We start from the raw sequence: 64,763 nt of genomic DNA on the forward strand, positions 1-64,763 counted from the left end.
TTTGCTATCGACCAAAACACTCTTGGAGAAGGTCGATGCTGCGCGCACTAGCAGATGCCGCCATCTCATGAGACAGAACCGTGAACGATGGAAAAGTCTTGTCCAGGCCCTATGCTCCCGAGAGGAGTGAACAAGGCGAAAAAAAATTATTCTGGATTTCAAGTCGGGAAAATGATTCCGGTCTGACCAGTGGCCACCATGGTTGGAAATTATAATTATCGTTTTTTATTTATTAAAAATATTTCAATGCCAAAATGTCATTCAATCTAGCGGAAAACCAATTCGATTTTTCTGCTGCCTCTATTTAAACGAAACGTAAATGTAGGTTTCAAGAATCTCCAAAAATGTAAAGCACTAAAACATTAAAAAACATATTAAGGTTTTAGTTTGGTCACCCTCTAGTCTAGGGGTCGGGAATCTTTTGAATCGGAGAGTCAAAAATTACAATTTACCAAATTTTAAAGTTTTTAGAGACCCACAACATTTTTTCTAGCCAACAATAAATAGTACACCCCAAATTAAAGTTTTTTTGTAAAAAAAAATAGTTACATATTCATAAGAAAAAAAAGCAATTTATTCATAGGTAGTGTTTTTTCGCAGAAAATTTGATATTTAAGTTAAAAATTAAAAGAATTAAACCTTTACTTACAACGCCAACTTGCACTTCAATAACAACCATTTGAATCAACAAATTCAATGGGAGTGTTGGCTTCGCATGGTTTTAGAAAGTTTGGATAAATTTGTCTCATTTGGCTTGTCGTTTTAAATTTCAAACACGACTCTAAATTTTCATTTGTTAGTTGGATTCGTACTTTGCTTTGTTGTTTGTAGGTATTCATGCAAGAAAACACTTTCTCGTACGAATATCAACTAGCGCCATTTTGTTTTAAGTTGTCCACTTTTGTTGTCCTAATGACAGGACGATCTGCGACAGTCGGTCGGGTATGACAGGTAGTATCAGTTTTGTCCATCTGCAGCCTCTCTGGATTTAGAGCATTGAAGGGATATACTATGAGTACTAGAGTGTATTTTTAGGTTTTAAGTTGCTCAAATCTGTCACCACATTTATCTTTAATTTTTTTTATCACTGTGCTAAGTAATTCAAGTCAACAGTTGCACTGGTTTTATAGCGATATTGCTTTAGAAATTGAAAATGAAGTAATTTACTACTCTGAATAAAATAAACAAATCATAAAATCTTATACTTCTGTTAGGTGTTTGGGCGAGCTCCTCCTCCTATTTGGGGTGTGCGTCTTGATGTTGTTCCACAAATGGAGGGGCCTACAGTTTTAAGACGGCTCCGAACGGTAAATGGTTTTTATGAGGAGCTTTTTCATGACGGAAATACACCCAGAGGTATCTGAATATTTCTTCAAAATGAATACATTTTTCTTCGAAACAAACCAATTCTTCTACCAAACATAGGCTGGGTTTCCCTTTCCTTGCAGTTTTAGATTTAGCTCATTTAATTTCGCTGTGATAACCACCATAAAATAAGATAAAGTAAAGTAAATAAAGCGAGTACAAGAGGCTGAGAGATAGAATCGGTGGCTGAGAAATAGAATAAGCCTCGATTCAGAACGATTTTTAATTGCTTTTTTTTTATTAAAGCGAGTACAAGAGGCTGAGAGATAGAATCGGTGGCTGAGAAATAGAATAAGCCTCGATTCAGAACGACTTTTAATTGTTTTATTTTATTAAAAAAAATGTGTGTATAGAACTAAAGAGCCGCAGCTACACAATGAAGTGGCGCAGGGGTTGGCGATCCCTGCCCTAGTCAATCTCACTAAGCTTTTATAAATCCTATGTCCCACAGAGCACAAGAATTAAAACAAAAAATAAAAAGATCCAAAATGTTTGGAAATACATTCCGTTTAAAGTGTATTTGTTCTTAATAGAAACAATATCCTTAAGATCAGAGGAAGTTATAAAGCCAAACAGTCTTACTAGAAAATATTAGTTTTAAGTTTAGTTCAATTATAATTTTGTTCAATAAATTTATAAATAAATTTCTTATGCACTTTTTCACATTTCAGTGATTTGATACATATATTATCATATACAGTGCACTCGCGGTAACTCGAATAGCCGCTAACTCGAACACATTTTTTTCCCTATTGACTAGTTTGTAACTCGAACAATATTAAAGCGCTATAAGTCGAACAAAAAAACAAATTTATTTGTACACACATTCTTTTCAAACATGTACATTTTGTACATACATACATATGTAATAGTATATGTATATAAATTATATGTATACTAGTGTATTGTCCATATGAATATTTCGACGTTAATATCCCGTTAGTTTTCTGGGAACAACATCTTGCATTGACCAAATTGCTTTAAATTTGTCATTTGTAGTGTATCAGTGCATGTGAGTAATGGATCGTAAAAGGTTGAAGTGTTTAACATTAAAAGAGAGGGCTGAAGTCCTTAACAAAATTAAACGTGGATGTAGTGTTACTTCTCTAGCGAAGGAATATGGGGTAGCCAAGTCCACCATAAGTCTTATAAAAAAGAAAGACAAGGCAATTTTAAAAGCAGTAAACAACACGTTTTTGGGTCCTGGGAAGAGGAGAACTTTAAAAGCTTCTGAGTTTCCTAAAATGAAAGCCGCTTTATACAAATGGTTTCTGTCCCAAAGAAAAAAGAATTACCCAATAAGTGGACTCATCTTGAAAGAACATAACATGAAAAACATAATTTACAGGTCGAATTTACGCTTTATGATGTTAACAAATGGAATAATGGTGCCGAATTCACCGACACAGAAGAAATAATTGAAACTAGTGATTCTGAGTCTGAGTTTAACAACACAACTGAGACATGTGAGCGGATATCATCTGAGGGGGCAGTTAGCTCTATCAATAAGGTAATTCAGTGGGCCACAACTGAACAAGTAAGCCCCGCAAAGGTTAACACTCTTCAACATTGCTGCAGGCAAGAAAAGACAAACACACATTACAACTTTCTTTTCGGCCTAAGTTTTCTGTTAAAGCTGACTTTTTTTGTGTAACTGACACAAAGACTGCCAAATATTTGATGAAAAATATTGAAACGAATTAATTATTTTAAACATATTCATGTTCATATCCATATGTAAATAAATAAATAAATTTAATTGAAAAAAATCGATATCGATGACTGTTTTTTTAACATAGCACACTCAATTGATAAGTCGAACAAATTCGATAAATCGAACAGCGCCTGTTTTAATTAGTTCGAGTTATCGCGAGTGCACTGTACTTTCATTATGGGTACTATTTCTAGGTTTTATCTGTACTTGACTTATCCGTTTCTCTTCATCCTTGCTTTTTCGCACAGTTTTATATACTCGTACACTTTGTCTCCTCCAACGACACGTTTTGCCTTCTCATTTTACCGCGCAGCCTTTAGTAGCTTTTAAAAGCTTTCAAGAGAGTATTTACACAAAACATAACTGATGAAGAATGCGATAAACAGAGATAAAAATCACAACAAGGGAAATAAATATAAACAAACAAGCCGAGAATAGTATAATATTGTCCACGTATAAGTGAAAGCACGGTGAAAAGCTTTGCTGAGTAATACTTAACGCGCATGTCTTCAACAACATAAACATGAGGCTACGAACGTCAGGTAGAGTGAAGATTGTCAGTGGTGGTATTTTTAGGGAAGTAATGAGAAAAAATAATTACGCATACGACACGCGGCTTCAGACTTCGTGCAATTGCACGACTGAGGCAGAGGGTAGGGCAGGAAAATTGCATTCATTCAGAAAAGCTACAGTCAAGCAACGAAAGCAAAAGTTGTCGATATGACAAATAGAAAGAAGGAAATGTAGAAGAGAAAGCAGTACACCAATAAATGTTGACAAAATCACTTACTAGCCAAAGTGTCCATGCACTTGTCGTTCACACATACTTGCTGTACAAAACCGTGTTAAGTTACAGCACAATACACTTTCTGACGAGAATGCAAGCGGTCTCCAACAAAAAAAAACACTAAGCTAAAAGACGCCAAACAAAGGAAATACTTAAAATCATAAAAGTGGCTAGTAGCAGCCTTGCAACGACAGCAATTAATTAAGTGCAACGCGAGCATAAAGGCGGCCACCAGACTTGTCGGTCAAAGCAATATCAAGCCAGTCATTGATAGCAATGACGGTCTAGCCAGTCCACATAAAGCAAATATATCGATTTATTATCAGCAGTGTGAGTAAACGGAACTTGTGCGGAACACAATTAAGCCATCGCAACATCAGTTAAAACGGCAATGTGCACCGCTTTAGTGGTAGTTGACAGAATTTCGACAACAGCCACAAGTAATAGTGAAAAAATCAATTGCAATTGAATAATCAAGTTTGCATTTTCAAAAGGTTTGCAAAAAATGTGTAATTTAATCTATTGTGAATTGATTGGTGATAAGTTTTAACAGTTTTAGCAAAATTAATTGAGATGTTGCTGGCTCAGAAGACACCCGCTGCGCATTGGCGGTCCTTTGTTGACCTAATGATGGCACCAGTGTCACCAAAGAATCTTCGTTTGTCGGCCATACTCATTGGCATTTACCAACTGGTGAGTATTTAATAAAGTAATTAGGAGTCAATTAAAGTCTCAAATTCGGTTTCATTTCGCATATAATATAGTGCGAAAAACTTCAACTTATTTTGCCATCATGAGAAAATCGATATACTTGCATATACGAGTATAGGCGATACTAAAGCTCAATGGTAGTAAGTCAGAATTTTTAAATTCCCAACAACTGCATCTTTTTAAAGACTTCAAATAAGTACCAAGGATTCGAAAAATTATTGTAAATTTATAAAAGCATGGAATATGAAAATGAAAGCAATATATGAAGGAAATCAAAACTATTTTCTTCTTATAATTGGAGTTTTTAAAATAAGTTAAAAAACGATTTTTGAGTTTTCCTTTATCCAAGAAGACTTTTGCTAGATTTATTAAAATACAAAGATATATTTAAAAAATCTTAATGCCGTTTTTATTTCTCTCTTCCTTAATTTTTTTTAATTTCAATACGGATATACTTATACATATTTATTACTCGTAGGTGGAGTTAAAGTGCATTTTTATCCACGAAACAAGACAAAACTTGTACTCGTATGCATATGAAAGTAGACGTAAATTTACTTCTTGTCTCTTCTTGTATTCTTCTGCTAAATTCTTTCCTTAAAATCTACAAGGATATTAAATGATAAAAATTAAGCATAGAAATTTCAAATAAACTGTTTTACATGATTTGAAAATATAATTGCAATAAGAAACAGTTTATATATTTCCTTCTTATTCTTCTTCTTTTTGATACCTTCAGAATTGTATAAGAGTTTTCCTAGCTGAAACTTTGAAGTCCGTTAAAAAAAAATCCGACATGCATACAATATTTTCAGTTACTAACTTATTCTTAGCGACTATGCTTCTTTGAGTCACTCCCATGTAATTTGATAGGAAGTATGCGGTCGCATTAACCACCCACCAGACTTTGTCTCAAGTTGACTCAGTCAAATGGTATTAATTAAAAATGAATCAGCAGGTAGCGCAAGTTTGTTCAAATAAAAGTGTCGTAAAAACATATTCGTATGTGTTGGCGTTTTCCATGTATTCGTAAACACGAAACGACATAACGGGTGAATGAGCATTTTACAGTGCACACAATCTATTGTAATAATGCTATAATTACGATAATTAAGTAATTGCATTACTAGGTTTTAAACATTATTGAATTTAGTTTAGGAAAAATTTCACTTCGTCCACATACAGTTTGTTTATAAGACCTAAAATATGTTGTTAAGAAGTAGATTAGAACCAATGTGTTTCTAAATGCATATTACTTTTAAAAACAAATACAGTGGTCCCACAATTTATTCGTACACTCACAGTTTATAAACAGATACACCTGATACTTAGCACGATGTATACAAACGAACACAATTTTGATATATTCGTAAAGAATAACATATTTATTGAATATTTAAGGAATAAAAACTTTGAATTTCATTTCTGGAATTAGAGAACTTAAGGCAAAAACGAAATAAGGCTTAAAATATTTTCCGCATATAGCCATATAAGGAATATTTTATTAAAAAAATATAGAAAAAACGAGTATTTAGTACTTTGTTGCGCTGTCTTTAGCTTTAATAACTGCTTTCAAACGTCGTTGCGTACTTTTTATCAATACCTTGGTTTCATTAGCTGGAATTTGTTCCCACTCAACACATAAAGCTGTCTTTAATGACGCCTTTGATGTTATTTTGTGCTTTCTGATTCTCCTTTCTAAGATCTCCTAGACATGCTCAATTCGGTTCAGATCCGGTTATTGAGGTGAATATTTAATCTGCTTACAGTGGTAAATAAGCCACTTTTACACGAGATAAGATGAGCGTTTTGGGTCATTGTCTTATTGGAATGGGAACCCTCTTGCATTCAAAATGTTTAAATACAGATTTTCGTCCATTTTATCATCAATAAAAACCATTTTTCCTACTCCAGATACAACTATGCACCCTCAAACCATTGCATTTCCTCCTCCATGCTTAACGATAGGAATACGATTTTTTTCATTATGTTCTGTATTTTTTTTTCGCCAAACTTTTGGAGGCCCATCTGATCCGGAAACATTAAATTTCGACTCATCACTGAATATTACGTTTTCCCAAAAAAAATCTGGCTCATTTATATAGCATTTGGCGAACTCCATTCTCGCCTTTCTGTTAATATCTGAAATGTAGGGTTTGCGGCGTGCCACTCTGCTACGATAACCAACGTTTTGCAGACAATTACGGACTGTTTATGGGCTTACTTTTTTATGCAAAGACTCTAGAATACTTCGGCATAGTATCGAGGGTATTTCGCGCAGAGACTTGTTTTCCATGTACAATTTAATAACAATTTTTCGCATTTCTAATGGTAAATCCGCACTTCGTCCCATTTTGCCACTTTCAATCGAGATATTACGCGCAACTGAAACTGAATCAGTGAGAAAAACTAAAGAAACCTATATTATTTAGTTTTCAGCAATATTAGTAAAAACACAAACGATATTTACTGTTACTTTTGTAGCAACAATATCAACAATATAATAATATAACAATATAACTGAAAGTGTACGAATAAATGTTTTGCAGCATTTTGCTAACGTCTGCCTGCTTTTCTTGGAATCCCTCAGTGTGAGTTGAAATAACGGGAGTTTTGTTTGCGGCAATTCATCAAGAATGTAACATTCTTTCACTGACCCAAAAAAAATATAGGGTTGTTCAATAGGTGCGCTTCAACTTTTTCCGATAGGGAGGGCGAACGACGCAATATTTTTTATTTTTCGCTTGTCATTTGTAAACTTCATTAGTATACATTTCATCATGGAACGCTACGCACTTGAGCAACGATTGCAAATCGTTCAAATTTTTTATGAAAATAATCGTTCTGTTGCTGCTACTTTAAGAGCATTACGGCCATTTTACGGTTCATTTAACAAGCCGCCCCGTTTTGGGGTTATGTGAAGTCATTGGTCTACAGTAACAAGCCGGCGACGATTTGTGAGCTCAGAGCCAATATTGAACGCGAAATTGCTGGAATTTCGGCCGATTTATGCAAAAGAGTGGTCGAAAATTGGGTTCAACGATTGGACTTCGTAAAACGTGCACGCGGTGGTCATGCAAAAGAAATCGAATTTCATACTTAAATGTATATGTTCAAACTCGATAATAAAAAAAAATTAGTTAAAAAAGTCAAACCGTTTGTGTTTTATTCAAAAAAGTTCAAAAGTTGAAGCGCTCTTACTGAAAAACCCTATATATTATCACAGCAAATATTTTGCGCATAACTAAGTTTTTACGTACTACGCAGGGTGTACGAATAAATTGTGTGACCACATCCCTTGCAGCAGAATAGGTTCAATAGGTTGAAAATAAAACAATTCTTTGCTTTCACTAGGCCGCACACCAGTTCTCGTTATAACTGTAGTTTTATCGGTAGTTTATGTTAGGCTACAGTTGACCGGACTGCTCTTAAAAAGAGTTTTCTCGATGGCTGCAAAGGCTGTTTATAGTGTCCCGGATAGAGTTTCCCAATCCCATCCCTACATATACTTAAACCATATCGATCTTTTCACAAATGCAATCAATCCCGTTGACAAGGCTGAACCTGGGATTTCATGATGCTCGAAGAAGTGGTTAGCCAGAAATCTGGAATGTATTCCTCGAAGTGCAAGGCATTCGCACAGATCTACATCTTCCTCATCTCTACAGTTTTTACAGAAATCGTTATGTAGGACTCCGAGCTTGGCGGCCACATGAGCAATATTCCAGTGCCCTCTTAATTTCGTTCATTGAGAGTTGATAAAAGCAGGTTTTCCTAAGCTGTAAGGATCCTGCAGAGAAAGGTATTGCAAATGTCCGGGTCTGGCGGATAGGCGCTTACGGTTCCTTAGTATGCCTTTTGGGGTTAGCCTGAGGCAGCTCTCCGGCCTACATCCCTTTTCTTTCCTCCACTACATCAACAGCACTGGATGGCTATAGACTGTTTTTATTCCTTTAGTTTTGTAATTTTCCGCAAGAAGTGATCTACCTGTGGTACGAGGATAACAAAATTCTTTTATAATCCAATGGCATGATTACAACTATAGTAACAGATGTAGTTGACAGACAAACCACCAAATAACAAGAACAAAATATGTGAAAAGAACTTGCAAAATTTTTTTTGTACTATTGCTATAATCAAAACAGATGCGGCTCGAATAAAAGTTGTTGCAAAGCAACGATACAGCTCGTGTATATTAACCCAAAAGAATCCAACTCGTACTCGACTTGGCGTGGCGTGGGGTACCACCAAAATCAATTATAGCACTATTTTGAGTGATCATGAAAGAACTTGGGGAAAATGTTCGTCTCAATCTTCATTTAGTTTTACTCTCTGCTTTTTTTTAATCTTTTAAAGTAATGACCATTTACTATACCTAAATCAGTACTACCAAAGTTGAGTTAACCGAGCTGGAAGGTTCTTTTGCAACTCGTGCATACGAGTAAAAGAATATGGATTATATCCGCTTATTCCACACGAAAAAGTAGCATAAAATTGTCATGTACTAGTTTATGTTCTATGTGAGTGTGGTAGGTTGCTATACAGTCTCATATAAGTCTCATATAATACACACATATATAAATATGTACATATGTATGTCCATATACATTAGGGTGGTCCAAAAATGCATGGGAAAAAATTTATATTAAAATTTTTATGCTGCCGCCCCCCAAAATAGTAAAGAATGAAAAATAAAAAGACCCGTATTTTTTTTTTTTTAATCAGACCATATTTAATGGTGCCGCCGGGGCTTTGAAATATCCCATGTATTTTGCATGGGAAAAAAATACTTTTTCGTAGATTTCATGTAAAAACCTGGAAAATGAATATATTTTAACCGGATACCTCAGTTTCTCTTCATAATTGGTCAGGGAATAACAACCAATTATGGAATAATTAATTTTTTTGTATTAACTATTTTTTATAGAACCCCAAAAAGCCCCCATAAAACGAAAATCTAAGAAAAAATCGAAAAACAATATTTTATATTACTTTTATGAAAATGGTTAATACAAACAAAATTAATTATTTCATAATTGGTTGTTATTCCCTGACCAATTATGAAGAGAAACTGAGTTATCCGGTTAAAATATATCCATTTTCCAGGTTTTTACATGAAATCTACGAAAAAGTATTTTTTTCCCATGCAAAATACATGGGATATTTCAAAGCCCCGGCGGCACCATTAAATATGGTCTGATTAAAAAAAAAAAAAAAATACGGGTCTTTTTATTTTTCATTCTTTACTATTTTGGGGGGCGGCAGCATACAAATTTTTTTTGGACCACCCTAATATACATAGCATAACCACTAAATTCTTATACTGCATTTCCCATTGAAATTTACAGCTTGTCGCCCATTTACTACTATTCCTGGTGCTTTTGGGCCTGGCACATGCCGAACAAATGAAAACAATGCTTGCCATGGACATTGAGGATCAGAAGGATAATGGCTTTTATGATATGTCACCATTTCGTAATCAATTGCGCCTGCGCACCGCCTCTCAGCTGGTTTCCGTTACCGAGATGCTACTCTACATATTGACCGCAGTGGCTTCAGTATATTTGCTCAGTACAATCGCTCTCTTTGCGGGCATTTTTAAAAATCGCTCAGAATTTGTTCTTCCATGGTTGGTTGTTGAATTTATATTCATTGTATCAGCGGCGGTATTAGTGTTTTGGTTGCAGAATGAAAAGTTTGTGGAGATTATTGGAGGCAAAGTGTACTACTGTGAGTCTGAGTAGTTGTTTTCATTTGAGTGTGCCATTAATTCATCGTATAAATTTTTTTATTACAATTCAGTTATGATATGCTTCACTGTGCTGCTTTTCGATTGTTTGATGTGGTATATTATACACTCCTTCTACCAAAGGCTACGGACTATGAACAAGCTGCGAGAGATCGCTACGGTGGCAATACCTTGTCCGCCACCTGGATCGGTAAGTTATAGTTTAGAAGTAAGAAATTATGACGTTAGATGAGGTTTATATGTTTTAATTTCATCAGAACTACACACATAGATTTGAGATATATAGTGTAGCTTTCGAAAATCTAAAATATCAATAGTGTAAAATGTATAGGGAAGCACGTGAAGAAACGTTCACTTTTCACAACACTCTCCGCCTCACCATCAAAACCTCATTGAAGCACTATTCAAAGAGTATAGGCGGCTAAAGAATCTCGATGGCTCCTAAGTAAGAGAATCCACGGTGGATGTGTTTCTTTTAAAGCAAGCACCGCTAAGTCCTGACTCATTTTGAAAAATTATGTAAACGACATAGTTAGGTGAAGTTCGATTAGGTTAAATTACGATAGATTAATTTAGATGGCAGACAGTTGAATAAATCAACCATCCATTAAAAGCACAAGGGCTAGAGACAAGTAAATAAGGTGAAAAACGTGTTAAGGCAGAGACTGGTTGGAAAACAGTTACGTTCTGATATTCAAGTTTCGCAGGTGGCAAATATTCAAGCCTAATGGCTCTATCCTGCAGGAGGTATTCGAAGTTATACTGAGCCTGGCCGCACGAATACCCAATGGGCAGTGTTCGAATAAGAATGTGCTTGAACTTATAGTATGTGGTTGCCAGACCACTCTGGCGTTCAAAGCAACAAATTAGCTGATGAATTGGCGAACTGCAGTTCTTTGGAGCGACCAATTGGACTGAAGTAAGTTTTAGGGTCAAGCACAGCGATAACAGTCAGATATCGGATGCTCGACGATCCCATTGTGTACAGTATATATTGCTTACAGGAGGAGGGCAAAACAGAGTATTATTTCCAGCCGAGATGCCTGGAAGCAATTTGAAGGTGACTTTCTTTGTCTTTTTCGTTGAGCTCGTAAGGCACCCAGTCTCCCAATTTTTCGGTAAATCCCTTGAATGAAGGTGATTGAGAGTCGTTTATGATCGCAGTTAATTTTTTCCACCGAATCACAGCCAACAATGGTTAGGGACCGTTCTCCTTCAAAAGTGATTTGAGACGTTCGTCATGGAATTCAGAAGGCCTTTCGCTGTGGGACGTGTCATCAACGTCAAAGTCGCCATTATAGAACTTTGCAAACAATTTTCGTGCTGTAGACTCGCCTATGACACCTTCTCCATACACATCGCAAATGTCCCGCACTGCTTCGGCAGCTTTTTGACCTCGATGAAAAGCAAAGAAGAGCAGGTGCCGAAAATGTTGATTTTTACCTCCATTTCTAAACCTCAAAACTAATAAAAAATAAAATAACTCAAAAATACAATTAACATAGTTTTCTGGAGCATAAAGAGTTCTATCGAATAAATACCTTTGCTAAATAACAAACAAATAGTTGTAAAATAAAAGAAAACTTAAAAACTCTATGAATTTATTCACCAATCCAATATATTACGATCGAATAAAAACCTTATCAAATTTTTACACGTTAGGCTATGAGTTTGTTTGATTCTAAAAAGTGCTTCTGATTTTTTGGTGGAAATATTCGTTCGAATGATTCGGCAATTCACAGATTGGTAAAAATATTTTAAGAAACTGGTTCTATCGAGAATAAAAAACAGACTGGCAGACCAAAAACTGTATACTCTTTTGAAAATGATGCTGCTGTAACGTAAAGTGTTGCTGAACAGACTTGAACATCGATATCTCGACGATCTAAACAATTAGGCATTCATGAATTTTCCACATACAATTCTTAAGTACAGTACAATTCCTCTTAACCGGTCACCTCGGGACTGCATACCTGGCCGGTTGCCGTTTTGGCCGGTTAATCCGAAGTGTACTTGTATAATATATTGTATACATACATATAAAAAAATGAAGAAGCATTTTTTACATATTTATGTATTTCATATTTACATATGTTAATGTGTTTCATCAATAAAATATAAGTGTAATAATTATTTTTTGAAAAAGTCTCTGATTTTCTTCTGTTTTTTAACCTTCAGTGAATTTCTGAATGCGACATCCCTCCATTTTCTAATCACCAAAACGTCTAATGCTGTTGACTCATGTTGCTGCTCAATGTATTTCAATGCAATTTCCATCACATTTTTGGCTCCTTCATGAGAAACTGTTTTCTTCTCTTCAACGTCACTACTCTCATCATCTTCCTCTTGTTCTTTGTTTGCTAAATCTATGATTTCGTCTTCATTCAAAAATTCATTTTCAAGGTGTTCGTCACAGTTTACCATCCAATTTTCCACATCTTCTACCTGTAATTATTCGTTACCCGATAACTTTTGAAGGTCTTGTAAAATAGATTTGTTTTCTTCTTCTTCAGTCCCTGCAATATTCGAGATCACAATTAGATTCTCAACATCTGGCCAAAGTTTTCTCCAAGACTTAACAAACGTTGAAGAGGGCAGAAAAACTCCAAATTAAACCACTCTTTAAACAAGTCTGAATTCATCCACGCTGATTTTTGTGACTTATAATAAACCGGAAGGGAAGATGGAGTCAAGTTTTTGAATGCCCGAATACGTTCTTTGTTATTTTTGAAGCCAGAGGCGGACTGTTTATGACTGCCTAGAAAAGTTGTTTCTGGTAACATTTTAATGTTTAGCCCGGTCTCGTCCATACTATAGACTTGTTCTGGAGATAATTCCTCTGTTTTAACCATTTCACCAAACTTAGTCTTGAATTTTTTCGCACCAGAAGTATCAGCAGACATTTTTTCTCCACTTAAATGTGCGAAATGAATTCCGTGTCACTTCTTCCATCGATTAAGCCAACCATCACTTGCCACAAAGTCACCTCAAATAATAATCTTCTGGTGGATAGCCAAAGCTTTTTCTTTCAAAATTGGGCCGCCAATCGGTGTACCTCTTCGACGTTCCTGAAGAAACCAGATCCACAAAGCTTCATCGACGACCTCGCAAATCGGTTTTTTTCTCGTACAACGGCTACGCAGATTTCTATCAGATTCCATTTTCGAGCAAAACTCCTCAATGGAACGCCTATCTCTTAGCCAGTCATTTACAATGCTTTTTCCAACATTAAATTCTGCACACATTTTCGCTACAGATTCACCATTATCAATCCGCCTTAGCACTTTTAAACGTGTATCCATCGAAACCACAATTCGTTTGCGCTTTGCACTCATTGTTAAGGAAAGAACTATGTTATGTCCGTACCCACAGCAAAAACAAACCAAATTGATGAAAACGACAAAATCCTATGTAACATCGTTTATAGTTTACTTCGCCGGGATCTCCCGTAATATCGGGGGAATCCCAGCCGCATCGCCTCGCCGGTGAATTTCTTGGAAAATATTGCATTGCGCTCGGCTGTTGTAAACAGGCCGGTTAATCCGTCGACCGGTTAATGCGAAGCCGGTTAAGAGGAATTATACTGTACTGTATTTTGATAGTTAAAACTGTGAAAATACATAGTAAATGTTTTATTTTAGAATAACATCTAGGCGCGTCTTTTGAAAGGCCGTTTATAAACTTTTTGTAAACTTCACATTTGCTGGGATATCGATAAAGCTATATGCATGCCATTAGTTCGAAGAGATACTGGTCATGCACTTGAATGCTTTACCCGCATTCGATATTAGCGATAAGCTCTTAATCGTGTTAAGTGGATATGGTACCTCTGCCCATGAAGGCAATGGCATTCCGGGGATAAAGACGAATTCATGGTAAGTTCCCTGAGGTAATGAGTTCGATTTTTCGGGAATGGTATCTAGAATAACTTACACGCATGTATATAAATGAGTACTATTGGGCAAGGGTGGTTCTTGTAACCTTTATAAGAGTATAAAAACAACATTGATGATATTCAAATCTATGCAAACCACTTGATAAGGGACATTTCGACTTACGAATGGAGTATACATAAAGGATGTTTCTGCAAAAATGTAATCCTAAATCTAGTATTCAGGTACTTAGATTGACATACGAAAGAAACCTTTATAGAAATGAAAGCTATTAAAACCATTTTTTTTATTTTCATTTTCATTTCATACAAATATACTAAACACACACCTTGCGTATGTATAAATGTTCGTACTTGGAAGTAAGAAATTATAAATACAATATTATTTTTTTAACCAATTGAGTTACTGATATTATCTTTTCTTTTTAATTAGTGAAATAAATATTATATTAAAAAATGTTTGCTCCTACAGATACCCTTCCACTTCCGACGCGAGAATATGTATCTTGGCAGCAACGGGTACAAGCATATTCTCTCCGAGTCGCCAGATGGCAATTATTAAAAACCGTATTCTTTACAATTCACCGCTTAGAAGTTGAACTAGGAATACACATAACGTAGACAGCAAGGAAACCCAAGAAATCTCCAGCACCTGGGGATATGCAAAATCCCGTGATTCCTTAAGTATCAAATCGTTTTTGGCTCAGCTTCCGCCTCTGTTATCAGCAACTCAATAAAGCACTAAGATTTGTAAAAAAAAAACAAAAAAACACAATACACACACATAAATAAATGAATGAATGCAATATTTTCGGCCTTATTATCATTATTATTGTTGTTGCTGTTATTTATACACTAGTAAATGCACAGTTTGTGATATTTTGCTGAGAATTAAGTAAAGAAAAGCTTTAATGAATAAATATTTTTAGGTGCTCATTTAATTTAGTTTTAAGCTTTTAAGTTCATTTGTTTATAAATACCCAGAGATACTTACATTAGCTGTATGGAATTTTTTTATTGATGCTTAAATGCTTATTTATTTACGTAAAAGTATAATTTAAGTTTTTTAACTTATTTGGAACCACGTGTGCAGTAATTATGTACGTATATATTATATTTAGATAAGCTATTTTATAAAAACCATTTATCTGCACTAACACACATTTATGTATCATATGTGAACAAAATGCTAATACACATGTATATTTGTAACTGCATATAAGTACATATGCAAGTATGAAAAGTAATGTATTCATTATATATCTCCGCATCGTTACTTTAATATAGAAAGATCCTAACTCATATTTAGATCAAGTCGAGTTTTTAACGGATTTTGATGCATGACGCCTTCACTAAACAAAAATATAATGAATTATTATAACAACTAACGGTAATACGATCATTGAAAAAACTTCAAACAGAAAAACTTATCCCTATTCTGGTTAATTTTGTATGAAATTTTTTCTTTGTCCTGTAAAGTAACAAACTATTGTATGTTTACCCAAGAGTACTAATACGTTGTTGTTGTTGAAGTGGTTGAATATTTCCACAGAAATAAGTCCTAATTAGTGACCAGCACCGTTTTACTACCACTGTCTCGTGTGATGATGTCTTTTTTTTTCCAAATCAGATACCTTTAGTGAGGTTCAAGTATAACAGCAAATCCTTTATCTCGATGTCTGAGATCTACTTAATTTGCTGTAAGAAAGGCTTACCGAGGGGAAGTCGTGCCCTATCCAGCCCCAGATATTCACATAAGTAGTGGAAAAGACTTTCCTTCGCCCCTTCCGGTTGACAGCTTCTGCAGATGGGTTTAAAGGGGAGGTTGAGTTTGGCTGTATGCTCCCCTACTTTCCAATGAGCTGAAAGGGTTGCAGTGATGCGTGAGATGTTTAGTCAAGAGCATCCTAACAGGTGGTTCGTCCTTTGGATTTTGTATGACGGCCATGTGTTTTTTGTTGTAATGCATGTAGTTAGTTGCTTCCATCCTCCTTCGGCTAAAGCATGATAGTTTGAAGCAATGGATGCTTTTATTGTGTTCAGTGGGGTGGAGACTGCCACCGCCTCTGCTAAGTCTAGTGTCGAGCCTTTTCTTGCTAGCTCATCCGCTATCTCATTACGCCGTATGCAATTCCAGCTTCTCTCTACACTGTAAGACTAGTTTGGATGAAATGGAATTGGAGTCTAAGTCTTTCTTCTCTCCACATTACTTTTTTGCACTTAGTGCATGTAGACTTGGTCATTTGGTGATTTTTTTAATTTTAATAAAATCGTCTATTAAGCTTTTCTGAAAATCATATTTCAAACCTAAAATAACAGAACCACAAACAACAAAAATTGTTCAGCTCTAATTCAGAAACAAAATATTGCTAAAAAACGGCTGAGAGTTACCTGAATGTTAATTACTTATTAGGCGAATAGATTAACATGAACTCAACAATAACAAAAAAACAACACTCTCTTCAATAATATTATATTACAGCATACGAGTACATCAAAACATCGGCAACTGAGATTACACGAAATTTGAAAACGATTGGCGAAGTGAGAGAAAAACTGTACTACAAAATATTCGAGTCGACTAACTTGGAGTAACGATATTCATACATATACATGCATATTTAATCAATGCAATGCTAATACATGCATACGTACTTAGAATGCTAAAAGAATGCTATAGAGAATATAATTGTGTTAGGTTTATTTAAAAGAAGAAGAAAAACATTAAATAATATGCAGAGTGAAAATAATAAATTTCGTAGATATAACTAATCAGCTAAACTATGAAGAAAATTAAAAAAAATATACATGTAGATAATAGTGTTATTAATGCAAACGCATGTAAATGCTCGATTTATGCTATTTTACTCAACTCAATAAAGTTATCAGTATGTATTACAAAAACTTTTATAAATGTTTTTAAAATGTGTACTGCTCTTGAAAGTAATTTTTGTACTATTAGATCCAGAATGATAGAATAGAAGATTGCGTCGTCGACGTGCCGCTACCTTTTTTGGTTTAATGCTTGGATGTAAGGTCAAAAACGGACAGAAAACACACAAGATCAGTTCGATTTATTAAGATATTTCGTGCCACACGTTTCCAATTTGGCAACTTCTGATTACTTTTTGGTCATATATTGAAGGTATATTTATTTTTTTATTTATTATTTATTTTTTCGTAACAAACTTGTTTAATTTTTTTAAATTGTTTATTTTACCAGAGGTGGAAATAAAACTCAATAAAATAGGACGAATACCAAAATTTATTGAGGAAGTTGCGTTCAAAGAAATAGTCATGAAGAGGGTCCAATACTTATTTGAAGTGACAGTGCTAAACCCCTCATAACGATAATAATAATAATGTGATTTTGACTAGAAAAAGTACGCCAATAGAACTTACAGGTTCTGTAGTAGGGTGGAAGATAAGACCGCCAAACACGTGCTGATATCGCGCCCAGCATTAAGATTTAAGTGGGACAAACACCTGGGTAAACATATTTTACCAGCGGTGGACATAAAACTCAATAAAATAGGACAAATGCTAAAATTTATTGAGGAAGTTGGGCTCAAAAAAATACTCTGAATCTATGAAGACGCACAATAGATTTTCAGGTTGCAATACTAAACCCCTCATAATAATAATTTAATTTTGTCGTCAGAGCAAGTCTCAGAACATAATCTTCTATTCTATCAGATATGACGGCATCAGTCAATCAATCATATAAAATTTACGCTGTATTATACAGAATGGGGCAAAAGTTAGGATGTCAAAAGAACTCCGTTGCATCGGAAACATCGATGTTTGCTATTCGATGCATCGCAAAAAATCGATATGATGACGGCATCAAATATACATACAGGGTTGCCCATATTCGACAGACCCTTGACGGATAATTCGTTGTAAAGTGGTCCGAACAATGCCCAACTGCTGAGAACGGCGTTTTTGTGATGTCCTTGGCGACGTCTCAACACTTTCCCGTACAAAAGCAATATTCTCATCCGATCGCCTTGGTCGGTTTTGATTTGGCCTCTTCCTTCGTACATACGTTTAATGGTGTTCTTAGAAGGCGCACTTTTGGCATTATTTAATTTATTATACGCACGTTGAGTTTTCACAATTGACTTATTTTGTTGAATGTAAATTTCAACAATTTGGGAGCGCTCGCGTGGCGTGTACTGTTCCATGGTAAAAATCTGCTTGGACTGACGCTTCCAACGCGGTATATCATTAAGCGATCTGACGTCTCTGTCAAAAGATACAGGGTTGCCAGATGGGTCCGTCGAATATTGGCAACCCTGTATATCGATAGATCGGTGTGTTTTTATGCTTACAATATGGGCATTATTTTATATGCTTCAAAATTCTTTAGAGAGGAAATTCGGTAGTTATTTGTAGTTGTAAAAAGAATTTTAGAAAATGTAGGCGAATGACTTTTGTCGCAGCTGCAGGAACTAAGAGGAAGTTGAAATCTTTGAACATTTTACCTTCCACTGTCCCTCTTTTATTAGAACGCCCAAATTAGTGATATCACTAAGTGGACCCCCCTACACCCTTATGGAACGTGTCAGCCACCGTAACTTGGCTTAATCAACTGGAAATGCAATAGAAGTGAAGGAAGCGTATCGGACGAGCTATGTATATGTCTACTTAAGAGCAACTGTTGGTCGGGCAGATGAAAGCACATAGGAAATTTGAGAGGATTTCAAAAAAAAAAACTTAAATGTATATCATATCGATTATAAATATTTAACTATATCAACGAGTTCCGTACCTTCCTAAAAGCTTTTTTCGAAGACTTCACAAAATTTGCATGAGCAGCGCATCAAATGGCAAAGAAAATGTGTTCATAAAATTGTATTTTTACAAAGTTTGGTCAAGACAGACTGGGATTTATAATTCATGAAATCAATAAGTAGATTTCAATTGTGTGGAAATGCACATTTAAAAGATGTTTTCATTTGCTTGTGAATGTTTACTTACGTACATGTAATTAAAAAAAGTGTTTTTTTTTCATTCGATACATCGAAAACAGCGATGCATAGTTTTTACAGGCATTCTACAAATGGCCTTAACAACCGCGCTTATCCAAACTGGATAAAGAGCAAAGCGAATGGGTCTGGAGGTGAACGAGGGCAAAACAAAGTACCTCCTGTCTTCAAACAAACAGTCGGCGCACTCGCGTATCGGCACCCACGTCACTGTTGACAGTTATAATTTCGAGGTTGTAAAAGAGTTCGTTTATTTAGGAACTAGCATTAACACCGATAACAATGTCAGTCTTGAAATCCAACGTAAAACCTCTCTTGCCAACAAGTGCTACTTTGGACTAAGTAGGCAACTGAGCAGTAAAGTCCTCTCTCGGCGAAAACTAACACTCTACAAAGCTCTCATCATGGCCGTCCTAACGTTTGGCGCAGAAGCTTAGACGACCTTTGGACCTTTGCACGTTGCCAGCGGCGAATATCGCTGGCGATGGAAAGATGAGCTGTATGAGCTTTACGAGGACTTAGACATAGCACAGCGAATTAAGATCCAGCGGCTTCGTTGGCAGGGTCATGTCGACCAGATGGATACAAACGCTCCGGCTCTGAAAGTATTCGATGCGGTACCAGCTGGTGGTAACAGAGGAAGAGAAAGGCCTTATCTGGGTTCGAAATACTAGTTAGAGAAGGACTTGGTGCGCGTGGTTAAACTCGGCAAAAATAACGTAAGTGGTTATCGCGCCATCAAGAAGAAGAACAGCTAAAATCAAAAATGTAGTTATAAGTCATGGTGAAAACATATTCGGAAACACAAAAACGGAAACAAAAAACGACCCAGAGCACGAAAAACCATTTATAGAAAAGTTGAGTTGATATGAATAGTCTCATTGGGAAACCCATTGAAAAGCTCCAACTCAATCAGCATTGACATACCAAATGTTAATGTTATGGCATAGGCAACTTTTCTCTGGCCTGTCGGAACTCCAATTCATAAAACCAGCATCCATAAGGCCAACATCTTTATAAACCCATCATAGCAGATAAAATGATACCATATGCAGAAGAAATTTGATCTTACGATGACGTGTCGAGCAAGAAAATAATCAAAAATACAAAATACCATATTGACCTTTTAAAGGAACTGCACATTCACCGGATCGCAGTTCCATTGAAATCTTTGGTGTGACTTTGAGTACCGTTATTGAAAACAATGAATCTCCAACTACACATTAAGTTTTTTTCTCGGTAATTGCACTTTTAATTTACTCGCTTGAGAGGCTAAATTCGCGCCCAGCTCTTACTGATACTAGTTGCATGTACATAAATGAGTTTTATGAAAAAAGAAGAATATATAGTCGACTCTTGTTAAAGCAAACCTGCGATATTTCGAACCTCTCATTAATTCAAAGTTATCACGAGTGCCCTACAAAATCTCTTTATATTTCGAATTATATCCTTACATTTTTATGCACTCGGTAATTCATTGCTGCGACGCGGTAATTCGAACTCATATGGTCAAATACTCGACAATTCAAACTTGCAAAGTTTCTTGGTGTGTTAGTAAGAACTTTGAATTTTGGGAATCCCCTGAAAATATCTTTACTGTATAAAACATAGGCACATTTTTACACACGCTTCCGCACGAATCGCTTCGTTGGTATACAGATTAAAAATTTGTATTAAATATGAGTCCTCAAAAGTATAAATGTTTGACGATTGCTGAAAAGAAGAAATTAAATGAAAAAGTAGAAGGAGGTGAGAAGAAAACAAAAGAATTTAAGATTCCTCTAGAGAGAGTACTGTCTCAACCATAATAAAGAACAAGGAGAAAGTTACTGCTGCTCAAACTGCTGGAGCACGGAAAAGAACAACTAAAGGTGAATCGTCTGGGCGAAAGACTCGTCATTTGGCTTAGACAGTGTAGAGGACAAAAAGTATCTATTAGCGGCACTTTGTTAAAGGAAAAAAGCAAAAGAGTTTGCGGTTACTCTAAACATACAAAACTTTGCCGCAAGTAAAGGGTGGCTTACAAATTTCAAAAAGAGGAATGTAGTCGTGTTTAAAAAAGTTTGTGGAGAAAGTGAAACTGTTAATGATGCTATTTGCTCAGATTGGCATGGTGAAGACATTTTCAATACGGATGAAATTGGCCTATTTTTTAAATGCTTACCGGACAAGACGCTTATTTTTGAAGATGAAAAGTGTCATGGGGAAAAACATACTAAAGAGAGGTTGACAGTTCTACTTGCAGTACACATGAATGGGTCGTAAAAACTTAATCCCTTAGTAATAGGAAAAGCAATGAAACCGCGATGTTTTACTGTGATTACTGTGCTAACAAAAAAGCTTGGATGACAACAGAACTTTTTAATAATTGGTTTTTAACAGTTAATGGAAACATGAGACGACAAAAGAGAAAATGTTTACTATTTTTGACAATTGCACCGTCCACAACAGTCCTCCTACATTGTCCAAAATAGAACCCTACTTCTTTTGCCAAATACAACTTCCAAACTACAACCAGTGGACCAAGGGATCATCCATAATTTAAAGACATTGTATCGCAAAGAAATTGTTAAGGTGGTTTTGGAATCTCTCGACAAGCAGCTAACTACGAATATCACTGTTCCGACAGCTATTTTACTGATTGACAAGGCATGGAGAGCAGTAACATCCCTCATGATTCTCAACTGCTTCAAAAAATCGGCTTTCGTAAAAGAAGATCAAGACAATTCGTTAATAATTATGGATGGTGAAGAGCCATCAATGGTACCAGTAGTTGACATCCGCGATGTGAGTTTTTCTGACTATGTTCAAGTGGATGAAGATGTTGCTCTCACAGGATCACTAACCGATGGTGTAATTTTATCTGCGACAGATACGAATGAAAAGAGGTGTCAGTTAAAGTAGCAAGAGCCTCATTGCAAAACTTTCAAAGTTTTTGTCTACAAAACGAAACTGATGAAACAGCATATCAGGCAATTTTTCTCGTTAAAAAATTATTGAAAAGTCTGAGCAGCTGCTTCGAAGCAAACCCTTATAAATGAGTTCTTTTCGAAGATTAATTTATTCACATTATAAATATGTAAGACATTAGCAGTTAAATAAAAACACTTGATAAATCGAAGTTTTATTTATTTTTTCTCAAAAATTCCGAACCATTTAATATTTCAAACACTCGCTAATTCGTAATATTTTAAAAGTTCCTCGAATTGCAAATTAACCAGAGTCGATTATAGCGATATATAATCCCTACTTAGTAAACCACTTTCGAAGAAAAATGTTAGTTATCATTTAGTTTGCTAAGAATAAAAGCTATGTATCGGCATAGAGTGCTAAATTGGTGGCCATCACTGTACTTACGAGTATGTATATGTAACATATGACTTTATTGACAAAATTTGGATGCTCGTAAAATAAAAGTGTGTTATTCGATGGGTAAATGGAAATTCGTATTGTAGCGTGTAAAATGAAAAAGATTTCGACATTTTTTAAATTGCATTTTATCATAAAAGCAAAAAAAAAAAACATAAGGCGGTAGCAACAATGCAATTATTTCTAGGACTTGTCGAAACTCAACACCTTATTTCTATTTAGCATAACTTAATTAAAATAAAAATGCCGAGAAATTCTTGTTATCAAAAGCAAATTACGATGCAAAATATTGAAAATCGCAAACAATTATTGAGTTTAAAAGCTACTCAACATTAACTTACACTATAGAATACAGTAATTTTTTGTGTTCAGTATAAATTTAATTATACAATTTCACCTAATTTTGCCGATTTAAATAAAAAATATATTTAATTTCGACTAATTGCTAACTCAAAATATTTAAATTGTCTCAAGTAAGAAAATATTGAAACCTAGAAAATAAGACAAAAATATAAATTTGCATCACCCTGCACTGCACTACACTTTAGACATAATGTGCGTTGCATATAAACTTGTGTTGCATACTTTTAGGAGAGCGATGATAAGTATTCGCTCTTGTTACGCCGGTTTCGTGTAGCATGCGCATAGCTCAACTGCTGTGCTTAAGTGGCAACAAAATTCAAATTATAGTAGGTGGTTCCATGGTGTAATGGTTAGCACTCTGGACTCTGAATCCAGCGATCCGAGTTCAAATCTCGGTGGAACCTAAGAAATATATTTTTTATTATTATTTGTATATAATAACATTTATTTATTTTATTTTCCTACCCCATCCTTACCTTTTTGACGAAGAAATCTGTACTACTTATATCTGTGGTCTCGAGTGCAAAGGCGATAAATTTGAAAATTACGTCTTATATGAAACTTATGAAATGTAGAGGAAGCAAAGAAAATGTATGGAGCAAGTTATAGAGAACACGACTCGTAGTGTGACAAGAGCTGTCCTTTGTTTAAAATAAATAAAATTAGTTTCTAAATTAGTAATAGCGCACACGTTATTGGCATGCTTTTGGTCAATTTATGCCGCAATTTGTTTGGAACTTTTTATGTTTGCCCAAAAATAAAGAAGGATATAATTTTATACCACCGCCGAGCGGCAGATGGCTTATAAAATTTATAATTTCTTGCCTATAGCTACATATACATATATTCAAGGTGAAGTCCAAAATAAACAAGACTGGCGTCATGAAAATGTTTTTGATAGCGCCGTCTTTTTAATGAGTTAGTGCGTTAGAAGCTATTTAAATCTCTAGCTGACTTCAAGTGAAAGCTTGGTGACATTCGGTTCAGTGGAAGCGAAGGTATTGCGTCTAAGTGCTAATATCAAATTTCGTTTTAAAATCGGTATAAAGTTTACCGAAACATTTGAATTGATTAAACAAGTTTATGACGATAATTGTCTATCTCGTGCCAGAGCTCATGAGTGGTTTACACGTTGGTTGTTCACGTTCAGAGATGGTTGTAGGGGCATAAATGGCAATGAACATACGGGCCGCCCAAAATTAGTAATCATCGAAAACTCCCTCGAAGGTGTTCATAAATTTATCAAAAATGAACCGAAATCATCGTTGAAATTCACGGAATCGGAGTTGAATATCTCCAAAACATCGATATATCGCATTTTAACTGATCATTGGGGCTTACGAAAGGTCTGTGCACGTTTCATCGTTTCATTCCGCACAAGTTAACTGAGGCCCAAAAATTGCGCAGAAATCAATTCAGAAAGAGGCGGGAAACGTGATGTTTCCAACATGAACCTAAAACTAAGCGTCAGAGTGCCGAATGGAAGATCCCTGAGGAGCCACCACCCAAAAAGTCGCGTTTGGAGTAGTCAAAAACTAAGGCGATGCTCATTTATTTTTCCGTTTCCAAGGGAATCGTCCACAAGTAGTTCGTTCCAACGGTCCAAACCGTCATTGCAATTTTCTATCGTGGCGTTGTGAGGCGTTTGATGCATCGCATTCGTTGAATTCGCTCTGAATACCGTGAAGGAGGAAGCTGGCGCTAATTGCATAATAATGCACCATCTCATCGATCCACACTTGTGACTGATTTTTTAACTAAAAATCTCATTTTAACTATCAACCATTCACCTGAAATGCCTCCTGTGACTTCTACCTATTCAGAAAATTACATTTGTCCATGAGATGAAAACGTTTTGCATCCGTAGGAGCCATCCAAAAGGCTTGTACCGACATCCTGAAGGACATTCCGGTCAATTACCTAAAACACTCTTTCGAAAAGCTTTTAGATCGCACAAAACAGTTTATCGCGGCCAAAGGTAACTATTTTGAAGAAATAAACTCGAAGTTATCAGAACAAAGCTCCTGTCGTTTATATGTATTTTAATTAACTCAGCCTTGTTGATTTTAGACTTCACCTTGTATATGTAATTGACGCTTACACCCTTTTTGGGTGTTTGGCCGTGCTCCTCCTCCTATTTGTGGCGTGCAGCCGACTCCGAACGGCAGATTTTTTTCATGAGGAGCTTTTTCATGACAGATATATGCTCGTAGGTTTCTCATTGCCTGCCGAGGGGCGGCCGCTATTATGTTTTTCTTCATTTTTGGTCTTTCGCCGAAATTCGAATCTACGTTCTCTCTGAATTCTGAATGGCAATTACGCACCAACCCATTCGGCTACGGCGACCACCAATAGCTATAAACAAAATAAAAAGCATTTTTTTTTATTATTTTTATATTTAATACAGTGGGTGTAAAAGGTAAAAGGGGTCGGATGTGGAGGTTTCACTTTCGACATGTCAGAGAGATATTTCCAAATTTACTGTCCCACTTCTTTCTCAATTCTGACGGTGTTCCCCATCGTAATTTTTTCACAGCCGGGTATCCCTTATCATCAAACTAAAAGTTAGCGCACTCCCATCTCGACACCCACTGCACTCAATTACGATTTTGAAGTGGTAAAGGACTTCGTTTATTCGGGAAATAGAATTACACTAATAAAATATCAACCATTAAATCCAACAGAGATTCGCCAACAGATGCTTTTTTGGACTAAGTAGACAATTCTAGTATATAGCAAATAATGTCCTCTCACCGTGCCCATCTTATTGTACGACGCAGGAAAATGGATGGTGACAACATTAGATAAAGCTCACCTTTAAATGTACGATAGCGAGATTCTGGTAAAAGTCTTTGAGTGTTGACGATGCCGTACATCGCAGACGATATAAAATTCTGCGGTTTTGTTGTCCAGGTCCTCTCGTACAATTGATTAATTCGTACACATGATCCAGACCTGAAAGTATTCAATGCAGAGCAGGAGGAAGGTCTCTTTTGAGTTAAAAAAAAAACGAAAAGAAGAAGACCTTTGCTTCACTGGCGCCCGTTAGGACGTGAAAAATATGACTGGTAAGCTTTGTGGAACTCGGTTAAATCACAGCCTTCTTACTATGCCAATCAAGACGGCAGGAAGATGTAAATACATATACATTTAAATTATATATGATTTCCCTCTGGAAAAGAACCTTCGATATGGTAGAGACATAGAGATTTTTCTCGGCCAATAATGGTAAACTTAGGATCATCAAAAAACCATCTTCCGCCATAGGCGCCATAGACGCATACCAAAAACTAATAGAACCTCGACTCAATAAAAAATAAGTTTACTGATTATTTTCTCTTTTCTTTGAATATTAACATTCAGAATAATTTATTGAAATTATTTTAATCACAAATCAATTTTTTATCGAAGATCGTCTTATCGACTGTAGAAGTAACTATTTTATTTAAGAAATTCCGAAATGATCAACATTTCCTTTTTAATTTTTGTTCATAATATAAAACTCTGTCTTTAATTTACCCTTTACCCTTTCCTACCCCGTGCTGATGATGGCATTTTAGTCGTTGTAGTTTTTATTGTTGGTGTCGTACTAGTACTAGTCAACTCGGTAGTCTCCACGAACATATCAGTGACTAGCTCAGCCACTGAAACGTTCATTTGCTTACCGGAGTCACTGGGTATGCTGATCTGGAACTGCAGTAACACAACGAGATAAGTGACCATTGTAGTGAGCAACTGAAATAATAAAAAAATCAATATTAGATACTCGTATATCAGTCCTCTTAACTCTATTGTATAAATTTCTTTTTGGTACATATTTAAATAACAGTGTATGTACTTATGTATGTAATATAATTTGTACTCACTCCTTTGAAGAGGTTCCTATTTACATCGAAAAATCCGCCACAGTTAATGTTTGACGGATTCATTTCCGTAGCGCGTATAAACATATTTATCTCTGTTTGCGCATCGGAGTTCATCCAATTCAATTCAACCATTAGTAACTTTTTCTGAAAATTCGTACGCACATTGAAGGAGGCATAATGGGCCTTATCGCAAATGTAGAAAAGCAGGAATACATTCCAGATGGCTGTTATGGCCAAACCGATGTCCTTAATACCGAAACCTTCAGAAAGCTGAGACATTAGACCATAAACCGAAAGTGTGATAATGAAGAAGAGATATAGGTTGAGAAAAGTGAAGGTATAACAGGTGGCATTTCCGATATCACGTGTCAACTTGCTCAGGCGTAACCATAGGGCGCGATAATCGGCGACCATTGCGGCGGGGCCGATGTGACGTAAAGCCTTTTACCCGCCATCAGAGGGCAAAAGAAAGCAGAAACGTTTTAAAAAATTAATTTAAAATACATTTTTTTTACATGGCATGTTTACCCTTTGAAAACGTTCACCTAGAATATTTGCAGTCATACTGAGGCTTTCACAAATTATGAACCACCAGGCACCCAACATGGCAGTCAAGTTGTCTAAGATGCAGTAGGGAATTACCTAAGAAATTTATAAAATGCTTATAAATACTAAACTTGCAAAACTAATAAATATGCACACAAATTCCAATTTCTTCAAATGAGCTAACTAATATTTACTTTAAAATCATGTGCTTTAAAAAGATTCCAAAATATCAATTATGCAATTATGCAAATTTATTTCGTTTCTCTCAAAATAGGTTCCATTAAAGTGATAGGCTTCTTCGAATGAACAATTTCATCATGATATTTCGCAATTATATTGAGTTCTTTCAAAAAATTCGCTTCCAAATATTATATTAGTTTCGGGAAAAATAAATCCATTATTTATGTATTTTATTTGGCGCAAATGGTTTAAAACTGTTTCATGGTCAATCTTTAGCTCCTGAGCGATGCTACGACTATTAACATGCCGATCAATTTAGAATATTTCTATGATTTTATCGACATTATCAACATTTTCTTTGACATCGAAAATGCCTTAACGGAATCGACGAAACCAAAATTGCACCCAATTAGCTGTTACCATAATCGGCATCATAAACACCATTTACAATTTCAGCGGCCTGGCTTGCATTTCCCCCTTTATCATAGTAAAACCAGAGAACGTAAATTCAAAAAAATTTCACATTCATGCATGCATATATGTACTTACTTAGAATTAATTTATTCATCTCGCAAGAAATAATCCATTTGTGCATGCAAAATGCCGACGGCAAATAATCATGAAGAAAAATGTACAAGTCTGCTGTTATGTTATTTTGCCTAACACCAAATCTAAGCATTTTACATTTCAATGCAGACGCTATATTTAATTCTGGTAACCACGCTCCGCTATGTTAACTCTCTTATGTTAACTTTTCCAAGGCCGTGGTGAAATAATACAAATTTCTTAGCCGCGTTTTGTTAGCATTTGACATTTAACCTGCTCATTCGTTCCTGAGCCTTCTCAATAAATTTACGTTCTCTGGTAAAACTGTAAAATGTACCGAAGTTTCTCTTTCTTGACTTCCATTGTTAACATCCTGTAACTCACAACTGAATGGAACAAACAGCAAAATAATTTTTTCAGTGTGAAATGTTACGAGATATCGATCACTACAGCGATTTAGCGAGAAAATAATGGATTTCTTTTCCCCCAAACTTATACATATATTCCATGCGGAAATTTGATGAATATGGAAATTGTGCGACGAATAAAAATTTAGCCAAAACTAAACATTATGTAACTTGCAAAATGGAGAGATCCTTTTGGTCAAGCATTGTGTGCTGTGTTGAACATTCGAACGAACCTTTAAGACTAACAAAGCTGTTAGCCTGTTGATTTTTTTATAATCATAACACATGGGCTGAAAAGTCTCGGGCCTAACAAAGAAAAAACGTTTTTTTGTTTGTTCAAAATTAGCTTTATTCAACAACGTAATTTCCATCAAGAACGAAGCAATCATTCCAGCGCTGCTTTAACATTTCAATACCATTTTGCCTCAGTTTCAGCGATTACCTCTTTATTCGAGCGAAATTTCTTACCGGCGAGCATTTTTTTAGGTCTGCGAACAGCCAGTAGTCGCTGGGAGATAAATCTGACGAATGCATTGTTTTGATTGACTTGTGACACGGTCTTGATAAAACAACATTTTTTTCTTTGCCATATGCAGACGTTTCTTTGCAATTTCGGCATCCAAACGCTCCAATAATATTCATAGTATTTCCCATCTAAAGATAGTCGATGAATATTACACCACGCACATCCCAAAATATCGAGGTCATAACCTTTCCTACCGATTGCCGTGCTTTCGGGCATTTTGGACGAGGCTCACCAGTTGCTGCCCACTCAGATGACGATCGTTTAATTCCGGAATGAGTGATGGATGCCTGCTTCATCCCTTGTCACAAATTGACGCAAAAATTCCGGTTTATTACATTTAAACATGGCTAAACGCTGCCCAGAATCATCAACATGTTCTTGTTTTTGGTCAACAGTGACCAAACGCGGCACCCACTTTGAATAGAGCTTTTTCATAGTCAAATTCGAAAGCAATATAAAGCCACCACGTTCTTTTGATATCTTTACGATGTCAGCTAACTCGCGCAACTTCACTTTTCGATCATTCAAAACGATTTTGTGGATTTGTTTGATGTTTTTTGGTGTTACCGCCTCATTTGAACGTCCACTGCCTTGTGCATCATTGGTGTCTCTACGACCGCGTTTGGATTCAACAAACCATCGTTTTATTGTTGTTTTTGATGGAACGAAGTTCCCATAGCACTTTTCAAGCCATTACTTCGCTTGGACGGTATTTTTTTCCATCAAGAAGCAGTAAGTGTAAAATTAAAACACAAAACTCTTTTTCATTCATTGTTTTGCGAATAACAAAAATAGCCTTACCAGTCACTCTCAGTACAATAACTCACGAACTATTAAATAGAATATCATGAAATTTTAACAGCTGCCTTTTAAAAGTTAGTAAAAACTGAAACAGAGGGGAATGTAAGCCATCTATGCCATCTATGTGTTAGGCCCGAGACTTTTCAGCCCATGTGTTATATTTTATTTTTCCCTCGACGTTTCCTTCAATGGTGCCACAATGAACGAAATTAGGATTCTAGTCCAAACAGCATAACGTACAAAACAACAGGAAACATAAGAGAATGCGAAAAAAATGTCTCTCAGTACCTAAGCCATGTAAATCGGAAAACAGAGAAAACAGAAAATTTTATTCAGCATTCATGCCACCATTCCTACAGGATGGTATGGTAAAATTTAAGACATGAATTACTCAATCCCCAAACCTAATTTTTAAGTAATGTCTAAGTAAATTTTTTCTAAATTAAAAAAAACCGAAATACATATAATTTTTAAACAACAACTAATACGCTTACTTGAATGAACTGAAAGTCCGCCATTGTTATATGGGTTATGACTACCGACAAAATAGATAATACCGGCAAAACCACTGCAATCATAGTGGTTTTCCGAAATAGATTCAAAGGCACACTATGGCCCGATATTTGATAATACAAAATCTGAAAATTATAAAAAGAAAGATTCATGAAAAAAAGTTAGAGAATAGGGCGGATCATTTGAAAAAGTCTTAAATTTATGTACCTCAAATTCATCCCAGTCGTTCCATAGTTTTGCGATTTTACGTGCTTCCCACCATAATATTGGAACCATTAATAGTGGTAAAATATTTACAAGAAACAGGTAAGCAATAACAGCTTCTTCAAATGGTCCACTCAATGATGTCACAATTTTTATGCGATTTTTGGCCACATAAAAAACATAGATCTAAATAAAACCATACTAAATATATATGCATATATATGTACATAACCTAATTAAGAGTATTCAAGAGTACGATTAAAAAATATGGCAAGAGCAGATTATTTGGCCGGAACACCGCTAAAATACTGTTAGGTCAAATCAGCTGATTGATTACCATATTTTTCTCTCTCTTAAAAATATTGATCTGCCTAAATACCCCTATTGCATACCTTGCATAGTTTAGTGCAAGACTATCATAATCATGAACATAAATCGAAGTTCAATTCTTTATGATTCGGAACAAAATATATGTATGTACATATGTACATACATTTTTTTATCACAATTGAATTTTTTACGAAATAAAAGTCATTATTTGATAACAATTTTTGCTTTTATTATCATCTAAGAGCACTAAATTATAATAATCCTTCATTAAACGAACAATCCATTGAAACTTTTATTGATATTTATAAAACTTACCGCTAAAAGAACGAAGAATACGAGTGAATAACCAAAAGCTATCGAGTTTAGGCGAAATTTAGCTTTACCGGCCGCTCGTCGCGTTATGGGTAAAACCCCAATTATATGCAAAAACCATTGAATTGGTGCAATGTTGTTGTAGAAAACATTCTACAAAAATAAAAATTCAAATATTAATTAAAATGCAACAACTTGTAAGGACAGACTGTCAGTACAAAGAGACAATTTTGTTACAATTCCTCCTCAGACGAATTGTATTTAAGTTTATTTTTTCAGTATTCAGCTCATTTTTAAAAAATCACACCAAGCTACGTGGCTGTCTCCTCATCGAGAATCGAGAAACCAGATCGATCATGTTGCGATAGATGGATGATCGGAGGATGGATGCGATGATCCGAGGTCCATCGGCTAGGATCACTACCTCGTTGCATTCCAGCTGCGCACATGCCTCTTTGAGAGGCGTATGAGTACGAGGAGCTTAAGATGTTGGCCACCAAAAAAACTCCCGAAAAGTTTGTCAGAAAGTTCCACGACTTACAGCGATCTGGTGATGACATCCAGAGCGTGCTTTAATTATGGAGGGAACACTTCGCAAACCTATTAAATAGTGAGGTGAGAATAGTGATAACGCGGCTAAAGAACAACAAAGCCGCGGGTGCCGACGGACTGCCGGCTGAGCTATTCAACCATGGCGGCGAGGCGCTGGTAAGGTGCATGCGTCTGCTTCTATGCAAAATATGGTCGGCTGAACGCATGTCTGCCGATTGGATTTTAAGTGTGATCTGCCCAATCCATAAGAAGGGCGATCCTGGAATCAGTGCCAATTGTGTGAAACACTGAAAGTCTACCATTGACCAAATATTTACAATACGGCAAATCTTGAAAAAGACCCTTTTCGTCGATTTCAAATCTGCATTCGACAGTATGAAAAGGAGTTATCTGTATGCCACGATGTCTGAATTTGGTATCCCCACAAAACTAATACAGCTATGCAAAATGGCGTTGATCAATTCTTGCAGCCCCATCAGAGTTGGGAAGAACCTCTCCGAGCCGTTTTTTACCAAACGAGGTTTCAGACAGGGTGACTCGCTGTCGTGTGACTTCTTTAACCTGGTACTGAAAAAGACCGCGCTGTTAGTTCTGTATTATCCAAACTGGATAAAGAGGCAAAGCGAATGGGTCTGGTGGTAAACGAGAACAAAACGAAATACTTCTTGTCTTCAAACAAACAGTCGGCGTACTCGCGTATCGGCACCCACGTCGCTGTTGACAGTTCTGATTTCTTACCAACAAGTGCTACCTTAGGCGGAGTAAGCAATTCTATAAGGCTCTCATAATGCCTGTCTTAAGATATGGGGCAGAAACTTAGACGATGACAATATCCGATGCGGTTTCGCTTGGAGTGTTTGAGAGAAAAACTCTGCAGAAGGTTTTTGGACCTTTGCACGTTGGCGAGTACCGTAGGCGATGGAACAATAAACTGTATGAACTTTACGACGACATAGACATAGTGCAGCGGCTACGTTGGCTGGGTCATGGATTCAACGCCCCAGCTCTGAAAGTATTCAATGCCGTACCAATTGGTGGTAGCAGAGGAAGAGGAAGGCCTCCTCTACGTTGGAAAGATCAGGAGGAGAAAGACTTGGCTTTACTTGGTGTATCCAGCTGGCGCCAGTTAGCACGAGAATGAAACGACGGGCGCGCTTTATTAAACTCGGCCAAAATCGCGAAAGCGGTTATCGTGTCAATTAAGAAGAAAAAGAGTCTTTAATTTCGCTATTTCCTATCGCTAAGTTGGGCACAAGTCCCATTTAATGCGTCCCCTTCATCCATTGAAGTTGAAGCATTTGTAGCTCGGGATTCAGTAGAGCAGGATGTAATTGTGTACCAGGAGAAAGTTTAATCTCTTTGTGCACTCTAGCATGATTGAGGATTTTGTCTTCAATGATGGCACAGCGTTTTTCAGCTGTCTGCTGAAAATGTGATCAGATGGCTGACTGACTTTGACTGACCCGTAAAACTGGGAAAGGAAGACGTATAATAACCAACAAAGGTGACTCATTAAACTGCCTTCATTTTAAAATATATATTTGTTTCATTACAACAGAAAATATCGATCAATAGAGTATTCTATAAAGGCGGGCCAATGCCCACATGAGACGACCCTTTTGTTTTTACCGCGCCTGTCAAATTGATAATTATTTAGTCATTGTTGCTAAATCACCATGGCAAGTTCCACAGTCAGCAGTGAGTGAGTGATGAAAAAACATTATATTGAACGATATGAGTTTATAGTTATGCTAGACTTTATCTTTCGAGGTTTTGACCGAAATTAGCGGGGCCATTGATCGAATTTACGCGAATTTATAAAGCAGGTTCATTGATAAATGGATCTCTCGACCCGCAAAGTCGTAGCGGATATTTGATCCATGTCACATTTCATATTGGAAAACCCTTATATATGTATACATATAATTTAAATTTGAATTTTTTTAGCTAAAGCAAAATAAATTTTTAATATGTGCTTGAGTGCAGGCCCCCTTATATATTATTAACTGGTTCGAAAGATCAGTTTTTTTATTCACAAAATTGTAAACCCGTTTCTTATTTTGGAACCAATATCACCCACTTACTGGTCGAAAGTTTTCATTCAATGTAGTTATAGTTCCGACTGATGCTCGACTGCCTTGACTGCTGTTGGTATTATAATATGGGATATCCTCTTTATCTAGTAGGCCAGTGGAATATTTTCGCAGTCCGCTATTCTGACCGTTAAAAGTCGGCTTTACATTTAGAAAAACTGTGTCATGTTTCTTGCGACGATTATAACTATTAAACATCTCTTATTTAATTAAATCTGTGTAAAAGTAGCACAACAATAAAAATTAAAACCTTTCCAACTCGTTACCAAAATTGTACTATGCCCTTGTTCATTGTCGTCTGTCGTGATGTAGAGAAAACTTGCCGATTAAAGGAGGAGGTCAAGTGTAAGCATTAAAAATGGATTAGTTACATTGGCAGTTTTGTTTGTTTTTTATACTTTTGTTTACACTTACAAAGCTCTCTTAATGTCAACAAATGGGAAGTTTCATAGCCAATAGTTGAATTCCGAATAAAAATGTTGTAATAAGAAGACGATGCAACTTCCTGTCGGGCAGCAGCGTGACCTTAACCCACAATTACAAACAGACTCTACCTAAACTAGCATGCATACCTACATACCAGCAGGCGAATAAATGTTTATGTACATTTCATACATCCATACATATAATAAATGTGTAAATACATACATACATACTTACATATAAAAAATGAATTTTATTATTTAACCCGAAAAACCTGTGACTAAATCGTAGTACTCGAATGGTACTCCATTGTGTTTAGGTCATTCAAAATATAATGAAGAGTAAAATTCCAGTGTTTTTTCATTCAATTTGAAGCAAGTAAATTTATTCACCCTTAAACGGATCCTAGTGAATGAATTAAATAAAGTTTTGGATTTCGGTAGTTCAACGCCAAAAGTGAGATAGAAATTCGATTAAAAAAACGAAAGCATTCATAACTAAAGGGTATTTTAAAAGTAACGCCTAAATATCAGTAATGAATAATTCCTAGACAATATCTTTTTTTGTGCCTTCTTTTACATCTGTCAAGTATCAGATAGAACGACTTATTAAAATTATTGAAACTTATTATGAAAATGGACGATCTTTAAGAGGTTAGAGTAGTCAGAGACCCGAACAAATGATGATTTTCAATCATTTTTGTTTTTAATAGTCAGCTGATTTGTTTTACAAAAATAGAAACATAGCATTAATACATCATGTTTCCACTTGACTTTAGCAAAATTAAAAAAAAAATCATAATTGTAAAAATGATCGCTGTTTGTGTGGAGCCCGTTTCTCCAGTAGTCCCTTGCGTTGATCATAACAAGTCCTTGGAGATTCATCTAAAATTGGACAAGAGAAATTAGTTTTATTAATAAGTAATCTTATGCTTGATAGAAACCTCTTTTTTCAAAATTAACAATATGGCGGCCTCAGGAAATATTTTTCAGATTTTCAAGAAAAAAACCGACAATTAATTGTTTTAAAAAAATCGAACTTAAAAAAATTCCCTCGATCAGGCACGAGTTTTTTATGTTTTTTAAAAGCAGAATACATTTTATTGAAATGTACCAAGCGGTTTTTAAGTTACAGTGACCACCAGTTCAAAAAACATAGTTTTGAAAAATAACGCATTTAAAGTTTTGCTATCGAGCTGGAGCGCCCTTTACTAATTGTTGGATAACTCAAAAAGTATTTGTCGGATTCACTTCAAATTTTCATAAGAAGAAGATTAAGAAAATCCAAAAAAAATCCATTTTTTTTTTTAAATTCTGACTACCCCTAACCCCTAAAGATTAACATCTCGCAAAATTCGGGATTTTTTTTAGAGAAAATATTTCAATACACTGGTTCTGTCGAGAACAGAAAAAGGACTGCCAGAACAAAAACAGAACGTTCTGTTGAAAATATTATTGCTTTAGCGCAAAGTGTAGCTGAATCGATATCTTAACATTCTCTCCAATTAGGCATTCATGAATCGACTGTTTGGTGGATTTTACCTATAGACACACTCATGGTGGACATTTAAATTATGTTATTTTTCACATGTAATTGTTAAGTACTGTATTTTGAATAAAATTAGTGAAATTTGAAAAACACTAAGTTTTTACATGTTTTATTTAGAAACAAAAATCTAGTCTTGTCTTACTGTCCTCTCTGCAAACGAACATTTCGCCAACGCATATGGAACCGGAATCGCGCACATACATACCTACATATCAAAACACCGGCCGACACGATTTTTGGTTTCTGAATATCAAATTTTGGTTAATTTGAAAAAAAAAAGATTGTCGTATGAGAGATAATCAAACATAGTGGACAATTCAATATCATAAACGATCCTCTTGTTCCATCTGAAATTTCTCTTTTTCCACGAAAATTCAAACGAAAAATCATGAATAGTAAAGAATTTGATGACTACTCAAATTCAAATCCCTCATTCGTAATTCACTTCCCAATTACCTTTGGGGCTCCATGCATACACAGATGGCTCAAAGCTCGATGGCAGGGTGGGCGGAGGTGTATATTCCGAGCATCTGGGGATCTCCTTGAGTTCGGCTCCTCGACTACTTTAGTGTCTTTTAGGCTGAACTGATGGCAATAATGAAAGCAGTGACACTGGTACAGTATGATACGATACCTGGAGATGATATCTACATTTTCACTGATAGCCAGGCGGCGATAAAATCCCTCACAAAACAGACAACAACCTCCAAGGTAACCATGAAATGCCGCGAATTTTTTAACGAGATGGCTGAGTCATTTCACCCAAAGATAGCATGGGTTCCTGACCATTGCGACAGGGGAATTGCAGAACCGATGAACTAGGAAAAATCGGTACCAAGTTGGCTGAAGAGTATATGGACAATGATATAGGTATACCCTTGCAAACATGTAGACTACGTATCCGCGAGGAAATTGTAAGAGCAGCGAATGAAAGATGGCGTAATGAAGCCACCTGCAAAATCGCCCGACAGATGTGGCCGACTCTCAATGCTAAACGCACAGAACTTTTACTAAGAAGAGATAAACATAGTCTTAACACACTGATTTCAGTTATAACGGGGCACTGCCTAATCGGTAGGCACGCCCAGAGAATGGGTGAGCTTTGCAGAAGTTGTCTAGACGAGGAAGAGGAGGAGACGATCCCACATCTTCTGTGTCACTGTCCTGCTCTGTCCAGAGGAAGACTCGCCATTTTGGGCAGATATTTCTTCAACGAATTAGAAGACCTCGGCTCTGTCGAAATTAAGGATCTTGCGATTTTTTTTTAATAGCACACATTGAATTCAGGATTGATAGAGGCTAGTTCCCCACGCGGCATCACAATGGACCATGAGCCTGAGTGTGCCCTACAGTGGACAACCGCTTCAACTTAACCCTAACCTACCCTTCGAGCTACGTGTTATTATTATTATGAGGAAATTCAGCGCTGTGACCTGAGAAATCTATCTAAATCCTTCATGGAATGGATCCGGAGTATTTCTCCAACCCTAACTTCCTCAATAAATTTTAGTATTTGTCATATTTTTTCCTCTTCTGTTATTGATTGATACACACTTGGCTGGTATCAGATTGTTCACCTGCAACGCGTGTGCAAGTAGCACCTCCACTGTTTGACGCTCGTCTCGAAAACCGTCACATTGGAAAGTAAAATGCTCTGCATCTTCGATCGTGTGAATAGTAGAGGTTGTCTGGAAGCTTAAAACGGTGGAGATACGACCGAAAACATGGGTGTCCGCTAATAAGCTGCGTCAGATAAAAACCAACGCCGCACACTGGGGATTTAGCGGAAGAAAGTCAAATTTGCAACATACCTACGCAATGTTTAATGGTATTTCTAAATTCCAGAATAGAACCAACAATAAAATCCAAAAGAATTACTAAACTCCGACTTACAGTTTTTTTTATAGATATGTCAAAAGTATAATTTTTTTATAGTATTGAACTGACTAAGAAAAAACTTCAAAGCCCAAAGTGTTTTTTTTTCCTTTTGCTTGAGCCGACTTCCAATTTTTTATTTTTCATTTAGGGTACGATATTTTTATATATTTTAGCCGGAAGAACAAAGACTGTGAAGCATTTGATTATCTATTTATAATTAATTTTACGAAAAAAAAAAATCATATTCCTCCATATTCTTGGATCTGCAAGTTGAGCTACATTTACCTACGGCCAGAAACTAGTATCAATGTGTTGCTTAATAGCGTCTCTTTCAGTTTTAATCAATTGCAGGTGCCACCAGGCGCCACTGATTTTTTTTTGGCGGCAATGATAATAACTAAACGCTTTCTAGTGTGTGCATAATGATAACGAAACACTTTTAATTTTGTTTTGACATTTTGAGGGTAATTCAGAATTATGAACTTACATGTATCCTGTGCGTAAATATTTGCTGGCTTATATTAATTAAAAAAAAAAAAAAAAACAAAAAAAAAAAACAAAAAAAAAAAAAAAAAAAAAAAAAAAAAAAAAAAGTTTTTAAACATGTTCTTTTCATACACAAATATATACAACTTCGTTAGTAGTAAAAATGTAAATATTTTTTGGGATGTATACTTTTTTCCTCATCTCTGTACAAAAATCCCCAGTGTGCGCCGCCGTGTTTCCTGGTCACGTGTGTGCTTGGTCTATTGGCGGGGCTGCTATACAAAATTAGAATTTTGTGAGCAAATTCTAAGATGTAGTAAAATTGTTTTATAGTCTTTAAATTTTCGAAACGGGTTGTCGAGTTATACCATTTTTAACTTTAAAATCTTTAAATTTTTTTTGACACTGTATTTAAAATGCGAATTGCGTAAAAAATTATTTAAAGTGTGTTTAAGAAATTTAGTTCCACGAAAAACAGTAGTTTTTAAGTATTTTGGAGTCTGAAATAAATTTATATAATATAATATAAACAAAAATAAATGTAGTGGGTGATTATTGTTTCGCACTATTGCCAGAAGGTAAGGAAACTCTTACCCAGTTATCTCAATTGAAAGTGAGACGCATGCACTGGGAAACGCATTTGACATTCGGCATTCGGATATTATTTTAAATATTTACTAGAATCACACTTAATTGTAATAAAATATTTCTTTTTTTTACAAATTATCCATCAGTGATGAAGAGCAACCACATTACAATTGGTAAGTTATGTTAATGTACCCTATTTACGTACGTGTATATGTTTTGCAATATAATCGAATTAATTAAATGTTTTCAGAGGAAAAATAGTAAACATGGTAAAATGTATCGTGCGCACGCAGTCAATTGGGGGTAATTTTGTATGGATTGCTTTCATTAGGAGAAATAGTGAGGTGAGTGTTATCAGTGATATACCAAGAATGATACTCAATTCACCTTGGTGATATGCATAGTTTGTAGAGTAAAAGTAGAAAGTGAGAAATTGGGTATGATTTAGTAATTTCCCCGCCAAAGAGTTACCTAGTACCCTGCAAGAAAGCTGATTAACAAATGGGTCCAGGGAAACCAAACACCCAAAAACAGTCGGTAACGCGTCTCACCGGTGGTGTGGAAATGCAATAATAAATTTTGCAATATTAAAATGCTATAAATTAACCACAGTTTCAGTCTCTAGGTAAAACAAGTAAAACTTAAAATACCAACCTTTTCTAAATTAGGAATTTATTTATTCATAATAAAAAGTTATTTAATGTATTAGTACTATTTGTTTAATGAAATGAAAAAATAAATAAATTAAAGAATAAATTACAAATATCACTGCATTTTTTTTCTTTGTCAAATATTTAAGTATAAAAATCTTTATTCCATACATCCGCTTAAACTTCTTGCATAAATTTCTCAACTAGTCGTACTTTTATATTTTTTAACTACACTGACCAATTTCATCCGATATGACCAGTGTTTTGCTTTAACTGAATTTTTATTTTGCTTAACTTTAATTTCACCGACATAAAATAACAAATTGAATATCACGTTGAAGATATGTTTTGCAAAAGCTAAAAAAATCACAAAACTTTAAATACATCGCACTGATCCCACTAACACGAATTTTATCTTATTATAAATAACTATGACAAAATACTCGTACACGTAGCGCCTTCAAAATAATATAATTTAAATTTAGAAAACTGCGCATGCTACGTAACATGTAATGCAATTCGGGTTTGCTTACTATTCGCACTAAAACCTAGGGGAGTTTATTAAAGGTGGTGGCACTAGACCAACGTTTGATTGTCAAAACGAAGTATTGGCATAAATTCAGGAAATTAATCTAGCCGTTCACATATGGCGGATTATCTACAAAATTGACAATCAGCTGTCAATACTGTTTTGAAAGATTTTGTTTTCATAGAAATTGGTTTGATGGAGTATTTTGAGGTTTTTGGTTTGTTTAATTATTATTAACGATATGAAGAACACACAAGGAGAGGGAATAGTTAATTTATTTGAGCAGTTAAATGCATAAGTAATAATATTTAACAAAAATTTTATTGGAATTACATATGTCTACAAGTCTGTTTTCTTTGCCAGCGCGCATTTTATTTAGTTTTTCCTTTGACGTTTCTCTTTACATTCGAAAAAATAGTTGTCGATAACACAGGGTTGTATGTAAAAAAAGTTAATAATCCAGGATTATTTTATGATCTCAGATTTCTTGATAAAAATTTTGTGTGAGTAATCTCGATTTTTAATTACGGAATGGGAGATAAGCACGAAAAAGTAGAATAATTTGTAATCTAGTATTTATAATTTAGGCAAGGGGACTTTTAAGTAATTACGTAATCTAGTTAGGAAGTTTTTATATCATAGACTGAAAGAAATTTTAAATGTAACGAAGGCAAAATAACATTTACTTAATAAAAATATGGCACAATAGATCAAAACAAAACATAAAACAATTAAAATTCAATTCACAATTTTTTATTCCTTTTAATTTTCAATTACTTGTGTCACGCTGTATCAAATAACCATCATCCAAAAACTCTCTACTTTAATTTGCATTTTATATGTCATTTCATGTTTTCTTTTCAACTTCAAAATTTTTGCAAAAACGTCAAAAGAAAATTCTAGCAAATCCAGCGGTTTGTCGTGAGAGAAAAATAAATTTTCTTGCAAAGAATTGATTGCCAAGATTTTAAGCAAAACAATTTAAATATCAAAGCAAATACGCAACAACGATGGTAGACTATAGTAAATGGAAAGACATTGAAGTACGTGAAATGAAAATACTGTCGGCGCATTTAGATTCATCCAAATTATCCATCCGTATTAGATTTCAGATGACGAGGATGCCACACACCCCAACATCGACACTCCTTCACTATTCCGTTGGCGTCATCAGGCCCGCATCGAACGCATGGCCGAAATGGAGCACGAAAAAGAGGAGTTTAAGAAGAAAAGGCAGTCGTATCAAGCACGTTTGATGGATGTAAAAGATCGCATACAGAAGAAAGAAGGTGAAGAGGCAGAACTGAAGGTAAAATATGCACCTTTTCCTATAAAAATATCTATATAATATGTGCACATTTAGAAAGAATTGGACAAAATTGAAAAGGAAGGCAAAGAACTCGATCGGCAAGAGGAAGAACTTATCAAGAAGGAGAAAAAAGCTCCGTGGAATGTGGACACCATCAGCAAACCCGGTTTCGAAAAAACTGTTTTGAATAAACAGGCTGTTCGAAAGCCTGACGAGAATCTAACAGAAGAGGAAAAAGAAGCACGAATGAAGAAATTTGTAAAAGAAAATGAAAAATTATGCAAACAGTATGGTATGCTTCGTAAATATGATGATTCCAAACGCTTCCTGCAACAGCATCTAGATCTTGTGTGCGATGAAACTGCGAATTACTTAGTCATTTGGGCTATTAATTTGGAAATGGAAGAGAAGCACGATCTCATGGCACATGTGGCGCATCAGTGCATTTGTATGCAATACATGTTGGAGTTGGCGAAACAGTTAGAGGTTGATCCACGAGCCTGCGTGAATTCGTTCTTCTCAAAAATTCAAAACTGCGTTCCGGAGTACAAACAACAATTTGAAAGTGAAATTGAAGCATTCAAAGATCGTATTAAGAAACGAGCACAGGAGAAAATTAAAGAAGCATTAGCCGAGGCGGAGGAAGAGGAGAGAAAAGCGCGACTTGGGCCAGGTGGACTGGATCCAGCTGATGTGTTTGAGACACTACCAGAAGTAAGTTCCTATAAAATTTCTTTTCCAAAAGTAAATCAAGATGGGAAAAATATTGATTTTCACACAGAGTCTACAAAAGTGCTTTGAATCGCGCGACATTGAGCTTTTACAGAAAACAATTGCCAAAATGCCCGTCGAGGAAGCCAAATACCATATGAAGCGTTGTGTTGACTCTGGTCTTTGGGTGCCAAATGCAGGAGATGCTGAAATCGGTGCCATAGAGAAGGAAAATGGGGGATCAGAGGCTGTAAAAGTGGACAGTGCCATAAGCAAGAGTGAGCCCAGCGATGGTAAATTCGATAAAACAGTGGAAGAGCCTGTCTACACCGGCGTTAATACTAATGATTTGGATTGATTGTAGTTGAAATAATAAATTTTGAAAAATTATAATATGTAAAATTTTATGCCTACAGGTGATTGAGAGTTAGATATTAATACTTAATATAAAAATAGTGCATAGTTTATAAATACTTGTAGGGAAAAACTGCAAATGTTACAGTAAAGTTGCTGATTTCACACACATACCTGTAATCTACTTGAAGTGGTTTTCCTAAAGTTAGGATAAAAAATATTTTGTTAATATTAAAAAAATTCAAGATATATATTGTAATGTCATATCCCAGCATCTTTACTCCGCTATGTAATTCTCAGCTGTCATAACAAAATATTTCAATGTATCAATTTCAAGTGTTTATACACCAATTTGTACATTGTATGTTTTCATTTGTAACAAAAAGAGTCATACTGAATACATTACATTTCATGCTGTATTATTTCTTTTGACTACTTTAAATAACATTTATTTCGAGTTCTTTATACGTATGTATTTAGATTTAAGTTCCTTTTGAAATCGCTCTCAATAAATTAAAATTGCTCTTAAAAAAAACTAAGTTCTCAATTCAATTTTTATTGTAGTGTATTTTAGGCACCTAATCGAAACTCAAATCGGATTCCATAACCGCGATGAAGCAATGTCCGATGGGGTTGTTGTTGTGTCGACATAAACATTCCCCATACATGTAGGGGAACACAACTTGTAAAGAGTGATTTCGACGCTTCCAAAGAGGCAATTTCGACGTGAGTGATCGCGAAGAGTTGGATGTTGGCAGATCAACCGTCGATAAACGTTTGCGATGGGAATGGTACAGAAAGCAGGTAACTGGGTGCCACATCAATTGAAGGAGGGATATCGAGACGTTTGGTGGCGTTGAGATGCTTCTTGAACAGCAGAAAAGAAAAGGTTTCCTGCATCGCATTGTCACTGGCGATGAAAACTAGATCTGTTATGACAACCCTAAGCGCCGAAAATGTTTCAGCCTGCCAGGTGAACGCACAGCAGGACCAACACAACCTCATCCGTCGCTCACTCCCCGAGTTACGACTGCACTCCGAGGAGTTTAAAGCTCCTCCAACTCAACTGCAACGGACTCATGAGTAAGATACTCGTCGCTTTCATGAGCCGTCATGGAGTTACGATAGATGCGGTCGAAAAGATGAAACTGCACGCTAGCTCCTCCCTGATCACCAGGGATGGCTACAACGTGCACAGAAAGGATCGCGAGCGAGACAACGGTGGAGGCATAGCGTTCATAGTCCACCATACAGTACAGCATCGTCTCATCGATGAAGGCATCCACCGCAGGGACTGCACCTTAGAATGTCAAGGTATAGCTGTCCGGTCAGGCGATGCTGAGCTCGAAATTTTTAATATAGATATACCCCTGTCACCTGCTGACCGACATGATATCACTCTGATATAGGTGCGCTTATCAGGGGTGAAAACCGATTGGTTGTAGGTAACTTCGAAGCGCATACCGATCTTTGGCATTCAAGCCTACCAAACGATCGTAGGGCCCATCAATCGGCAGAGCAGATAGACGATTCGACATTCAGCACAGTAAACGACGACGCTCCCACCAGGGTAGTGGGCAATTGCAGCAGCGAGCCCGACATAACAATTGCTAGCGCTGGTCTGATAAATATCATAACCTGGTGACCAATGCTATCGCTTAAATCAGACCTCTTGACCATTATCATCGAATACAAACGCGCATCCCGCAAGGTGTTCACAGCTGTTGCGGCCCGCTACATACCTGCTGGGAAGATCCAAAACATACGTCCCAATATCCCAGCAGAAGCAGCTGCTCTAGGGTCCATTGGGAGTAGAGTACCTCACAAGGGTTTTCAATATATCCGTGGCCACTCCCGTTATACCTGACAAGTGGAAATCAGGGAGAGTGGTCTCACTACTGAAACCTGAGAAACCCGCCAACCAAGGGGATTGATTCTTATCCTCCGATAACTCTCCTTTCCCCAGTAGTGAAGACTCTTCAAGCCTTTCTACTCCCACTCTACACGAAACAACTGATCCAGCCTCACCCCAGCATTGCTTCCGAAGAGTGCACAGTGATAAACACTCAGATAACGCGCGGGCTCAACCAAAACCGTCCTTGCGAGAGGACTGTCCTAGTAGCGTTAGACCTAAGGCGACTGTCTTCAGCACCTGGGCAAAGGAGATAAAACTGTAACTTAAGGAAAAAGTCGACGACACACGAATTCCGACTGCTAATAACCCCAAAATCTTGGGAGTTACCTTCGACAGTTTGCTCTCCACTAAAGTCTAAAATCGCAACAAGGTTCTCCAATCGGTTGCCGACAGCACTTAGGGCAAAGACAAAGAAATGTTGCTATCGACATTTAAGGCAATAGGCCGGCCGGTCTTAAACTATGCTGCGTCTGTCTGGTCGCCTGGAACCAATGATTCGCAGTGGGCGAAGCTACAGACTTGTCAAAACACTGCCATTAGGACTGCGACATAGTGTCTCTTGATGTCCCCACTTCAACATCTACACGACGAGGCCCATATGCTCCCTGTAAAGGTGCACAATTAACTGCTCACCAAGCAGTTCTTGTTAGGGTGTTGCCGCAGGTCCCACCCATGCAGACCCCTCTTTGAGCCTGAGCATGTTAGAAGGCACCTCCTCTATTACGCGAACGTGATCCAGGACAAAACAAACCGACAACTACTGGATTGGACAGTGTACAGACAGACAATTAATGACATTCATCGGGAGATTTTTACCACCTTCTTAAGCTCTCGACCCCCGAGTGCCGTCATCGGAGTCCAACCACCACCCATTGTAGACGAAGAGCTCCAACTTCCCCCGAGTGTCCCGCGTAACCTTGGCACAATTACCTTCTGGATACTGTACCTATCCAGAATTGACCCGACATACTAAACATATTTCCGGCATGTGAAGGCTCCCCGCACGACACTAACCACCTTTTCACATGGCCATCAAACCCACTCATCTAACACCCCTCTTCATCTGGACCCAACCTATCGAAACAGCATGTTTCCAGGACCTACCTTTACATGAGCCAGACGATTTGATTCCACTACACTGGGAGGGCAAAGTTACTGCTACAACAACATCAACATCGTTACCGACTGCAGCTAATGCGTTTGAATCGAACTTTCAACGAAAAGCAGGTGGAATCGGACGGTAGGCATGACAAACTGATTTTGCTGCATGACAACGCCCGGTCCAGAAATATTTAGAGGGACTGAATTGGGAAATCCTACCCTATACGCCGTATTCCTCAGACAATGCACCTTAGGATTACCATCTGTTCCGATCAATGCAGTCAATCCTTATTGGAGAGCGTCTCACTTCTTAAGAGATCATCGCAAACTGGGTCAATGAATGTATCACGAACTCGTTTTTTTTCGTCTGAGTAATCCGTATGCTACCTGAAAGATGGAGTAAAGTTTTAGCTTCCAATGGCACACTTTTCACATAATACCATGTATTATTTAACTGTTTAAATAATTCTTAACTTTGACTAAGAAAGGACGGAAACTTATTTCCCTATCCAATAGAAAAGGTTTTTCTAATAGCGGTCGTCCCTCGGCAGCCAATGGCAAACCTCCGAGTGTGTTTCTGCCATGGAAAAGCTCCTCATAAAAAATATCCGCCGTTCGGAATCGGCTTGAAACTGAAGGTCCCTCCATTTGTGGAACAACATCAAGAAGCACACGAAAAATAGGAGGAGGAGCTCGACCAAACACCTAATAGAAGTGTACGCGACAATTATTTAGTTATTTATTTTATCTCATGTTCAAGCCCACCGTGCGTTCACACAATACCCCAAGAACAAAGTAGTAAATTAGTTTTTTTTTTTAATATTGTTTGTTTATTAAATTTTCAATTATTTTGAAAAACTAAGCTAGTCTAAATATTTGTTTACCTCGCATATTAATGTTTTTTTTTGTTTATTAATGATTTCTCACTTCAAATTTGTGTGTCTGAATTTATCAATTGTTATAAATAATTTCCAATTACATTAAAATGCGCTTCCTTCGTACACATGGCGCGTTAGCGTATAGTTAATTCGGTTATATGTTTGCCATTTCTACTAGAGCTTTTGTTGTTTTTACATACATATATATTGTATTTTGTTATTATTAACGTGTTGCATACTATTTAGCTTTAATTCTTGGATCTTTCGAATTACTTTCTCATGTACATACATATATATTAATATCAAGTGTATAACGAAATTTAAATACGTATTTATATATTTCTAGTTTTAATTTATTTGCATTACTTATATTGTGTATATTATCTATTACTGCTTAATTTTTCTCTATTTGTTTATATATACTATATGTATATATATTTTTTTGTTTACACTTGTGTTATTAGTATTTTTTATGAAGCACTGCATTCAAGCAAAGATCTGATGCTGCACTTATTTCAATATTTCAAGAGTATCAAGATTAAATATGCATTGCATGAATGGGAATATAAAAAACGCTACCAAGCCGGCTGAAGTAAATGATAGTAGATTCTCTTGTTCTATTACTTAGTTATAACCCTAACTTTTTCGTTTTTCTAACGCTAACACAACGCATTTTCACATTTTGGAAAACGTTTTGCTAAGCTAAAATTTTGTCCACGGGAGAGGAAAAAGTTATAGCTGAATATTTTCGGTTAAGTTACTTTTATTTACTTTTTAATAATTTTTTCTTGCAAAAAATACACGAAAGTTTCCACTTTTACTAAAATATTGTATAAGTTAATAAAGTATGCATATAACTTAGATGTAGGATTAGAGCAACTAAAAACTAAATATATTTTTATTACTTGTATGCATTTAACATCAATGTATTCGTTTGTGTAAAATGTCGAAATATAGTTTTTAGAAAATCATTAAACTTATAATTACATGTAAGACAAGTAATTAAAGAGTGTTGGTTAAAAAACGCGCAAAATATGCAAGAAATTACGAAATCATAAAACTAAACATTTAAAACACAGTTAAAAATAGTGATGTATGGGAAATTATAAACCAATACATACATACAGGCGTGTGAAGACGGGATTTACAAACAGATACATTTTGAGTTTAGTAGATCAAGTCCGAATGAATGGTCGCTAGGAAGAATTTGCAAATTAGTTGTCGCTTTGTTGATAGGAAATCTGATGGGCGTAGTAATGTAAAAAGTGTATAAGTTCAGGGGAGAAGAATGTGCGAGATAAATAATTTCCAGCTTAGTTGTTTTGTTGTTTTACCATTCGTATTAATTAAATATAATTATAACTAACAAATTACAATTAGTTATCAATTAATTAATAGGTTTTTGTGTGTAAATTTACATTTTTTGTTTTTTGGTTTTGTAAGCAAAAGTATGCAAATACATATTTAAATTTCAAACGCGAACTCGCCAAGGCGTCTTTTATAACATATGCCTTTACGCTTTAGCCAAAGTGGAGTCGAATATAACTCGCGAATAAATGCAATGGAATTTTGGAAAAAGACTGGCTCTTATTGTTTCAACAAATAATTTTAGTTGTTGCTTAACAATTTTGAACAAAATACGAACATTACTGCTCACTTTTTTGTGACTGACGATTTTTTAACACCTAAACTATATACACATACAGACAAATAAGTAGTACTGTAATTATCAGTTACAGTCACTTGAAATTATCCCGTCACATAAACTAACGATTGCGCTAAATACGTATACAACATTTTCAATTATATTTATATTTTTTTTGTTTTTTAAGTAAAGGCTCTGAGAAAAAATTAACTTCGCTACCAATTCCATTAACTCCACTTTGACACCACTGCAAGTTGCATTTTTTGTGTTATAGTATTGCATTTAATGCGTTTACCTACATTAATAAAATTTCAACAAATACTATACGTACGTACACATACACACCACCCACAGTCGACGGCCCTTGGCCAAACCATAACAACGGGCTCACTGCCGTAGTGTTCTACCGTCTTCTTTTTAGTGCTGGTATTGTTATTGTTGTTGCAATTGCCGTCCGTCTGTTTCCACTTCTTCACGCGTCGTCTGTGCACGACGCAATCATGACGATGATGCTGATGAATTTTTCGTTGAACTGCCACCGCCACTGTTGCCGCGCTGCTTGTCTATATACACGTTGAGCAAGCGCACTTTGCTTGGATTTAACACCGACAACTTCGGCTTCACCTTTTCCTCGCCCATCACTATGTAGAGTTTGACAATACAAAAAACAGCAGCTTTCCGCACCATTGATTCGCTGTCATCGGTGAGGCGCGCCAGATTCGGAAATATGCTATCTAAATGAAATTCGGTTAGCTCGGAACCGTGACGGTCTGCCAGCTCTGTGAGCAATTTGACGGCACATAAGTTCATCGGATAACAACTAGTCGCAATGACAGGATTTACAATATTGATGGTGGCGTTCAGTGGCAACGATGATACGATTCGTGGTATGATCAAATCGATTTCACGCGCTGTCTCCTTACTGTGCTGGTAGCAGTTTATTATACGCAGCAATATTAGTTCGAGGAAGTTAATCCAAGTTTCCTTCATTTTCGTGCTGCGCACTATCTTGCCGAGCACACTTATCACGGCAATCATCACATCAGCTGTTTGCGAATCCAACAGTCCTAGCAACATCTTCATGATGGCGCGGAAATGTTTGTTCGGTAACTCGCAGTTTCCACCTTTAATGCAGATCTCCAAATTGGCGAGCCCTTGCTGAAGTTGCTCCACTGGCATATCTACTTTTAGTGCACATGCCACGCGTATGATTTCACTTTCGGTTAAGCCGCTTTCGAGCACAAGTTCACCATTCGATGCGACCGTGTAATTGCAACGTGAACCGTGATGTGTCGTTCCACTTACCACAGCTGTATTGGAGTTAGTTGTTGCAGAAGAGAGTCCAACGTTTGTAGTCATACGTTGGTGCTGTTCTAACAAATTTGCGTCTAAGCGCATTGTAGTGCTTTCGGGTGTGTTCGATTCGGTTGTGGTGGCTGACTGGGTCTTTGAATTGGAAGAAGCGCACGAGTCTTGCTGGTCGTGCACGTAGCCATTGTAGCCGTTGGCATTCGAGAGCGAATGATACTGACGAGTATTATTAGAGACCGGCTCAATGCCGACACCTACACCGAAGCAATTTCGTATCTCTTCCGAAGTTTTATGGATATTATGCTGTACATCAGCTTCCGAATAGAGTTCGTGGTCGACTGACGACTGCCGCGAGCGGGGACTAGTATTAAATTGTGGCTGCAGTGACGAAAATGGACCAAGCGATGGGCTCTGTAACTTGGGACTGGCACTTGAATGTGGTGAGGATGGTGAATTTGTGCCGGAAGTGCTATTGCGTCGCAAATGTGTCTGTATAATGGCCTTTGCAGTATCCTGATAACCCTTGGGTAGGCTAGACAACAACTTAGTCATCTGCGGTGTGCTGCGATTATAGAGGGCGATAAGACATTTACGCGCTTGATCACGCAGATCCTTGCTCTTAGGATCACCAGCTTGTTGCACAATTTTCAGTACAGCTTTATCAACCGCCAATGGTCCATCGTCGGAGGGAAAATCGGTGGACTTGCAGTAACTGGTCACCAAGTCAGTGAGGAATTTCAATATGGCTATCTTGGTTTTCGTACAAGGAGTTTGCGCCGTGTCGGCGAGTATGCGGAAGACGTCCCTGAGCTGCTGATCGGTAGGGAAATATTGGTGTACTATATGTAGCGTCTTGCCGATCTTAATGTGCATTGAGTTGAGCATCTCCGTGCCAAGTTTGTTGAATAACCGCGTCAATAATATGAACAGCCAATCATGAAGCTCATTGGCATGCGTTTGTATCAGCTCGGTGACAGCATCAAGAAAGAGTGCATACACTTTAGTGTGTGGATCCATGAATAGTTTACGGAACATGTCTAAAACAGCTTGTAGTTGTTGCGCTGTCAACTGATTGCCATCGTCCAGGTACTGAGTTAGGCTGATAACGCCGTCCTTACGATCGGACCAATGCGTCGAAGCACAGTACTGTATGATAGTGTCGATGTCGTCGAATGGTGCACGTGTGCAGCTCCAGTCAAGCCGGTTACGTGAACCTGACAATGAATAGTTCGAATTGTTGCCGCGTGTCATTGACGAATCAAACGACCGCTCCGAACACACCGACGATGCCTCGGAGTCGTCGGACTCGTCGCGCGACAACAACTTTCGACCCATTCTCAAACCAGCCGTGTATCCACGCGAATACTCGCCATAATCTATAGTCCGTTCTCCTTCCGGTGAAAGCGCGTCGGCCAGTGCGTTTTCCGCCTCACGACTCTGTTGTAAAATTCGTGTCGCAGTTAGTGGACGCGAATTACTGCGCTCAGGTGTCCGTCGTGCTGAACCCATTGAGCTATTTGTCGAATAAATGCTCCGTTTCATGGCAACGCGTGTGGGACTGGTTTCCCGCGAGCTGGTCAATGAGCGCGGTATACCGGAGGCCTTTTTAGGTATAGTACCTGTTATAGGTCTATATCCGTATTGTTCTCGCAGTTTTGAACTGGGTGAGGTGGATCGAGATCCAGGCTGCGACTGCGATACTCCAGCGCGGCCACGAGTACGCGGCGAAATACCTACATTTGACTGCGCAGTTGTAGCTGCGGCTGCCGGAGTGACACCTCCCATATACCGTGGACGCGGTAAAGATCCCGTTGCTGCAGGACCTGTACTGCTGACTGTTCCAGCAGTGCTGCTAACAGTGCTTAACTTTTTACGAGGATAAAACGAGTACTGTGCGCGTGCTTTGGCACGTTGGGCAGCAGCAGTGTCTACTGCAGACACACTACGCATTCCAGCCGCTGGCTTTTGTAGTGAACCTGGTGAACGCTGGAAACGTGTTGTCGCAGCTGCAGAGCGACGCTCAGCCTCGATGAGCACATTACCACCATCTCGCTCTCGTTCCAGCGCACGTTGTGACGCAATGTCTAGCGTTGTATAGATCTGGTCAGCAAGATCGGGGAAATGCCGCCGAAATTTCCAATAAGCACGACGCGAATGACGACGTGCCTCGTTATCTGCATCACTTATTGATCGTTTGAGCACATCACGAAGTTGCTGAGAACACCGCTCCATAGTTTTCGTCTGCCACTCATCGAACATCAAGCAAAGCATCTCACATAAAGCGGCGCGTATATCTTTCGATTTTGCTTGCAGCAGTGTCTCGGTGACGAGTTTAATTATTTTCGACGAATGGGTGTACTTGATAATGTACTTTAGAGCGATTGTCGATGATGAGGCGATTACTTTAGCCGAATTTTGAATCAAATTGATAAGTGCCTCTAAAATAGCCAAACAGAACGGCTCGAGTTTGTTGCGCAATGTCTTTGACATATATGCGATTGTAATGCACGCCTCGCGTATTACTTGTGAACGCAACTCCTCCTTCAGTATGTCGATAAATGGAATTGAAAGATCTTTTAACTGCGCCACGAATTGGGGTTGTGAATGGATATTCAGCATTAAGAGTGAACGCACTTTCTTTAGCGAATCGATGCGTTTCTCCCAATCGGCATTCTTATCACTAATAACAACGATAATATTCCTGTAAATGTCGTCCATGTCTTTTGGATGAAATATAGTTAATTGTGGCACAATTTCGAAGGAAGATTCAAATATTTCCATTGTGACGGCGCCGGCATCACCACTTGCGCTTGAATCCGCGCTACTTGGCTTATTTCGTGTTGATGCAGATATAGTGCGTTTAACAATTTTCGTCGGGCGATCACGAACACTCACATTATCTGACTCATCGTGCCCATTATTGACGGATGGATTAGTTAGAAGAGCCGACTTCAACAACAGACCCTCCGCTTTGATCTGATCAAATTTTTGTTCTAGCACAGCTAATTTCGAAGCGGGCACATCATCCATTTTGCGGAGATCCACACGCAAGCGATCGCCTACATGCTTATAGATTTCTACTAATGTCTGCATAGCCGCATCCCGCACCGTTGCTGTGGGATCGCCTAGCAAAGCACTGATAGGCTGTATGTAGGTGCGCACACTCAATTGCGATGTGCCGTATTCGTTCAATGTATTCACAATGGTCTGCAAAAACTCTTCACGTACTTTAGCATTCTTATGTTTGAAGCAAGCGACCGCTAATTTATCAATGGTGGCTTGTGGTGAGATCACTTTGTATTCCATCACAATCTGTAATAGCAACTGGGCTTTCTCACGTACTGTATCCTTACTGTCGCCCAGACGATCTATCACATGTGGCAGCACGGTTGCGCTGTACGCATTAAAATCAGGTCCAAGCCTTTTGATCAGTTCTGAAAATGCTTCTAATGATTTTTGTGCTATTTTAAAATGACTGCCAGTTAACCAAGGCATCAGTCCATCCACAAGCATGCCCATATCCATGCAGACAATCGAGTTCGCCTCATCACTTAGGAATGTGACCAAGTCTTCGGCGAGCAGAGCTTTAACTCGCATATCCGCTTTTGGCATCATTTGTATAAAGCCATCTAAATCGTTAGGCTTGCGATACGCCATATTTGAGTTTTTGCAGTGTTGGGTTCTTGTAAGAGAAATAAATAGTGTGCGGCAACGGCAACGCGCCGCCTATCTCTATCTTTATTTATGCTGAAAAGATAAGTTAGAAATAATATTAGCATGATGAGTTAGAATTGTTTTAAAGAGAGTAGAACAAAATAAACAATAAAGATTGTAGTGACTGGAAAATTTGGAAGCATTTGGAAATATGTGAAGTTTAATCTTATTTCTTTGTTCACGGCATGTTTTTGAAAATATTCATTTTATTTTTTATTGAAAGCTTTACTTAATACGTTCTGAAGTGTACTAAAAAAGTGAAATCAATATCTGACGCAACCAACCAACCCAACCATCTGACCTATACTTATTTGACAATTAAAAGGTAAAAAATTCTTATATTTGTTAATTTTTGTTGAAAAATGGCACGATTAACTATGTTAGGTAAGTCGCGCGTTTAGCTAATTGAGATGAATATGATTTGTCTAAAATCGCTTAGACGTTTATAGCGCCAATCAAGAAAGGAAAAGCTTAATACTGACTAAAGTTTTCACCCTTGCAGACACCTACTTGAGCCTGAGCCGTCTCCCAGGCTGACGCGCCTCTTCAACTACGGCGACGAGATCCGAGACAAAACGAACTGACAACTACTAGGCAAAAAATAAACGGTATTCATATTGGAGGCCCTTACTACCTTCTTAAGCTCCCGACCCCTGAACGCAGTTATCGGCATATTGGCATAACTACATTCTAAATATTGTAGCAGTTAAACTCCTACTTATCCAGAATTGACCCCGACTACATTAACCACTTTTTCATATGCACCATCAAACCACTCATCTAATACCCCTCCCCCTCTGGACCCAACCGATCGAAGTCTCCTGGGCCTACCGTTAGTGAGCTAGACGAAAATGTGGAGAACGGTCCGAGTCAATAACAAAGTTAAAGTTTTTTTCTATGAGGCTCAAATTATTATAGAAAGATTACGATTGAATGTATATTCTTTTTACCCAAAGATTGTCCAAGTGTCTTTAATTTCCGGCCATAAAAAAATCCTTTATCCAGCCTCTGCGCTGCTCACCGTTGACCGAAATCGCGTTTAAGGCAGCATTTTTAAATAAAAATTATCCAATGATGCCACCGCTTTGAAATCCACACTAAACTGTCACTCTCTTAGGACTACTGTCGTGCGGATTTTCCGATCGCCAGAAGCGGTAGTTGTGCTTATTAACATAACCGCCGAGATGAAAAAGCGCTTCGTCAGAAAACCTGACTTTGACTCCTTTTCACTAAACACTCGGTTTGGGTTACACAATCTTTACTTTGGAAATAAACTTGGAATATTTCTCAATGTTGTTCAAAGGTAAAGTGATTCATTTCGTTCCGCTGTAATATGTTACCGACTTTCTGTCAGCATTTCCAGCGGCAAGGAGCTGTAACTATCAAAATAACCACTATATGAGCAACTTTTAAATCTACAGTTTCTACCAGCACTTGGATAAATGTCATGACAAAACTATTGTCGAAGACACATATTGAAAATAAATATGTTATATTTTGATTTTACTTTGTTTAATACACTTTGATCCGGATAATTTGGGTAAAATTGTCAAGATTTTATTGTTTCAAACAGATATTCATATACTTCATTATATATTTTATTTATTCATTATATATTATATTCTATTCAAAATATATTTTATTATATTCAATAAATATACATATGCATATACTAAAGGGTTTTCCAATAACAGGTGCTATTTTAAATAGTCCGCTATTTCAGTAGATGTCACTTTTGAAGCTGTCATTTTTTGATATTTGACAAGTTGAAACTACGCCATTAATAAAAACGAAATTATTAAAATTCGCTATAAAAATGGTGAAAATTGGCAGAGACGTTTCGTAAAACTCGAACATTTTTGGGTCATCGTGAAGCACCTTGTCGGACCGCAACACAGAAATTGGTGAAAAAATTCGAGCTATTGGCACAAGTTAGTGATGTGAAGAATAAAGCCCGTGCATGTCGCTCAAGAACAACCGAGAATATTGCTGTTGTAGCCGAAAGTGTTAAAGAAAACCAAGGTTTGTCCATTCCTCGCCGTTCTTTAGAATTAGGCATTCCACAAATGTCATTACACCGTATTTTATATAAAGATTTGGGTCTTAAGGCTTATAAAGTCCAGTTAACACAAAAACTCAAGCCGGATGATCATCAACAACGTCGTGCCCTTGCTGATCAGGTCGTTGAAATGCATGAAAATGATCCGGAATTCCATCGAAAAATCATCTTGAGGGATGAGGCCCATTTCCACCTCGGTGGTTCGACAACAAGCGAAATTGTCGGAACTGGGGCTCAGAAAATCCTAGAGTTATTGTTGAAAAGCCTCTCTATCCTCAACGTGTGACTGTTTGGTGCGGTTTATGGTCCGTCGGAGTCATTGGACCTTACTCTTTCGAAAATGAAGCTGGAGCAACAGTTACGGGATATTAATGGATTGCGCTATCGAGAGATGATTAACGGTTTTTTATGCCCGGAATTGGATGCATTGATCTGGACAACGTTTATTTTCAACAAGATGGCGCTACATGCCACAAAAGCAACGAAACCATTGATCTTTTACGGGAATAACACCTCTTATTGGAAAACCCTTTATCAATTGTTCAATTTATAATTGTGGAAGCTTCATTCTTCTTGCTATTTTCTCAAACGAAAAATGCAACATTTTTGCCACAGTTAGTAGTCAAAAATTGTTCGCATTGGGAGAGGTTAAAATTTTGAACATTCGTTAAATTTTTTTTACAAGAAAGGCTATACACTCTTCAATAAATATATAGTCCATGATCTAACGGTAACAAACTGAAACTCAAATAACTTGGATATTTAAACAGTTTTAAAGTATACCACATAAATATCTGATTTCCACTGGCAACTGCGAAAATGGAGTAAAATTTAATTCAACAAAGACCTACAAAATACATTTGAAAAAGTTTGCCGCTGTAAAAAGCAGAAATTAAACTCGAAGAAAGGCAAAAAACATCAGTTAAAAATTCACATGATTTGTTTAACAAATTCCTTTAATTAATAGTTTTAAGTTGGGTCATAGCCGGTTAAACCCGACTTCGAAATTTCAGCTGTCAGCAGCGCAAATACTTGGAACAAAATCACTTATGAGAAGCAGAGTACTTAACATATGTACATACGTACATAAAATCATACTCCTATGTAAGCCTATTCTCAATAAAACACACGAAGAAACTCACAACAACTCTGAATTATGACCTCATATCGTGTTACTTTTTAAATTTTTTGCAATTTTATTTCCACGACACAATGTTTACCTTATATGTATCTTTCATAAGGTTCTCCAATATCAATGCTCAAGGAGTCGAAACGACAATGGATGTTTTGAAGATCTTCTTAAGCATTGAAGAATTAATTAAACACCAAAGCCTCTAAAATGACACCAATACCACATCTTACATTAATTATTACAACTTTCAGTTGTTACAAAAATAAAAGAAAACTGGTAATAGTGAGTGACAAAAATCACCTTTCCTTACACATATAACAATGCCAATGGCGTTGGAAATCACAACTTCACGTTGGTGCAACATTGAATGTGTGTCCCATAAAATGCTTGAAGTAAAAATGTTTTCTAACATTAACACGCTTTAACTTTGACTACTACATAATACAAATAAATGTTACTAAAGCTGACATCGACCCACCAAATTGACAACCATATGACGAGAGTGTGGGAGCGGATGATTTTGGTTAGTGAATCATCTTTCTTGCGGCTCTATAGCAAAATAACAGAATATAGCAAGCAAAAAGAGAACCACCGGCTGTGGAGCAGCAATTGTCTTTAATTTTTTTATTCTCCGTCGTTGTTTTAGAGGTGGTTACAAGGTGTGTGCTCTGACGTTTTTTTTATAAACTAGGGGATATCTAAGAGTTGTACATATACATATGTACTTGCATACTCGTTCTGTTTGATATTTTCTAAAGCCGGTCTGTCTCCGCTGAGCCCCTTAATGTTTACATGCTAATTTACTTATTGAAGTAAAATAAAATTTGTATGGCGATACTCCCAGCGACAATAATCGATTTGTTTTGCACAAATGCTACGTTCCGTTTTCATTCTTCTTCATCTTATTATTTTTCTTTTACTTGTATAAAAAATTATTACTGCCTGCTAGGTTAGTAAGAATAAAAGGTAGACAAGCACAATATGAGCAGTGAAATGGAAAACACTGTAAAAATCTCTATCGCAATCAACAAAACCAACCAATTGCCAAAGCAAAGGCGGCACAAATAAACGAACTAAAAACAAAGGGTAAAGATAACTTTATACCCTACAAATGATGTTGATATAAACCTAACAATAATAAAACATAATATTGTAAAAAAATGAAAAATATAAAAGTCCAATCATATTATTGGAAACTTACATTGAATTTGTGCAAGCGATTGCGCTCCTTTTTAATTGCTTTCAACTGTATTATAAACTATTTTCGTTAATATAACCCAAGAATGATAGAATCCTCAATTCGCCTTGAATATAACCTACAAGGAGAGTTCGATTTGACTTTACCCAGGTAAATGCACCAGACCGCCGTCAAATCGATTGAACTTGAGTCGAATTCTTCCTCGTTCTGTGGCAATTTGGAATATCAAAGTCAACATTCGCCACTGAATCCGTTGAGGGTATAGGAATATAAGAGGTACAAAATGAAAACGTTGCCAGCGTTATCGACGTCACCTGCGATGATCGTCACAACTTTGCATGCATACGCAATTTTCTATTTATATTCACCGTTTTGTTAAATGGTTTCCACTTAAATTCTGTGAAAAAAATGAAAATTGGCAATCGTAGCCGGCATGTATCCCCAACTGTAGCACTGCTTGAGAGTTGGTGATTGTTGAAAGTGCAGGGAAAATATCACCGCACGCGCTGCGTTGACAATTAGCCAAAGAAATGTCAGAGTGACTCCAAATTGATTTCAATTGAACGAGCACTGAACAACATTGTTGTTATAGCCGCCAGTGAGACCCACAAGCGAATGCTTTCGTGCTAATAGAGATATATGTATATGTGCGTATATAAATGCGTGTGCCAAGTTTCACCATTGCGATGTTGTCTCATCGCCCCCACCGGTTGCTAGTCGGGAGCTTATACAAACATATTTATATCTATGACACATTAAACTCTCATAAGCATAACGATTTTCATACCTCTATTGCGCACTTTCAACAATCAATTTAATAAATTTGGCCTTAGGTGTTGGACGTAATATAATATTTTTGATTGTATTCAAACTCATCAGTACCTAAAAAGCTAAAATATGTTTATCCAGCTAATAATAATAATGTGGCAGCGGTAAAGGCTGCAAAACATCAGCAACGAGTACCGAACACTTTGGTGAAAAATTCTCTGGTTGGGTGGTTGCTATTTATTCTGTCGTTAAATTTTGTTACTTTCACCCTTCCCCTCAAACAATATACATATGTGTGTATAAGGAAAAATTGATTTTCCAGTAGGGCCACCGTAGAGTAGCTTTTATACGTCCGGAACCTGCAGGGCGTTTGCTCTCTTCTTGGTTGACACTTTGGTCGATTCGTCAGATTATACCTTTTCTTGAGTAATGCCTGCAAATTTTTCACTTTTACTACACACCTATTTCAAGAAATACATTTATTGCTCCAACCGGGAAAATGAAGATCACTTTCAAGACTACATTTTAATTATTGTATTAAGATTTTTTCCTTTTTTGATAACTTTTATGTACTTTTCTGTATCGTTATTTGCCGTATTCGATGTCTAAAACGTCTGCTGTTGCTTTTACTGTATATACTCACAATTAACAAATTCCAATGTCTTTTTCGTCTCTCTTTCACTGCTCTTCTCGGCTTCTGCTTTGCGCAGTAATTCCCTGCTCAGCTTTTCTCGATTTTGTATTTGTTTGATATCTCGTTTATTTCCTTTTCAAAATCCGCTAATTCTTTTACCGTAGTTCAAATAGCTGACAAGCAAAAACAACACCCAACAAGCACTTACATTCACACGCACTTTATTCACTCTTTTTTTGTTTTATCGCTCAATTCGTTTCTCGCTGCTTCTCTGCTCGGGCTTTCCAACGAATGACGCAGATGCAGCAGCGACACTAAACTGTTTTGCTATTAATTACCAAATTTTACTTTCTAATTCGAAGCATATGATATTTTTTTATTTCTTCACAATTTGCCATAACTTTTGCACAAATTTTCAGTTCGTTCGAGTTTTATTTTTAGTTTTAAATTCGCTGTTTCTTCACCCAAACGTAGAATCGTTGGAAGATTATTCGCTCTTCGTAGAATTATGTCATTTTCAATTTCGCCCGTCAAAATGCCAAAAAGCAAACCAGGAAGAAAGTCATGAATAAAAAAACAGAGTTGCATGTTTAGCTGCATAGGGTGCTACACAAACTTAATTATAATACTAGATGTTTAGTGTATTATTATATGGATGGGAAATATAGTGTAAAGCTTTTTTCTATATTATTAGCAACAATTATAATATTAGCATTTATTTCAAGTGTCACATTTTTTAGTAGAACGTAAACCGCTGTCTTCATAAGCGTTCAGTGATTCATCGCAAGCGAAACAATTATCTCGGGCATTTTTTACGCGGGCCTTTCATCTTCTGTGTTACACCCCATTTACACACGGAGACATCTGGAATGGAGACACTGGAAATTCTCTTTTCATGTCTCATTCGCGGGCACACGGGCAAAATTGTTTTCGGCGACATTTTGACATTTAATACTTTAGCATCGTATGGTTCGGAAGTATTCTCGCACGCGCTTACATGTAAAGCGGAAAACGTTCGTCAAAAATTTCTTAAATATATGAATGAAAAATGCAAACTGGTTAAATAATAAATAATTTGTTGTTTTTTTTATTGAAATATATTTATAAATTCTTATACTTGAATAAAAAAAATTTAATTAAAAATACTTCATATGTAAATAATTAACTTAAAATTAACTTGAGTATCTAGAAATGCAGGGAAAAATTAGAAATCAACATAAACATGTCCCATAACTATTTTAAATTATACCTAATTTACTACCAAAAATAATCGTGCATTTCCCAAGCAGCGTTCGGATGTTTGTCATCGTTGTTTTCTTCCGTTTGTATGAAAACCAACACATAACTTAGAACTTTCTTCCACAAAAGCAGAAAACGAATGAAGCAACTGTCAAAAATTGCTTTAAGATTGGAAATACGAATAAGAAGAGCAAAGCGTGTCGCCAGTACAGGAGACAAATTCCCTTCCCTCTTCCCCGGCCGTCCTTCACCCCCGAACAAAATGTTTCCCTTCCAGTGGAGACATCGTGTAAATGGGCACTTACAAGAGTCTTATCTCACTCCATTTTTTAGCAAATGAAACAAATTAATTGTAAATATCTCCATGTAACGCGAAAAAATCAAAAATATATATTATATTCTGCTCATGCGACTTATTGCCTTAGCGATGAGTGTAGACTGGCTCTGCTTATTTGGCTTCGATAACTGTCAAAAATTATTAGAACAATACTAAAATATATGAAATGAGAACAAGTGACAGCTGTGCTTGAAGCGCCTGAAGTACGGCGAAGTTTCAAATAATTCAAAGTTCTATTTGACAACGCTTTTGACATCAAGAATGATAGAATACACGATTACGCCTTACGGATTCGTTGTGTTGTAAGAGCGCAGGAAAAAACAAGCTAAAGGAAGGAGAATTCCTTATTTGTGCAGAAGAAAGCAGAGGAAACAACCAAACACAAGAAATCATATACACAGAAATTATATTGCCACGGCGTCTTCCGCATAAAAACGCAAACAAACTGAATTTGGAGGCTTTATATTAATTTTTGCTTTCACAATTTAACACACGGCACTTCGTTTTCATTAGTTTGATTAGTTTAAATCTCACAAATCACAAAACTACCAAGCCAATCTCTGAATTTTCAGAAACACGTAATTTTGGTTTGTTTTGTATTGCGAACTGAGCTGACGTCAGACAAGTCAAAATCGCGAAAAATAGAGTAACTGTTTTTTAATGGAATCACCATAGGTACTCAATTCGCCTTGTTTTCGAATTAGGAATTGAACACCCCTGTCTTTAATTTATTATAGCTTCATTTGTGAATTTTAGGAAAATTAAAGAGATTGTTAATTTATATGTGGGTTTTAAAAATGCTTGAAGAAATTTTAATAAATGACATTGGAAAACATAAATATATATATCATTCTTGAATTGTTTCTCAGAGAACGTTAAATATTTAACGTTCTCTGTGTTTCTCGTCTCTTGCAAGCTTGTCTGCATTGGAAGACTACCTTAAAGGTGGTGCCTTACAAAAATCGCTATTTTATTGTTTGCGATTTTGACAACCGACCGACGTCATCAGGTGGAATAACACAAAACAAATAAACAAAAGGAACAAAAATTACTTGTTTGTAAATATTCAGTGAATGGATTATATATATATAAATAAATAATAGGCGCATACACCCATTTTGGGTGTTTAGCCGAGCTCCACCTCCTATTTGTAGTGTGCGTCCCGATGTTGTTCCACAAATGGAGGGACCTACAGTTTCAAGTCAACTTCGAACGGCAGATATTTTTTATGAGGAGCTTTTTCATGGCAGAAATACACTCGGAGGTTTTCCATTGCCTGCCGAGGGGCGACCGCTATTAGAAAAAACATTTTCTTTATTTTGATCTTCCACCAAGATTCGAACGTAAGTTCTCTCTGAATTCCGAATGGCAGTCACGCACCAACCCACTCGGCTACGGCGGCCAGTGAATGGATTAGTAATAGTTATTTTAAGATTTTTGGCTTTTAAATTAAACATACTAGGAGCAGACCCAAAAAAACAATAGAAGCACCCCCAGAAACACTGACTGGGATAGATTTAGAAGTGTCAAAAGATTCAACAGCATGTTTACTGTCTCGCCTTTGATTGCAATTTTCCTGAGACCAAACCAAAAGTCAAGGGAACGCTCAGCGCTTCTGAAATTCAGATTTTTCTTCGGAAAGATATATTTGAGGATACCCTGTTCGATATAGTGCAAAGAGCACTACTCTGTTGATAGTACGGACAGCTCTAGCTACACGCGCAATCACATTCGTCTCATGTGGGTTCCAGGGATTAAAGGTACATACGGGAATGGTAAAGTAGATGAATTGGCTAGAGAGACTGCGGCCTCGAAAGCAATTGAATCTGAGCCCTTCTTCTAGTTACATGGGACAACATTCCATTAAGGCAGTGACGAGGTAAGGCTTCGAGACGTAAGCTGACACAAAGCTGTGGGTCTACGCTACGCTTAGTTATTACTATGAGAGTATAGTTAAAAGAGATTTAAACATCTAATAAACTTCTTACTAGCATTCCCAATACTGACAGCAAATGGCTGTATTGGGTAAGATACGGATACGGTCAACTGCTCTTGTTTCTCGAATGCGATGCCATAGAAGAAAAGAGTAAATTACTCGGCCTTATACAACCCGACGACACATACACTCACCCAACTCAACTCCTTACTGAGTTTACTGAGAGTACTTGGTTTGGGTGAGGTATTGTGAAGAGAGGGCATAAAAGATCTTAAGATCAAAGAGGAAATATTTACTTTTTTGTATTCTAATATATGTATTATTATATATTCAAATATTTCTAATTGTAGGGAAATATTTTGAAGGTGAAAATGAAATGCATGAAATCAAAATGTTTCATATTTGTTAGGAGATTCGCTGCACTTCTTCTCCAATATGTGGAGTGGTCCTAAAGTAAGTTTGCGAAAGTTTGACATTACCTGCCGAACGGCGATCTTTTTTAAAGTTGGAGTCAAAACTTTCAATCCCACTAATATTAAAAATCATGCCTAATGCTCCACTTAATAAAAGTTGTGTAAGTTTGAATTGATGCAAACGCTCAGACTCTGAAAGAGGAGAAGAACGGCTTCTCTGTGTTGGAAAGATCAGTTGCCGTGACTTGTTTCCAACTGGCGCTGGTTAGCACGAGAAAAACCCACTGGCGCGCTTTCTAAAAATCGGCCAAAACCGCTAAGCGGTTATCACGTCAATTAAGAAGTAGTATTAAAAAGTACAAACAAACTCCTAATAATGAAGTATTCATTACAGAAAAACATTATTGTACAGAAAATATATTTTTACAGTTTTATTTACAATAATATGCATTTTTTGTTTGGGCTACAAACTTCCACTCTTTATATGTTTATTTACTTCGTCTATAATAAAGTTTAAATTAGATTTTGATAATCAAAAATCTCTCGCAGAATAATTTGATAGAAAATTAAATTTATCTCGAGGTTCTTAAAATTGTTGAATTAGAATCAGAATTTCATTTATCCCTTTACTAACCCACTGCTTTTCTTTTGAGCTTACACCCCTTATTGGATGTTTGGTCCAGCTTCCCTTCTATTTGTTGTGTGCGTCTTGATGATTTTTTTGAAATAGAATTACGTACAGTTTTATGACGCCTCCGAAGAGCAGATGATTTTTTTATGAGGAGTTTCCTCATGGCAGAAACACATTCGAAGATTTACCATTGCCTGTCGAGATGCGACCGTTATCAGAAAACCCTTTTTCTATCATCTCGTTTTTCATGCTCGGGGTTTTGAGCCCGTACCCTACCGACTGGTAGTCACGCCCTAAGCCATTCTGCTTCGGCTATAAATGAATCATAAGCATGCCCTAAATACAGGAAATTCAACAGCAGGGGTCTGTGTATAGCCAAAAACAAAAAATCTCTTTATTTCAAACATTCCGAAAAAATTAGAATTTATTCATATATTTTTTTATTCATAAACAGTTAAATGGTTTTAAAATACTTTGCAAACTAGTCAACAACTGTATAATTTAAGAACAATACATAAATAATGTATTCATGAATTCAGAGCGCCTAGAAAAAATATCAAAATTTTTGTCTTTACATAATAAATCAAATACCGTTAATATTTTGTTAAAAATTCAAGCATGTTCGGAACAAAAGGCGTGACTTCTTAGCGAACAAAAAAACGTTAAAAATCAACTGTGTTCGTAGTCACTTGAAACATGCCACTACGTTAAATTCTTATTCAATCAACTTCAAAGCCCAGAAAAAATCTGATCAAAACTTTGAAAGCATAGAAGAAAATATTTATTCAAAGTTTGAAACATGAAGGCTGAAGACTATGGCCTATGAAGGCCTGGTAATCTATCAAGGATGATAGAATACAAGGTTGCGCCCTCTGAATTCGCTGTGTCGCCAGGCTCCATGCATAAACATGTAATTTCCCTTCCTTTTGTTTGTTTTGTATTATAAAGGAGCCTGATGTCAGACTTGTCGAAATTGCGAGAAATAAAGTAACTGTTAGTCAATTCACCTTGGTAATGTATCATCCACCGGCCATGACCCCGGTGACATCAGTCAAGCAGCTGTTTCTTTCGAATTCGGTGAGAGCCGATAAACGGTCTGATATTGGCCACACCTTCTGATGTGTGTATAGATATAGAAGAAAAGGTAACCCGGCGCGCTTGGCTACACAATGCAAATTGAAATACAACGATTATTTAATGAAGAGACACAAATTGAACATGAGACGCGAATGCAAAGGCGTGTTTTGTTACAAATTAAAAACAAGAATTAAACTAAATTGATTTAACTGTATACAGATGTGCATATAAGTATAAGTGCATAAGCATATAATTTTAAGATTTATGTAAAATAAGACTGAAATAGTTTTTCAGTGGCTTAGTCTAGTCAATGGCAGTTATTGAAGACTTTTTCCTCTAAATCGAACTTTTGATAAGTTCCTTATATATTTTTGCCAATCTTAATAATCGTGAATCATTTATCATCGAAGTACTTCTAAATTTCTTCATAATCACAACTTAAGTGCTCCGAATACACACAGAAATTGAAATTTCGTTAAATT

General features: G+C 36.7%; 4 protein-coding genes and 1 non-coding gene across 6 annotated transcripts; 3 read left to right on the top strand and 2 right to left on the bottom strand.

Annotated features, from left to right (window-relative positions):
* Positions 1-3,754: 3,754 nt before the first annotated feature.
* Positions 3,755-15,026, top strand: LOC129242657 (uncharacterized). The gene is made up of 5 exons (XM_054879434.1): positions 3,755-4,360; positions 4,420-4,559; positions 9,926-10,307; positions 10,380-10,516; positions 14,691-15,026. Exons 2-5 carry the CDS (start codon positions 4,440-4,442, stop codon positions 14,778-14,780), a joined length of 729 nt encoding a protein of 242 aa, XP_054735409.1. The 5' UTR covers positions 3,755-4,360; positions 4,420-4,439; the 3' UTR covers positions 14,781-15,026.
* Positions 15,027-23,273: 8,247 nt separating this feature from the next.
* On the top strand, positions 23,274-23,345 carry Trnaq-cug (transfer RNA glutamine (anticodon CUG)). The gene has a single exon. It is a non-coding gene; the product is annotated as a tRNA-Gln (tRNA).
* Positions 23,346-26,463: 3,118 nt separating this feature from the next.
* On the bottom strand, positions 26,464-34,015 carry LOC129241366 (gustatory and odorant receptor 63a-like). The gene is made up of 7 exons (XM_054877638.1): positions 33,809-34,015; positions 31,176-31,325; positions 30,534-30,716; positions 30,308-30,451; positions 27,336-27,449; positions 26,808-27,248; positions 26,464-26,676 (listed from the first exon to the last, which is right to left on the bottom strand). Exons 1-7 carry the CDS (start codon positions 34,013-34,015, stop codon positions 26,464-26,466), a joined length of 1,452 nt encoding a protein of 483 aa, XP_054733613.1.
* A 6,732-nt stretch (positions 34,016-40,747) lies between these two features.
* On the top strand, positions 40,748-42,303 carry LOC129240862 (hsp90 co-chaperone Cdc37-like). The gene is made up of 4 exons (XM_054876894.1): positions 40,748-40,962; positions 41,025-41,228; positions 41,283-41,942; positions 42,010-42,303. Exons 1-4 carry the CDS (start codon positions 40,930-40,932, stop codon positions 42,295-42,297), a joined length of 1,185 nt encoding a protein of 394 aa, XP_054732869.1. The 5' UTR covers positions 40,748-40,929; the 3' UTR covers positions 42,298-42,303.
* Positions 42,304-46,139: 3,836 nt separating this feature from the next.
* Positions 46,140-59,153, bottom strand: LOC129240539 (CLIP-associating protein-like). Of its 2 annotated transcripts, none has more exons than XM_054876400.1 (2): positions 58,658-59,153; positions 46,140-52,890 (listed from the first exon to the last, which is right to left on the bottom strand). In XM_054876400.1, exon 2 carries the CDS (start codon positions 52,798-52,800, stop codon positions 48,331-48,333), a length of 4,470 nt encoding a protein of 1,489 aa, XP_054732375.1. In that variant the 5' UTR covers positions 52,801-52,890; positions 58,658-59,153; the 3' UTR covers positions 46,140-48,330. The 2 variants fall into 2 exon arrangements, with proteins under 2 accessions (XP_054732375.1, XP_054732376.1); XM_054876401.1 differs by lacking the exon at positions 58,658-59,153 and adding an exon at positions 58,476-58,513.
* Positions 59,154-64,763: the final 5,610 nt, after the last annotated feature.

The sequence above is a fragment of the Anastrepha obliqua genome, chromosome 3 (genome assembly GCF_027943255.1).
Source record: "Anastrepha obliqua isolate idAnaObli1 chromosome 3, idAnaObli1_1.0, whole genome shotgun sequence".
Lineage (NCBI taxonomy): Eukaryota > Metazoa > Arthropoda > Insecta > Diptera > Tephritidae > Anastrepha > Anastrepha obliqua.

Excerpts from the sequence above, each read along its gene's own strand:
- LOC129242657 (XM_054879434.1), top strand. The coding sequence starts at position 4,440 with ATGTTGCTGGCTCAGAAGACACCCGCTGCGCATTGGCGGTCCTTTGTT. Across the intron at positions 10,308-10,379 it reads TGGAGGCAAAGTGTACTACT|TTATGATATGCTTCACTGTG; the intron begins GTGAGTCTGAGT and ends ATTACAATTCAG. Across the intron at positions 10,517-14,690 it reads CTTGTCCGCCACCTGGATCG|ATACCCTTCCACTTCCGACG; the intron begins GTAAGTTATAGT and ends TTGCTCCTACAG.
- LOC129241366 (XM_054877638.1), bottom strand. The coding sequence starts at position 34,015 with ATGTTTAATAGTTATAATCGTCGCAAGAAACATGACACAGTTTTTCTA. Across the intron at positions 30,717-31,175 it reads TATTCTTCGTTCTTTTAGCG|ATCTATGTTTTTTATGTGGC; the intron begins GTAAGTTTTATA and ends GGTTTTATTTAG. Across the intron at positions 26,677-26,807 it reads ATAGGAACCTCTTCAAAGGA|TTGCTCACTACAATGGTCAC; the intron begins GTGAGTACAAAT and ends TTATTATTTCAG.
- LOC129240862 (XM_054876894.1), top strand. The coding sequence starts at position 40,930 with ATGGTAGACTATAGTAAATGGAAAGACATTGAA. Across the intron at positions 40,963-41,024 it reads GTAAATGGAAAGACATTGAA|ATTTCAGATGACGAGGATGC; the intron begins GTACGTGAAATG and ends CATCCGTATTAG. Across the intron at positions 41,229-41,282 it reads GTGAAGAGGCAGAACTGAAG|AAAGAATTGGACAAAATTGA; the intron begins GTAAAATATGCA and ends GTGCACATTTAG.
- LOC129240539 (XM_054876400.1), bottom strand. The coding sequence starts at position 52,800 with ATGGCGTATCGCAAGCCTAACGATTTAGATGGCTTTATACAAATGATG.